This window comes from Gymnogyps californianus, chromosome 3, assembly GCF_018139145.2.
Source record: "Gymnogyps californianus isolate 813 chromosome 3, ASM1813914v2, whole genome shotgun sequence".
Lineage (NCBI taxonomy): Eukaryota > Metazoa > Chordata > Aves > Accipitriformes > Cathartidae > Gymnogyps > Gymnogyps californianus.
The window spans coordinates 47,560,242-47,621,189 of record NC_059473.1 but is presented as its reverse complement, the minus strand read 5'-3'; the positions used below and the strand labels follow the sequence as shown (position 1 = coordinate 47,621,189).

The following is a 60,948-nucleotide window of genomic DNA, read 5'->3' as shown; positions in this document are numbered from 1 at the left end:
TCTCGGTGTGCAGTGAGAAATTATACCACGCCACTCCCCCATGAAACATACCTCCTGGAGATGTCCTGTTTCTGTGCAACACAATGCTAAAAGACCTTGGCTCCAGCATGTTCCCACAGCTTGGGTATCCACCCATTTCAAATGGAACTGACAGCCACGTGAAAAAAAAAGGCTGTTAAAATTTTAGGGCGTTTTAGGGAAACACCAGTCCTTTACCATGTCATGCTTTTCTGTCCAATAGTATATTTCTATTGGTCTCAATATTCAATCATTGTAAGAACAATTTTAAATAATGAGATTTATCAGCTTTAATATTTTAATGTGTTTTAAGCAGTTGATAAGCCTGTTTATAAGATTGAAATTGATTTCAATAAAGCTCACAGAATCCACATGTGGTGGGTTTATGCAGCCTGTTTGTTTGAGGTAGGAATGAACAGAACAAGTTACATGGATTTTATGAAATTAGAGAGCTATGGTTTGAAGAGGGAACATTAGCTCAGTCTGTTAATACAGGACCCTTGAGGTACATACACAGATTCTCTTGAATCTCTCAGCACACAATAACACTCCATGCAGATTTTTTTTTTTCAATTTCAATCCTTCAGTCTTGCTTACAATTTTAAAAAGCTCAGTCAAGTTAAGGTAACTGTGTTGAAATCAATGGGAATTCAAAAGCAATGATTTTTTTTCTCTTCACACTGTGTTTTTCTGTTCTGTGATCTTAGGTGAAGTTTATGCTGATAGCCACATAAACTGTCACTAATTGTTGAAGGGCAACCAATCCTCCAGTAAGTGTATTACATTCAATTTCAGTGCAGATAAAATTAGATTTCTCTAATGTTAGGATTTCATTGTGAAAAATGCTTAGCGTGTTGCAGAAAAATCTACATATTCAGTCACTCAATGTCTCACCATCCTCCTCGAATATGTCATCCCTAACTCAGATACAACTAAGCAAATCTTACTTTACTGGACTTACAAGTGCCTGGTGCTCTGAAGCCGTGCTCCCCCCACGCCCCCCAAGCACATCCCCTCTGACAACCCAGCAAAGCTTTCCCCTTCCCCGGCCATAGCCCAGGTGGCTCCTGAAGGCCATGGTGACCGCTGGCCCTGACAGGACACGGGAACCAGCACAGGCCTGGCCTGCTCCCAGGCAAAGCTCCCCACCACCCACCCCAGCAGACCCCAGCCTGCGACACTCTGACCCTCGCAAGGGCCGGTGCCCTCCCGGTGGGGACCCCACCCCAGGCGTGCCCTGAAGCAAGAGCGTGAACCCCCACACTCCTAACTGCCGGGGCGCACGGCCAGCGCGTGCAACGGCCGCAATCGCCGCCCTCCCAGCGCACCCAGACCGAGCAGAGGCGCCTGCTCACGCAGTGCAAGGTCCCCCTGCTTTTGGCCATTAATAATATACCCCCCGAACTCCGCCACAGCCCCCCGGGCCGGAGGGGGCACAGCCGCAGCCATCCGCCGGGCCGGGGGAAGGCCTGTCCTCCGGAGCGGGTCCCCTCCGACCGCACAGCAAACGCCCCCACCGCGGCGGGCGGGGCGGGTGGCCCGGAGCCCCCGAGCTCAGGGCTCCCCAGCGACGCCCCCAGGCGGGGAACGCGCAGGCCCGAAGCCCGAAGCCCTGCCGGGGGCTGCCACGGGCGGCCGGAGCCCCGGGAATCAGGCACTGCCCGCCCGCCGCAGCACCCGGCGCGGGGCGGGGTGTGTGTGGAGTGTTCCGCGTTGCCATGACGACGCCCCCCCCCCCGCCTCGCCCGCCCGCTCTCGCGATAGCAGGGGGCGCGGCTGGCGGCCCGCGCGCCGCCACGCCCCGGGGAGGGGGAGGGGCAGGGGCGGGGCGGCGGCGGGAGAGCTCGGCGGTAGCGGCGGTGAGTGGCGCGCGCCGCGCTCGGCTGCGAGGGGGCGGGGCGCAGGCCTCCCCCCTCCTACCACCCCCCCCCGCCGCTGCTGGCAGCCGCCCGGCGTCACCTGCTGGGCCGGGCTCCGCGGGGCGCCGCCGGTGCGGGTCCCGGGGCGTGCAGGGGGAGCGGCGCGGCGGGAGGGGCGGCGCGGCGTTCCGCCCTGCCTGCCGGCTCCTCAGGGGCGGCCTCCGCGCCCGCCCGCCTCCCCTCGGCCGCCGCGCTGCCCCGGGTCCCGCCCGGGCCCGCCTCAGCCCGCCCTGGGGAGGGGCTTGCCCGGGGCGCCCCGGCCGCGCTGCGCTGCCGCACGTCCGCGAAGCCTGCTGCTCTGCCTCGCCTCGGCCGTGGCCTCGCCGTTGCCGGAGCCCCGTGGCAGGTCGGAGGTGAGCCGTGCCCCAGCCCGCGGTCGGCGGGGTGACGCCGGAACCGCTGCCGTGCCCGTCGGGGCCGCCCGCCGCGCCGCCTGCTGTGCCGCCGGCGGGGCCCGGGGTCGGCGGGAGCGGGCGGCAGAGTCGCTCCGCGTCCCTCGGAGCCGGCCGTTGCCTCCAGCGGCTGTCGCGCCCGCGGGGAAGGCGGGAGTTAGCGGGGGCGGGCAGAGGCGCCCGTGGCTCTGTCCAAGGTCTCCTGCTATCGCCTCTCCTTCCAAGTGCTGTTCCGGCGCCAGAACGCTTCCGTTTGTCCCTAGGTAACTTCGTTATTTTCTTGCTCAGATGCGGAGCTCGAACTGTTCCTCCGCTCGGACGTTTCATCACCACTTCGATTTAAAAGTAGCAGAGAGTCAGCTCCCTGATGCAGGGAGACGAAAGGCAGAAGACTCGTTCTTTCTTTCTTTCTTTCTGTGGCTGTTGAGGGTGTTTGGTCAGTCTGGCAGGTTCTGCGAATGCTGCGCTGCTTGCTTTTATGCTGTCTTTGCAGAATTGTGGCCTTGCAGTATAGAGGCCTCCGGGGCAGAAAACTTGGAACTACAGATGTATTTGTACGTTTTTCCCCCAGATCTGTTTAACTGTAAAACCTCTAAGGTTTAAGTGACATCTGAGTGGAAGTAATACAGTTTGTTTTGATACTAGCAGGGTACAAAACAACTTACTGGTAGCTTTCATGTTTAAGATAATTGTAGTGTCCTTATGGAAGGAATGAGGGGATGAGAATCTTTCTCTTAAACATGAAAGTGTCTATACTTGTGGCTCCTATACTTGACTGTGATTTGCATGTCACATTCAGTCAGCTGTATGCTTTGGAAGCCTTCAGCAAGGTTCGGAGCTTGCTTCTTTGTACGCACACACTTGGTGCAACCGTTCAAAGGACTGGAGTGCTGCAGGCATGCTGAGGCTGCCTGACTGGGAGCGTGCAACAAGGAGGGAAAGGGCGTAAGAGCCTTAATCTTGCAGCAGTCCTTTCCATCTCCCCCTTGCCCCAGTAACTTCAGCCTTCTGTTTTGTAAGAAGTGCTGTAAAGTGCTGAGCATTTGTACGGTAACAAAATCTTCAGGAAAGTAAATGCAATTTTTCAGGGAAAATATGCCAAGTTTAGTCCTAGAAACAATCCACACAGCAGAATCATAAATTAATGTATTATCTCACTAGATAATTTTATTTCTAACTCCATTCCCAGTGCAAGTCGGAATGCATACTGCTTCATACATACATCCAGATTTGCACCTTTACTGTCTACTGAAGTTAAGATGAGAGGATGGGAGAACAAATAGGATGCCCTAAATACCTGATACAAAGTTAAGCTGTTTCAAGCATGCAAAAGCCTTCTTTTTTAATGCTGTTTTTTTTAAACTGAGGCCAAAATCATTATTGGGTTTCATCTCGTCTGGGCATCTGTCAAATATGGCATGTATGCAGGTAGAATGAAACTAAAGTCTCTGTGTCAGTTCTGGATGAAAGAACACCCGCTTGATTAATTTCTGTTTAACTTCTTTAAGAAATTCAAGCCATTTTAATCCTACAGAGCTCTGAATCTTAGCAATGGGTTTTGTTACTATTAAAAAAGAAGAAAAGTTAATGAACATACTTAATTGAAGTTGCTTAACGTTGTATGGACTAGAGGGGATTTATAAAAAAATTATCAAATTAAAAAAAAAACCCTCTATTCCTTCCAAGAACGGAATATACTAAAATCTGAATTCTGTTTTGTATTCACAGGGTAGTGCACGGGACACAGGAAGAGTCTGAATATAACTTAAGACCATGGCAGCACGCTGGAGAAGAATCCTGATAATATTTGTGGCGGCTCAAGTACTATTTGTGGTAAATACCTTTGAGGAAGAGGACGTACCTGAAGAATGGATTCTTCTTCACGTTGTTCAAGGTCAGATTGGAGCAGGAAACTACAGCTATTTGAGACTAAATCACGAGGGAAAGATAGTACTTCAGATGCGGAGTTTAAAAGGTGACGCAGACTTGTATGTATCTGATACGACGCTTCACCCCAGCTTTGACGAGTATGAGTTACAGTCTGTCACTTGCGGCCAAGATGTTGTCTACGTACCCGCACACTTCCGCCGCCCAGTGGGAATAGGGATTTACGGTCATCCCTCTCACCTGGAGAGCGAGTTTGAAATGAAAGTGTACTACGATCGAACAGTTGTACAGTATCCGTTTGGCGAGGCTTCTTACAACCCTGAGGAGATGGAGGCAAACCAGAAATACTCACAGTCTACAGAAGATGAATCTCAGGATGAGGAGTCTGTTTTCTGGACTATACTTATTGGAATCTTGAAATTAATACTTGAAATTCTTTTTTAAATTGATACACACTGGACTAAGTCAGACTTCAGCCTGTGAAATTGAACACGAATGACTTGCTGTAATATTTAATACTCTCTGTTATGTTTCCTGAAGAGGTATTCAGGTTACTTTTCCTAAACCAGAAGGGAAGTGGGGGGAAAAAAGCCATATTTAATTTTATGTTGTAAATCCTCCCCTACATGTAAAATGAGCAGCGAGCACAGTATTTGCGGTGTTCTTCAGAGATCAGGGCTTAAAAATGAATGTACAGTTGGGATCTTGTTAAATTCACTTTAAACAGGTGCTTAGGAAAATCAACTCCAATTCAGTATTTTCTATTGTTTTTTATAAAGAAAAGTGAAATAAACTGCTGCACTTCAGTGCCCCCTCTCCATTTAGAGCATATTTAAAAATAAAATCTACTTCTTTTCTGAGCAAGTATCTCTAGTAAAACTAATTAGCAATGGTTTTTGACTGTATTCAAGTTGAGGAGCCTAGGGTGGAGGAAGGAAAAACCAATCAATCGCCTAAGGGGATAGATGATGTATATTTTGACTGCTCGTGCTCTACATCACGTCAACCATCTGTCAAGCAGAGGTCTGTCCAGTCACTCATCACCTCTGCAAATCCAGGACCTGAGTCAAGTGCATGTAACTTCTTCACTAATACTGCAGGGAGAGTAAGCCTTCAGCTGTTGTTACTTGTCAACATGGTATTTTCTTTCCTCGTTAAAAGCAACACAGCGTATAGTATCTTGAACTTGAGAGGTGTTTTCTTACACCTCCCTTTATAGCTTTTTGTGATTGATTTTTTTTTAATACATCTTTATGAATAAGTCATTAGCTTGCAAAGAAAATTTCTGCTGAAAGGAATTTGCAGTACATTGTAAGAAGGTCAGGTCATGCCTACTCTTCCTTCAAAGGTAATTTTTCCAGTAGTATTTTTTGCTTTGGTTGAGTCTTTCAAAATAACCAGTTGCTATGCAAATAGTGTATATTTAAATTGCTCTGTAATTTTCTTTTCACAGAGCTTACTGATGAGTGCACTGAAATAAACAAGGACATTACTATAATTTTATACATACAGTGCATGTACAATTTAAATTTCATTACTGAAAGCCTTCTCTCTTTGAGTGGGAATTTGGCTTGTCTCTATATAGACTTCTGCCAGGACATGATTAGTGACTTTTATCACAAAAAACCCATTATATAGCCAAAATTAAAAGTTTATTTGGTAAAAAGAAAAAAAAAGTGGCATTGTTCCTCTTAGAGTGGTTGGTTAAATAGCACCAAAGTGTCACTTTAATTTGTGCAGTTAAGTTTTGGACAGCAAGTTTTGGGGGGGTTTTAGCCCTCCTTGCTGTTTTTCCCCCTTCTTCCTCCTCTTCTGGGTACGGGAGGGTCTTTCTGACAACAATCACAAATCCAGCGACCTAAGAAAAGAAAGTTATCAATTATTGGGAAACTAACTTTTTACTCACTCATCTAGTTACACACCTTTCACCATTCTAGTAGGTGCTCATCTGTTTGCAGTAGTTCCTTTAATGTAAACAACCAGTGCTTTTCCTTAAAATGTAAGCATCTTTTCTAAAAGGTATAGAAAGCAGAATATAAAATTCACCCTCCCTTACGGACTCATTACATGTAACAGCTGGCTACACTAATCTTTATGGACCTCAAGAAGTGCCAGCACTGCTAAGGAGGTGGTTATTAGGAAAGAACTTGACAAACGATGCTGGAGTTTGCGAGTTACATCTTCACGTGAATGACCACAGTTCGAGGTTACGGGCAGGTACTCAGAGCAGAAATGAGTGGCAGCCGGGGAATGTCGCTCTTCTGCCACAGGTGTGGGCTCCCATTCCCCAAACCAGTGTCAGTTATTTCAGCGCAGTCAGGCAGCACAGATTAAACTGCTGGCAGGGGTTCATCACCAGAGCTTGTACTAAAACTCGTTTACTGAGGGAACAATAAAGGGCTGAGCAAAGAGCAGAAGCATTTAACTGTTTATATTACAACAGCTGGAATCACAAAGGCTGCTTTGGTAATTTTATAGTTTTGTAGGCATATAATCTGTTTTGTTTAGATTCTGTCCCTAGGTCAGCCTGAAAGCTAAATCGGCCACAGAACCCGTACTAAAGTGACAGCTAGCGCCAGTGCTTCCCAAAATGGGAATGTACAGTATATCTGAAGTACTGTAGTTACAGGGAATACCGTCACTGCAGAACTGGCAGCCACTGAATGCTTACTCATGAGCTTCCTTACCATGGATTTAGTATTACATGAAAAGCAACAGAGCTACCAGTTATTTTCTTTACACTGCCTTGGGGTGGCCAGGTGATACGAGTGACCAGGAAATTTAAAGGTACAGGCTGCCTGACATCTAGGTACTTCACTTCCAGCTTTGATGTTTAAGAAAAAAATGGGAAGGAACGGGTTTAAAAAGGGGTTTACAAATATTAAATTGAGCGTACTTTTTAATTTAGAAACTGAAATAATAGCACAAACACTTTATTAATGTGAAAGCTATACTCCAGCAATATGCAGCAATACAGCCTCTTTACAGGTTTCTTTTATGAAACGAGGTAATTATTTTCAGTATTCTGTGGATATGGAAAAAAAAACCCTAGTTCTGAGTGAGTCTGTTCGGATTCTGTTGTAAAAGCCAATTATATTTCCTACACAGGAATTGCCAGGTTAAACTGTGCACAGCCAAATATACAGAAATAAAGCGTATTTAAAAAATTGGGTCCTACAGCATGAATGCTTTCCTACAGTATTTCTTGCTCGTACCCTTCACACTTGTTTTCAACTATTCTTTCAAAAGCAATGCATATATTAATTCTGACAGAGAAAGCCCAGGACTCAGAGGAGGTGGGAAGGGAACAATTAACTCTTACTTTGTTACCTGAAGGGATAGCATCAAGCCCCACACAAAAAGTGTGATAACCACGGTCACATACATCACAGAACATCATTTCTTCTTCGTGGTGAGGCTGCCCGCATATAATGCATGTTTTACACTCCATACATTGCCAAGGATAAGTCTTAATCATAGCAACAAGCTCCGGGGTCATATCAAGGCAAGAAGGGTGGCCTAGATTAAAACCAATATTATTACTTTTATGTCTGAAATGAAATTGAAAATTAGTTAAGACTGTTTGCTTTTACAGAAGCTGAAGCTTAGCTCACCTCCTGGTGAGATCCCACAGTGCACTGAATGTGCTAGTGCACGTAACATTAAGTAGAGATGGAGTCCTAACGAAGGACAGAAAAGGCAACTGAACTGTTGGTACACAAGTGTAGTACACTAAATATTTCCACAAAAAGATCTGTCAAACTCCCTTAGGAATCCGCTTAGTGTATGCAGATACTTACCACTGTTGTCACACTGGGAGCAATGTATAAGAGCTTCAGCTTTTCCTTTCTTGTTGGACTCCTTACCCTTCAGACAAATTCCACATATAGCATTTGGAATGACCTTTGGCTGGAAGGGTAGAAGAGGGCTATAAATTCATTCCAGAAGAATTTACAGGTTTAAAAGGAAATGTCATATATCTCCTTAACTCCTAAAATTAATGAACTATCTGTTATGATGTGTGAACCTTAAAACATATGACAATACCTGACAAGCAGCGGCATCGAAAAAAATCGTAGATTAACTACATAAAATTTTGCATTTGGCACACATACTGAGTTATATGTAAATCAAATTGGAGCAAAAGCATGTACTCGCTCCTTCCTATGAATTCATCAGCTAACATTCCCCTCAATGTAAATTAAATGTGACATGGCATTAAACATGTTAGGGTTTTTTCCCAATATAGAATACTTCCTTTATGAATCTCCATGCAGATTTCCTGTTTATGGAAGCAATTAAGTACAATTTTCCATTTGCACGACATTTGTCCCTAAATATAGAAAATTAATTACAGAAGCAATAAACTTGATTTTTGTATCTTTAGTTTCAAAATATCTGGTTAGCTGTGCTGTACATGGCTATCTGTTTTACCATTCTTTCTTGTACCCAGTCACAATCGCTCTAAGAAATACCCACCCTCGCATTTAACTAGTTTCACATTCATCATCTAAGTGATCATCTGGAGTGTATTTGGGTCCATGAGATCCTTTTAAAAGGTAAGAGAGAAATAGCAGGCTGTTACAATGAGTAACATTTGTGTATGTATTCTGTGTCCCAACCCAAGAGATACACCGACGGAGTTTTATCCCGATGAGGACCAAAGAAGAAAGGCATTACAAATTTCAGAAACATTTCAGTAGTTATATTGTTGAGCTTTGACCACTGCATAATGAAATTAGTGAGAAATGCGGTTCAAAATTAATGTAGTACTCACTGATGTTAAATCAACTAGTGCCAGAGTTTTAAAAAAAATGTTGCTGCAAAGACGCAGCTAGTAGAGGGAGTTCAAGGCATATCCCGTTTTCTAAGGAACTAAACGGCTTGTCAGTAAGCAAGAAGAGTCCCAGTCAACTACCAACCACATGTGCGGAGAAGAATGAAGCCTACTTTTAAAACGAATTTAAAAAGTGAAAACAGAACTCTCTCTCTATATTAAAAAAAAAAAAAATTACTGAGACCTTTTGCAATACAACTTATCTTTAAGTGTATCTATTTCCCCAGCCAGTTTTTTCTAGCACCTAGCAAGATAATTAATATCTTGACTCATTTTTGGAGTAGTCAGGACACATTGCTTTAAGTTTTCTGAAGTTTTCAATCTGCTTTTTAAGTTAAAACATGGCTACAGTCTGCTTCAAATGGTCTGGTCTAAAGAGTTTTATTTAAGAAAACAAAACACCATACCAGATGTTTATCGGTAACTTCCTTCAAAAGATGACAGAGGCATTCATACAGACTTTTTTTTGCTTATTTATTTTAAAAAAGCAGAGTCAACCTGTTTTATACATAAATATAATAAAACAGTAAAAGAAGTCTAACATTCACAAACGTCTCTACAAAATAATAAATATAATGGAAGCAAAATCACACATAAACTCTTTTACTGTTAACTACACTATGTGTCCTACATGTATACCTTTATACCCTGCTCCTCCCAACAAAAGTGGCACATGCTTAAACCTTGTCAGTGTTGCAGCATTTACCCTTCCGTTGTTTAGGCTACATTCTAATTTTTTTTATTGTGTTTTTATCTATTTCTACGTAAACCAAGCCTTTCTAGAATAGCAAGTGCACTTTTCTAATCAGACTTCTGGTTTGTTACGGATTTGTGTTTTACTGCCTTTAATGTACAGCAGCATACTCCCTGGTACTCCAGCAAAACCAAAGTGAGCTGCTTTTCAGTGACTGTACCTGCGTTAGGGTATGTGCAGTTAACACACTGATACATAACTCTAAAGTTAGACACTGATATAGATGCATTTATTAACAATGCTTCCATCTAGTCTTACTTCACTAAACTGTGTTCATTAGAAATCGTGCATGTTGGGGGGGTGAGAATCACAGCCTATTAATAATAAGGTTCCAACAGTATGGAAGTATTTTTACAAAAAAAAAAAAAGGCAAGACTATTCACATTTCAAATCAGTTCAAGTTCTACCACCATAAATGGCTTTTAGAAACGCTATGAAAAAAGTCCATCAGATCCAAATGGGAAGTCACAATAGCCCATCTGATTAGAGTAAATTTTGCTTTCTACATCCTCATCTTAGTGGGATGAGGAAGGGAGAGAAAATGACTGCAGGGTCAAAACGATGACTGCCTGCTCTGTAAGTTTTCACTTCCATGCTGCTGTGCTGCAGCTCTCAAAAGTAAGCATTCCAACTACACCATTTTTGTAAGGTCCTATTCTGAATGCAAAGCGTTCCATTTTCATATACAGTGACCCAAAACAGAAGCGTTGTAAAATATAGTTTCTGAATACATTTCAGTTTTATGTGCAAAAAATCTCCTGTACTTTTAACAGTACCCTGTGTGTGCAATTGTAGTAGCCAGTCCTGCAGCAACAAAGACTCGCTACTTGTAACATGACAAAATGTAAAACACATGCTAACCGTTCTTTGTTAAAGAACTGACAATAAAAATGGCTCCATATAAAATACATTATTTCTTTTACTCAAAAATAACTCAGTGGAAATGTGTGAATCCTGTAATACTCATAATGTGGCTATAACTATACATTTGCATGTTGATGCCATAGCAATTATCCTTCAATTTTAACATGTAACCAAAAGATTACTGTCCTACAAAAATAGTCAAATATTAGAGAACAATACAGAACAAAAGTATTACAAAGATTTAGAATTCACAGGGACAACATTTTAAATCAGTTAAGCCTTCAGCTCAAAGTGCCTTAACATTTAGGCACATACGGTGTATCGTTATCTGGTGGTTTTATAGACAAACAAACAAGAATCCTTCTGTCTTACCAGTTAAAACAGCTCATGTTATTGGGTTTACTGAAAGCGTTTAAACATTCCCACAAACAAGAAAGCCAATCCTCTCACCCTCCCAACACAACATCACCACCTTTGACTTATCAACAGCCTGATGGCTGATGCAGGCAGGGTACGCTGACGTTGCAAAGATGTGGCTCTGTAGGTTTGCAGTAATACCTTGTTCCTAACACAATCGGTGATTTTGAACCAATAAGTAATTGCTACAGGAATCTATTTTCAAAATGCAATGCTGTATACTGCCATTACTCTTCTACAATTAGAAGTTCAGAACTTTGCAGAAAGTTCTGCTCCATCAGTTCTCTCCCTATGCATTCATAAGGCCATTAAATAGATTGGACTAATCAAACACTCGGGCATCTCACAGCTAAGTGAAACTTCTGTAAACCGGTGGCACACAATCTCTAATGTCAAGTTATACAAAGCTAAAAAAAAATTTCAAGCTCCATCTTTGGATTTCATGTTCATGGGAATATTGGTATGCATTCTGTGTCTACAACAATTTGCAAAGTTACATATAAAAAAATATACATATGGTACCACAGTCTAAATCTCCATAGTTTGCATATTTCTTAGTAAGTTCCTGAAAAGAGAAAACGCAACTGGAGCTTGCTATCTGTTATGAACTTGTACAGATGCTGTATGTAAAGAAAATTTATCAAAGCTGTCCAATTCTTGCTGGAAATTAGCTTCTTAACGTAAGTTATAGTTTATTTCCTATTAACCTGGTAAATACAGATAGTAGGTATTTGTGAATATAAAATGCAAGCCATCAACAGCTCACTTCTGCTGAGGCAGTTTCTCAATATGTACGATCTTGTCACTCACAAAAGTGTTCCGTTTTCCATAACCTCTCTTAACAAGCGTTCCTGATTGCTAAATACTAAACCCTATCTTAATGTAGTGTTTTCCCTCTTTATGGGTCTATTCCTGCTCCCACGTAAATCAATGGAAAATTCTCATTCCTTTCAGTGGAACAGGACTAGGCAATAACGTGCTTTAAAAGTGTTACATTATATTCAGATCCTCTCTTAGTATGCAGAATAACAACACATAAATAATGCACGTCAATTCCCATTTCTTCTGGAAAGTATTTTTATCTTCATCTTATTGTTACCTTAATTTTTGAAATTATTATACAGTAATACTGAAGATTTGGGTCTTAGGTTTGGCAATCACTGCTTGACAGCTGAAATGTCTTAACATCCTCACCAAGTTTTTAGCCTGGATAAAAGCACATTGCCCACAAATGTTTCTACATAGTATGAACTACATAAAAAGCTATTTTCCATATACTGTTAAAGTGATTACGTAGTGTTGCCTATACAACTATAGTAAGCTTCTTGCCTTCCATCCTATACGTTGTAACACCTCAGGATGAAAGGCTGTATTTAAAATGAACGTCATAACAATATTTTCAGCCACGTAGCTGCACTTTACAGCACTGATCTCTTGGTATGCTGCCATACTAAACAGTAGAGAAAAAATAATGGATACTGAATGCTAGTTTTGAACTGGCAAGTAATTCTGACTGCTATGTTAAGGCAGACAGAAAGATGTGGAGTTCCAATGATAAATCCACAATGGATTTTTCTGGTGTTACTGCCTGGGAATCTGAGAAGTTAACAGAAACAGAGGCCACTGTATAGCTAGGGTAAAGGAAAGCCCCACATGAAATAAAAGCAAAAAGGAAGTAAGGAAGCAAACAGATGGAGCACACAACAGGAGAGCAGCTAGTGAAGTACAGCAAGCAGAAGTTCCATATTATTGAAAAACAAATATTTCAGGGAGAGGCTGGTCAGTAAAGAAGTTCAGTCAGGGGCTTTTTTCTTCTACCTTGTACCCAGGAACTGATTTGGATAATACAGAACGTTTGGAACCATCTTTTCTTGGAGTAGCACTTTTGTCTCTTGTTTTTTGTCTTCCCTGAAAAGAATCCTCCTGGTTGTCTGTGGCGCAATCACCTTCAGATACATTGCCAGACGAATTGTCCTATAATAAAAATACCATAGCTATATTTTTTATTTTTTGGATAGACAGACAAGTCTTTCCTATGCCCCTTAGAGCCAACTAAGGTAAGAGAAGGATATATCTTTCCTTCTGCAAAAGCATGGGGTACATCACAATCTAGAACACCTTTGCTCATAACCTTCATTAACTATTTTTTCTCATGCTAAGAGACTGGCATCAGCAATAGCAGTCATGTTTTCCAGTTGGTCTTGATACCAGAGTGGGGAGCACAACAGTGTAATTCTTTGAACCGTTTTCCTTTAAAAGTCAGCAAGAAATCCACAATATACAAGATGTTGTTTACAAAGTAAAGGGCCAGCAAAAAGTTAAAAGTGCCCTTGCCATGCATTTAAAGTGTACTACCAAATAGCACTGCCTTGAATTAAACACGTGAAGGTTTTTTCTGCCACCTTCATCTACTATATTCACCAGGAGCAATCTAAATATTTAATTTGGATTGCAGCAGAATGCCATCAAAGGCAAAACACACTTCAATATTTAATACAGAACCAAACAACAGAATTTATGCTGCAGTTAAAGCATTTTTTTTTTTAAGGAATGAGGAGGCAAGAAAGAGGGGAAGAGGTTCAAAGAGGGTGAGATCAATGTAAGCATAATTAAGAGCAGCAGCACAAGATTTTTCTCAGAAAAGTGTTAATAAAAGCCTCCAAAAAGCTCCAGAAGAAAGCAATATGATTAATCGCATTTATTACAATAAAAACCAAAAGGCCAAATAACAATGGTGCCCTACAGTAAAAGGCACTCTGTAAAAACATAATAGTAATCAGCTTATGCCCTAGAGCCTAAAATCAAAACAGACAAAACAGACACAGGGCAAAGGGAGGAGTATAACACAAAAGCAAAGCAAACTATGTGGCAACAAGAAATGGTATCCACCGTTATTTTAGGGGAAGGGTTATTTAGGACAGGCCCATTAAAATACTACAGAACAGGAAAATTGCTACCTGACTCCAACAATGGGGAGAGTGAAAAAGGAAAAAACAAAGCATATCGTAGGACTCACCAGGGAGATCTGATGAATGGTAGGTACCCCAAAACTCAGGAAAAGAGGCCTGACAACTACTCACCTCTGTGTTCAACAGATATTTTTCCTGAACAATATGCCCCAATGACTAGCAAAGAACCCCTGCTCCCATAGCCAAACCCACTTCACAGGAATCTCATTTTAAATTTTCCCTACACTTTTTCAAACACAAGGACATTTTTCCTTCTGCATTCTGTCACCAAAAAGACTTCTGAACTTCTGTGAAAAATCAAAGGATAGTCTGCTCGGTCCAGTTACTTTTGTTTACCATTAAGGGGAATGGAAGTCAGTGGAAAAGGGAACTGGGAAGAAATGGTTAAAGACCAACTGTAAAAAAGCTGGAGTGCGATTAAACCAAAATTCTGAGTTGACATTTGGCATGCTTAGTTTATACGATTTCTTTTTCTCCAAAAAATGCAAGCAGAAAGGATGTATTCACAGCTGTCTCTCCCTTGTTAGCCTACAAGCTGACCCCTTCCTTTCTTCTTCAGTTATGAGTATCTTATGAATATTCAAACAAAATAAATGTTTATATGGCAAAATTTAGCATTATATATACGCACCATCTAACATGTTCATCAATTGAACTAGAAACTCTTAAATGCACCTGTGAGTTTACATTCTATTTATCTTAAAATCAGGGTTAAACTTCTGGAAAGTGGTTGTCACCAACATACTAACTACACCAATATACCAATGGTTCAGTTATACTCGGACAGCTCATCTGAAGCTCAGCTGCTCTTGGGCACTTAAAACACTATCAAGGTAGGTATGTGAAAGTTTCCCTTAACTTCTAGTAACAGTTAATTTTGTGTTTGCATAAAGAGAGAGAATACAAACATCTTTTTAAAGATGTATTGTAAAGCAAAAATCCAGTGCTTTTTACCTTCTCTTTAAATTGGAATAAAGTAACTGTTTCTGTATCGAGTACTTCCTGCTTCTATGTCACATGAAGAAGTAGTCACCAGGCTATCGACACCTTTGCTTTAGTGACAGATTCTGTGGGACTTAAATAGCAAAATATGCTGTGACCTGAACTACAGTGTTCATTCCCCTCAGAAATGCTAGCAACTTCCCCTTGGGGAAAAGGGCGTAATGAAGAGCTGCGGTTGGGAAGATTCTTCAAGATTTCTTTAAAAAGAAGGAAGAAAGGGCCTGAAATTTCAAATATTTGTTTGATTTACTTTAAAAATGGAGCAAAACGGAAAGCTGGAGAGCAATGTTATAAAATAAAGAGAAGTACTAAAAAAGGGAGTACACTTAGTTTACGATTCTCCATTTTGCAAACGTTAAAGATTCTACTAAGAAACTACTGAAACTAACAAAAGTGAAGGTAAAGGATTTTTTTGTTGAAGAATACTTTCAATTTGTCTCACCGAATTGCCTTTGGTTTTCCGTTTTTCATCACCTCGCCCTTCCTCTGCATCATCTGAATCTCCATCACTGTCTAATGCAGGCAGCTCTGGATCCAAAGGAGGTTCGTAAAGAGCTGTGTTTAATGGCAAGTAACGAAGTTCATCTGGAGAGTATCTAAAGTTAATAAATAAATAAATAAAATTAATTCATGTGTACTTTATGCATAAATATTAAGTCACACAGCATATAAGGACTTCAATGAGAAAGATTAAGAAAAGCTCCCTTTTTTCAGGAAGGCACATAAAAACATGCAGTCCTGAAAACATAGGAAACATACTAATTTCTCCTCCCAAATGTGATACCATCTAGTACTTGTCTTCTTTGTATAGCAGATATTTGTGGAACACAGGAAGAGCGTATTTGCAATGTTCCAAACCTACATAATCATAAGAGGCCACAGAACCCTACAAATTTTAACAAATCCACATTACTATGCCCAACAGACTATACACTTTGTTTATAAATGTACAGTGCCCACATAGCATGTGCACAACAGTTCTAACGCAGGGCACACAAACAGCTAGGGTGCAAAGCAAAGTAAGTAAAGAATATAGCTATATGTCTGAGTTCCTTGATTATTGAAGGAGAACAAAAAAATGCTTATAAAAATATAATTTCAGAAGAATGTGAAGATCTAATCACATTGCTTATAGCCAGATACAGCTTAACATGTGTAATCTACCCTTTTTTTTTTTTTAACCTTAAATATTAAGAAAAAAGTGGAAGTCCTTTTACTATTAAGGACAAGCATTGTAAGGAATAGGATATTATTTTGATGTGTATTTTGAAAAGTTGTGTCCTTTATTAAGAAGGATAAGCAGTTTCACTTGCGGCTTATAAGTGCAAAATAAACAAGATATCTAGCATTTTTAATTCAATTAATTTAATAAAATTCAAGTCCTTCAAGAATGTCCTGTAACATGCAAATTTGAGGTGGGCTGTATGCACACACTGGAATGAGCAAGGCATATGCAGATAAAGAGCTTCTCTAAAGAAAACCATGCATGTATAGGATGAGTACCATCTCTGTTGCACAGATGGTAAGACTCAGGCAACAATTTTCAAATCAGTATGTATTTGTCAAATGGAAGCATGCCACTGGTAAAGCCTTAAATTTGTTTAGACAGTTAAGTAAACATTTTTCATGAAATATAAAGATCCAACTCGCAATACTTTCCCCTCTCACTTACAAATCCGACATTAAACTTAGCCCACAAGACCAATCAATTTTTTTTTTTAAAATTAAAAACTTTCTGAAAATTTAAAAAAGGACAGTAAGACTGTCACACGGAAAACGTGATCACAAGCCAGCATTACAACATTTTGATATTGCAACATTAATCTTAGCACACATTCAGAGGCAGATGATAAGTAAACACATGAGGGTGGCAGGAGTGAAATCAATGTCTTCTTTTACCACTGTAAATATCTGAGCAGGCCAAATCTCAGGCACCGCGATACATCAGCAGAGACGGTACTCTCGCAGCCACTACTGTTTTGTTGACAAAAGCTGTCACACTATGCATCTATTAGACTAGCAAGTGTCTCAAACATAAAATTAATTCAAAACCTTACATTTCAGTAAATACACTGAAATGTTTTCCATCTGCTAGATGTAGAGAAAATAGATCAGTGAAACAGAATCGACAGTTAGGATGCTTTTAACATACCTTTTGTAGTACTCCTGGAACTGGCCAGGTATGAGAGCCACTGGATAAGGACTAACCTTTGTTCTCTCTGTAGGTAAGATTTTGTATTTTCCTTGAGGCACCTGGATGATCTGTATTGTTTAATACAAAACAATGACGTTTTTGTTTCATGTACAAACTTTTGAGCCTTCCTCACCATCTACCCCCCCAAATATTTTTTAACTAGCCAGTTTTATTGAGTTGGAACAGCTACCCGAGTTCTCCCATGGGAAATCCAATTCATTAAAACGGTAAGAGATCCCACTCACAAAATAGTATTACGGATTAAGTCCAATCACTAAGTATCTAGCGAACTGAACGAATACTAGGTAAGACTACTTCTAAACAGTATATTATGTAAAATAATTTAAAAATTAAAATCTAACAATTGAAACAGTAAACATTAACTTTTCTGACTGGCAGCTTTAGCATGAATTATCATTGTTGGTCCATATTGGTAGAGGGTAGCAAGAACATGTCCATCTAATTCTGAAACCAGACTGTACGATAAAAAAAATCCCATTAATAATATGAAAATATGGAAAGGAGAAGCTTATACAGAAACCTTCTTTCCCTTAGAAAGAAATAAAACTAATTATCCACTATCTTGTCTCTAACATGGCTCAATACCAGAAAAATGTAAATTTTCCATAATAGACTGTGATGTCATAATTTGCATAGAGAAAATTTTTGATGCACTGTTTTTACACAAGCAGAACAGTCCTGCTTCAAAATGCCAGCTAGTTTATTTTTTTTTTAAATCAGGCACAGAAGCATGAAGGAGATCTAATACAAAAATAATATAACACCTAACAAAACCAAGGGCATAACATCGACAGGCAGCACTCTTTTAGAGGATAAATAGTTTACTTTTTTACTCTAGGTATTGTTCAGGCAAAATTTTGGAGGTATTCCAAAAAAGAATTAGCCATTTATATGAATGGATACAATAGCAACAGAAGCTTCTTAGTAACCTAAACATCCCTCTTAGTTTAATGCTACTACCAGCAGATTAAAGACATGACAACAAAGTAACACTGAAATTTTTAAAGCTTTCTGAGACAAGTATTTTCAAGTTAAAAAAAAAGTTTTCACATTAAATGTATTTGAGATTATTATTTTTAGCAGTATTACCCATTTAACAGCAAAACTGTTTAAGTCCCTACATGACTGAAACAAGACTAATCAAAACCCTTGATAAAAAAATAGTTAAACTGGTACCAAAACCAACTTTACTGAGACAAGCAAGAAGCTACCTATTGACATTGATAAGAAAACTAAATCTGCCTACATGTGTCTGTAAATCAAAATAGGCTCTTCTTTCTTCCATCCGCTCTCGGTTTAAATTGCTGTTGAATTCTGCAGCTTTCTTGGCAGCTTTTTTAATATATTCTGGAACTTTACTGGCTTCTACTTTCTGTGTGTTCTGCTGCTGCATTTGCTGGAATAAAAACAATTTTATCAATTCACATACATTTCACTATCAGTTTGAGAACAGCCTTTTCTTATACTCCACGTTACAGATCTGGTTCACTTATATGCTAGTTACTTACAGAGTACTCTTTATAATGATCTGTTATTCGCTGACGTTCTTTCTCTTGCAGTATAACAGAATACTCAGCATGTTTGGCAGGGTATTCTTTAATCATAAGATCAATTACTTCATCACTACGCAAAGCTGTTAGACCTAAAATAGATAAAAGCAATAATGATGCTATCCGGCAAAATTAACTGTAGATTATTTATATCCCACAACGATCAACTCAAGTTTTTGAGCAGCTAAAGACAACCTGCTGTGCACAATGCTTCTCCCTCTCTCAAGCAGGAGTGAACTTGTGCCGTTTAGCTTTCAAGGCTGATCAGGAGTTTGCTTCTACCCAAGGAGCCAAGGCTCATTTCTTTTCTTCCTTCCAGCTACAAACCCTTTCACATTGACTCAGCCAGCTACTAAACTCCCCCGTGAGGCAGAACTTTTGTTCTAAGCAGGACCTGGTGAACTGTTAGTTTCAGTTTCCAATATTGGTGAAGTGTTAGTTTCATTAACTTTGAGAACCTTAACCGAAATTATGAGGTTTACATAACCTCTCTATACAAATCAAGGAAGAATCACTGTGAGGGCAATTCAGAGCAGCAAACTGCACACAGACTCCTGACTCCCAATTAAAGCATTTGCAGTTCAGAAGTCAGAATGCCTCAGTTGGCAGCTACACTGCAGAGCTCCTCCTTTAAAGGTTCCAACACAACTAATCTCCAAACATTGACAACAGAATGGAGGTTGACTTGTGTTACTACCACTGATTATAAATACAACCTTAAAAAACGGGGATAGTTAACTCAGCACACATCTCTACTGGACATATGAGGCAGAATATATAAATATTGATAAAAATTAGATACTATTCTCTCCCACATATTTAAGTTAAAAAAAAAAATAAATAAAAAATTAAGAGAGCCGGCAGGTGAGAAATAAAGGTGGTATATCAAAGATTGTTAGTATATAAAATGACATTACATTTGCACAGACCCATGATATAGAGAAAAAAAATGCGACAGGCATCATTTAATCTCTTAACATGCTCCAAGTCACATGTATTAGCAGAGGAAGAAAAAAATACTTCAAGCTCTTTCAATATAAGCCACATCAATGACATCATTCCATTTCAAGTACATTTAAGTGCTTTAATACACACCCTTCTAACATATAAACTGAACCGTATAAGATACACTAATGTTCGCTGAGTTCCAACCAAATCAGCAAAACAAGACTGATGTACTTTTTAATTTGAAAAATTATGGTGTTCTCTTTTCTAAAAGGAGAAAAAGGTTCTAGAAGTTAATTTACAACATAGAAAGGATTTTGCTAAGTAATTAGCATAGATCCAAAATTAATTTTTTTATAATAAATCTGGAATACTGAAACCTCATGGCCACTTTACACAAATTAATAATAAACCAGTTTTCATTTCAGAATTCACATTTTCAGTTGAGAGTGATACAATTCTTCTCTACCAAACTGAATCACATTTTCAATGTGTCATATTTTTAATACCGTAACAAGGAATCTAACAATTTGTTTTCTTACCTAGTGTGCACTGAGTCTCTGTGATAACATTTAGTTCTCTGAGGTAGAGTTTCTCCTTGTGAGACAGATCTCGTCTTTCTAAATCTCCAAAGAAAACAAAAAAGAGCAATAAAAATGTGTGCAGTTACTCAAACTCCCCCATAGACCGTGTTAAAGTATTTTGACAATTTTATTTCCAGGCAGTGAGAGTCTGTACTATACTACTATTCCAACAAACACGATAATTTTATAAATTAATTTTAAATTTAATATACACTGTAGGGACACGGTCAGTTTTTTTGAGTACCTTGCCTGTAGTTATGATTTACAGAAATACTGAAGAAACCTGACATATGAGCTCAGATGCAGAAAACACTATCAAGCACTGAAGGTATATTCTTATTTTCTTTTCATATGCCTTTTAAAAATAAATTCCATGACAGAAGAAACAGATTTGACAATTCTGAATGATGAAGGCTCAAATCCTAGAACCTCCCCAATTAATTTTTTAAAATTCTTCTACAGTGTAGAAATGTTGCCACAATTCAGGAAACAGAATGTAGAGATATAGCTATATAGTAAGAAATCATCAACAAAATACTTAAAAATAAAATTGAGGTCAGTTTTCAAAAGGTACTTGCTGATATAACTCCCAAATCAGACTTGTCTACAGATTTTCAGTGGCAATACCAAAAAGTCTTAAATTACTTCAAAAACCATAGGACATATTTGCAATATGCCAGTAACAAAAATAAGAAGTACAACATACATAACTCAGGTCTGCTTTTGCCAGGGTCTTTTTTTAATCATTTGGCTCATGCTATAGTCAGAGACACAGATTACATCCAAACTGTACAAAGACAAAGATTTTTAGAACAAAAACTTTAAAAATAAATACCTGGATATTTTCTTTTAAAGGAAGTCACACCCAAATATTCACTGACTTGCTCCTGAAGCATATAGTATTCTCCTGTTTCATCTGGTGGCCACTTGTATTCTATCAAGTTTTCAGCAGGAAAATAGCTGTATCTAAGTATAAGAACAACGTTAGAACAAATCAAAGAATCCTTAAGAGGGATACATACATTTCTAGAAATTCAGTAATTCCTATTTATATGTCAATGAACAACATCTATGAAGTTGGACAAGCAGTTTAGAACACTGCACCCTGTTGACCCATTTCAAAGTCACTTTGCTACACCCCGTTTCACATATATTTCTCCAAACCAGCATTCATCAATATGCTGAGGGACAGAACATGAGGAAAGGGATATCCATGATAGCAGACAGGACACCAGGAAAAGCAGGTACTACAGTGTCAGAACTCATTCAAAAAATATGTGATGTTTTAAAAACATGTAAGCTGTGCTTCTGATTGTAAATTAGATGCAGCACATTTTGTATCATTTTAAAATAAAATGTCTTAGAATATGCTGGGAGAAAAAGACAGCTAGCTACTCATAGGACATTGCCTCAATTCAGAAAGATATATGAAGAATATACAAGCAAAGAAAGAAGAGCTAATACTTAAGCATATCAAACAATACAGTAAGACTAGCAATAAAAAAAGTGAGAATTGTAAAAAATGGTATTACCCAAGGTCTTGACTAGAAGTTTCACAGCTCCGAGAACTGTCCCCTGAGCCCATACGTCGTCTTTTGGATGGCTGGCTGCCGTCATTGGAATTTTCTTCTGTGTCATCCTGAAATGAAAATGAAGATAAATATTAAAAAAATTAACGAGTATTCAGTAGATAATGTAAAACATCAAAAAATATTGCAAAGCAATCCACAGTTCAAATATACCTGAACTACTGAGCTATTTAATAACGCTCTTTACAAACAACTCATAGGACAGTTTACGTAGCAAATTATTCTTTGCTATAAACTAGCTGCATGACACATAGTGGCACAGAAGGAGAACTGGGTAGTTTCTCACCTGTTGCATAGGTGGAGCACTGAATAGACAGAGCTGTGGCTCTGACCACAGAGTTCATCATTCTTAATGTAAACTACCTATGGCATCAGCACGGCCAGATAGCTGTAGACCCAGCAAACTTCCCTCACTGGTGACAGTCAGGGACAAGACTAATTCACTTAATCAGGCTAGCTCGCAAAAGCAAAAGCAAGGGCAGAGCAAAAACACCAAGCCCTTGCTGACAGCTGATGCTTATAAAATCAAGGAAAATATTACCAAAAGCAATACAGGAGTTTAAGGACATACAGTTAAAATAAAAGCAATGGTATACAGTTTACAAAAAGATATGATTACCGCAAGTAGCAAAGACTTGTCTTTTGTGGGGAAAAAATAAATAAAAGAAAAAACCTGAAGTTGTATTGCAACAGACACAGAAGAGAACAAAGCTATTACAAGGGACCATTTAGAAGAAGTCTTACACAGGTGTCACTATTCAGATTTCATGAGATCTATATGAAGAAGGGGATTAAAGGGTGAAGAGGAGAAAAACAAAACAAAGAGTTCCGTAAAATCTAGCAGACCAATGATTCAGTTGGTCTTCTTGCGGTTTTCACTGCTTTGTTGTCCAATAACACCATACACCTCCCACCTACATCATCAACAGCTCTCAAAGCATTTAGTGACCACCCTTGCATGGTTATAACTGAGAAACAGAAGGCAGAAGTGTTCAAGTGTATCGCCTCTTGTCACCAGTAGTAGAGCCAAGAACAAGATAGCTCTTTAAGTAATCGAAACTCCAGAGCAGTATGAAAGAATCACATTTCATAACTTTTGTGAAAAGTTTAAGAAAGAATTAACCTGTCAGAAATAAATGGATCAAGCCCAATTATACTCACTTATTAAATAATGACAAGAACAATTATTAGGTCTACCTTAGCTAATGTCTTTCATTCTAATATGTTTTACATATCATATCACTTGAAATATCATTAAAAAAGATTCCAGCAAATGAGAATACATTACTTTTGTTATGTAACATTTCACAGTACTATAATGAAGACAGGCCACAGGGAAAAAGCATTTGTCTCCTGTATTTTTGGTTTATTTAATGTTTTTCCACAATTCTTTACAAATTTTTTTCTTTCTGGTGGAGTAGCAGAGAGAATATCTTTCATACAGTAACAAAAACTGAAAAGCAAATTTAATGAAACTGTGCTTTCTTAATGCAGCTATACTTAAACAATCAGGTAAGTAGCATCTCCGCTAGTACTATTAGTAATACTATTTCCTAGTATTGCTGAGAACACCCTGTATAAACTCAATCAGACAAACTAAGGAGCAGTCCCCAATCAAAACAATATCGCACTAGAGTACTTTGTGACACTGCTATGTCTCATCAGCAGTTCATCCCTACGTCCCACAAGGAATGTTAATGCACTCCAAACCTTTTCAACTACTAGGCAAAAACACGAACAGGGCCAAAGCCATGCTTTGCTATACCAAAGCTACCAAGAGACTTCAAAACATTTTTAAAAGATAGATCTCAACCTGACAGTTAAGAGGAAGTGCCTCACATCAGTTTCTCCTTTTGCTTTGAAATTTTCTTTTATTAAATCCAGTACTGTTAAAAAATATGAGCACCCATACCACAGGAGAGATGAACGTCTTCCATTTCCATCTTTGCTTTCTTATTTGCTGAAAACTTCAGCAAATTCAATCACACAGGCTCACAGGCTAAAACACCCCAGAAAATGAGACAGTTTGTTGCAGAGGACTTTGCAGAAAAAGTGAAAACATTTGCGCTGCAATCTAAGACACGCTGTAGTTCAGCCACTGTTACTGTACCAAAAATAATAATTAGGGACAGTCTTGTGGCTTTCTTTACATGGGAAGTCAAATATTGCCAAAAAAAGCCCCTTCTTCCCTTGAAAACGCATGCTTCTGTAGAACGCCTGTTAGTCCTTACGAAGTAAGGTTATATTATGAATTCCTAGTACGTCTATCAATTATAAGACCTATGTAACGACCCTTTATTACGCAATCGGAAAGCCCGAATTACCAAGATGTCTTTCAGAAACTAACTGCAAATCTGCATCCGAGCGCGGGCGCAGAAACAGCAGCAAGTACTTGGTGCCAGAAGCCCGAGCGGTGCCTGGGAAGAGCGGGTACAATTCAGCAGGCCTACGCAGAAGAGCCTGCGACCAGACCCAAACTTTGCCGGGTGCGACGCTGGGGCGCTGCCGCGCTACGGAATGAGCTGCCGCGCCGCGCCGCACCCGGGGAGGCGCGTAAGGACTTTTAGGAAGGAGGGCGGGCCCGGGCACCCAGCGGGGCCTCGCCCCTCCAGCCCTGGACACGCACCCGAAGTTCGGCCTGGGGCGCGGGAGGGCGCCAACCACCCCGCCAAGAGGCCGCCCGCCGCTGCCCGGCTCCCCTGGGAGGCGTGCGGCGAGCCCGGGGAGCGGGGGAGAGGGGGGGGTCACGGCGCCCACGCGGGGGGGCCGGGCGAGGCCTCCCGCCGAGGCGGCTGTTGCGCCGCAGCCCCGGGCCGCCGCGCTGGGCCCGCAGCCCCACGGCCGCCGCCCGCTCTCACCTTCAAGGACTGGGCGCCGGGCGTGGCCGGGTCGCTGTCGCAGAGGCGCGGGGACAGGACGGCCGCCATGACCGCCGCGGGGGCCGCCGCCGGCTGGGCGAGGAGAAGCGCCGCCGCCGCGCGACCCGGCCTCGCGCCGCGCCCGGCTCCGCCTCCCCTCCCCCTGCGGGGGGTGGCAACGGCCCCTACCGGCCAGCTCGCGCACGAGCGCGGCGGCTCGCGCAGCTCCTGCTCCGCCCCCCTCCGGGCAGCCCGCGGCGACCCCGGCCCGCGCCGCCGGACCGGCACCCGGCCCGCCCCGCTGCCGCCGCCGCGCGGGCCCAACGCCGGGGCCCCGCCGCCGCCGCCGCGCCCTCCTCCTCCTCCTGCTGCTGCCGCCGCCGCCGCCGCTCGGGCGGCCGCGCGGCCCGGCCGCGAGCGCGGAGCCGAGCCGCCTCGGTAGCGCTTGGGCAGCAGCGCGGGGCGGAGGGGCAGCATCCCCCCGCGGTGGTTAGCGCCGAGCGCCGCCGCCGCCGCTGACCGGCGCGGGAGCTGGCACCCAGCAGGGCCGGGCTGCTCCGCCGCCAGGCTCCCGTCTCCGGGAACGTCAGCCGGGGACGAGCTACGTTTGTGAACCATCAGCCCCCGCAGGAGGGGTGTACGGGGGGCGGGGGGCGCACTCGGAGGAGCCGGCACGAGCGCGCTCGCCCCTGCGAGGAGGGCGCTTGAAGCCGGCCCCGCCGCTGCGCGGAAGCGCCGAGCCAGCTGCGCGCCGGGCGGCGCCCCGGGGCCGCGTCCCGCGCCGCGTCCCGCTCCCGCCGTGTCGCCGCTCCCGCCGTTACGGCCGGGCGAAGGCGGAGCGTGGCCCTCCCCGGCAGGAGAGACCCTCGTCCCGCCGGCGCCGGGGCGGCGCGCACGCCCGCCCGCTCGCACGCGCGCAGCCGGGCTCCATGGCCGCGCACGGCCCCCGCTCCGGCGAACAAAGCGCAAAGCCGCTCCCCGGCGGGAGCGCCGGCCGCCGCCCCCAGGGGCTCGCCTGGCTGCGGGGGTGCGCCCACCCGCTCCCCGGACCTCGGGCGTTGCCCGTACGCGGCTCCAACCACGCTCAGACCCGAGCAGGCCAAGGGGCGTTCAGAAGCACCGCCGCCCCTGCCTGTGTTCGCGCACGTTGATTTCCAGCTCTTAACAATACAGCGGGCACGGAAAAGGCATCGGCGCTCGACGTCCGCGCACGGCAGTTCCAAAAGCAGATGCCTACGCACTTCACACATCTGCCAGAGTCCCATTTTTCGCAATGTAATCATTGGTGTCCTTGCCAATTACGGGCCAGTTATCAATAGCCTCGTTGCTGACCCCATCGTCCTCCTGCCGCTGCCGTCAGAAGCCGCTCGAATGAAATGATCAAACTCGCCCAATTCAGTACGTGGCCACCAGCCTGAACGCAGCTGACATTTAATGCGAGTTAAAGGCCCAGGGAAGCTGACGACTGAACTCACACTTCATTCAAGGCAAACGATTGGAAATTTGCGCAAATTTCCAAGTGTGCAAAACACGGCTTCCCTCCCAGTGATATTTCTACACAAACCAGCATTTTATCAAAGATACAACTGGAAAACACTGAACACTCCCTCTTCTTACAAAGAGCGTGCTTTTAAGAATACCAATACCTGCAATTTATTGTAAACATGTGTTAACAACCCTAGGCATGCAACAGACAAGCAACACACAAAATTTTGCAAAGTTTGGCCTTACACCAGCTGCTTCAACTGCCACAGCAGAGTGTTCCGACAGATGAAGCCCATATGTACTCAACCATACACATTTCAAAAGCATTTTCTTGGGTTTGTTTTTTTTTTTTAAGAGAAGAATGAGCAAAATTATCTCATCTATATGTCAATTTCAATGTGCCAACAGCATTACGACAAAAATTAGTACTAAAATAATGACATTCTGAAAATTTTCAAATATACCAGGTACTGTAATGCACAAAACCAGGTGTGGCTTTTAGACTATTACTCGTAATAACAAGCCATTACCAAAGCCAGTGCAATAAATGTTTCAGTTTCACATTTAGCTGAAACCCAAGTGTCTCTTTGAACATCCCAGACCCATCTGCTGGCAACCTAAAGGAAAGAAAAGAAAAAGCTATTTGTGAATCTATAAACAACACAGTTTTTATATTTTTTTTTAAAGAACACACATCATTATATAAATGCTGATATAATTGCATCATGAGAGTTACAAGTAGTAGCAACAACTGCAAAATTACAGTGAAAATGAACAAGTCCTATTCGATGTTAAAATACATGTTTTTGCTTCACAGTAAAGCTTCCACCCCAATAGATCAAAAAATCTGTACACCAAAAACTCAATCCTCTCTCACGTTCACTTGTTAGCACCTTAGCATACTGCAACAGCACCCCTTCAAAAGCAACATTAACAGACATTAGTTTTGGAAACATACAACTAAGAAGTCACATCCCCGACTCCTCCACTTCCAGCTTACTCCAGTCTACTTGTGACCATTTACTGGGCTCTCAGCTTTTTCGATAAAACTGTTTTCAAAGCTAAAAATGTGTGAATTGACTGCTGGAATAAACATATTCCTCAGGAGAAAAAAGTTAACTTGGACCATTTCAGTAATCCATTTTAACCCACAGCTCCTCAAAGTACAACTTCAGAGGCAGCTGTGGGACAGCACCAGAACAGTCAGTAGATGCAGGCCCCTCAGACTGGCTTCGTTACTGAAGCTGGCAACCCTTCAAACATTGTTTCACGTAACCCACTAAAAACAGGTATGGCTTCATCAGGTTTGAAGAGCTGATGATGAACATTCCTAAATAGAAGTGCTCTCTGACACTTGGCAAGATACCTAAAAGTATTCCGAATGCCCAATGGGAGCTTGCAATACATGTAAATTTATATACAACGCAGGAAAATCTACAATACTTTTCTTTCGGGTGTGCCAAGTTCAGATCACTAATGTTAATTTGTAGTCCCAGGAGCATGTTTGGTGGCAGCTACAGTTGAAACAGTTTCCATCCCTTTCCCCACCACCTGTTCCTTTCCATGTCACCCCACGCTACAACTGCACAGTATTTCGTGCTAGATGTGATGACCCAACAGGAGATCAAGTACACTGGAAAAAGAAAATACACTGCAGTCACACAATTGTACTGGCACGGCACACAGCGGAAACAACTGGTTGACAGGGAAGAGCAGCATGGGCTGCTTACCACTGTTACTGAACTCAAAAAGAAGACAACCTTCACAGGGTTAGGTAGAATCACAGCAGTACCTTAAATGGTCACCTGGCATACTACTCCCCATAAAGAACCTAAAGGCTTCAAGACCACCTCAAACTAGTTAAGCTGCTGAATGCGGATGAACGCCTTGGAGATAACATACGGTTCTAAAAATTATTTTCAATTTGCAAAAGATATCATGAATAATTTGTTTGCTTACATTTATTGCCTGACCTGCCTTTTCCACAATTAGTACTGATACCACGTACTTGTAACGGTCAAAGTCCAATTCCTTCACAGCCTTTAATATTTCTTCTGAGATTGAAGCACACAAGGAGGGACTAGAAACTCCATCGTATTTGGCTTGTTGAAGTTTATTCTATCAAAAACAATTTTGAAAGATCTTAGTTTTCATCCTGGTAGTCTTTTGCAAAAAAACTTTTACAGTCATTTTCATTACAAGAACATTAGAAGAACTAATGAGTAGAACAGTCATTGTAAATGATGCTCTCAAACAGCAAAGGCTGCACTATTTTTACTCTAAAATGTTTTATCTGCTTCTTTAAAGTGACAAACACATCCAGCCAATCCCCATTTAACAAACAGGAGTGTATTCTTCTCCATCATTTGGGCTCAGCTCACTGGAAAATAGTGCTACAAATACCTGTTCCAAATAGCCAAGGCATGTCTTCCAGACAGTAGAATTATTATTGAAGATATAAAATAATTCCAGAGTTGGTTATAACTATTCAAGGTATCACTAAGAGCTACATATTATCTCAACAGACTGTTCTCCTTCATTTTTGCATGTGGCAGACTGTCAAGGACACCAAGTGTATTTTATGCAGGTCATGTGATACTAGTAGAGCTAACTGAAGGAGTAGAATTCCACAAATTCAAGGTCAGGATCTTTGGATAACTGGATATTTTGCAGATTAGGGTACTTTGAACTGTGCTATAGCTCAATTTGATTTAGAAATGGGTAAGAGTTTGAGAAGGTTCAGCTCCATCTTAACACCACATGCTCAGTGGCGACCTTGTGGAGGGCCTTCTGCACTTTGCAAAACAGAGCACATTCACATTACATTTGTGTGCCAAAACTTGAAGTCTGCAAACATTTATGCGTATGTTTAGTTTATGCAACTTACACTGTTCCATTAATATAATCTTTGCAAGACAAGCTACTTTTGCAATAAAATTAGACAATTAATTTTAAAAAAATACTATACCGTTAGTATCGCTTGAGCTTTGTCTCTTACTAAATAATCCCGAAATCTATTATGTGACTCCAGTCTGTATGTATTAGCATATCTTATCTTTGCCCTATTAGCTTTGAATGCCAATAGCTTAGCTTTCATTGAATCACTAAAATACTCTTCTTCCATTGGAGCCATACCTAAAGCTTCATAATTCGATTGTGTCTTTTTTCCTTTCGTCTGTGCAAAATAATAAAAAAAGTCCGCATCACATGTCAATATTTTAGCATTTAACAGTCTCTAAATAATAGTTTATGGTGTACAGTTAAGAGGAAAAAACCAATTAGGAATATGTTGCGAAAAAAGCAGAAAAGCTAGAAAATGGGTATATCTTCTTCTGGCTGTTTTGACACTACCGCTTTGACTGAAAAAAGAACAGTGGTTAACTTTGGCTCAATTTTAATTTCTTTTCCACCAAAATCCAAATTAAACGATTCTATGATGATTCTATGTTTGCATTTGAACTCATTCAATCAGACACACCATACTAGCACTCTGAATCCACTCCATTTTCCAAGTAAAAGCACACAGATATTAACATATGTGTCTAAGACTGTTAACCACAACTTCAAGCTTTTCATTCAAACAGCCTACACAAAACCCAAAATATATGCTTGGTTCATTTACTACGTAATTTTACTTGTCCTCATTCCTTGTGAGGCTACTAAACAAATGCCTTATGTATTAATGACTTGATTTGCTCATTAATTAAAAAAAGGAAAAAATATGCTCCAATTTGCAAGCTTTATAATTTTACTTGGAACTTAAAAACAGAGTAGTACTTCTTTTGGTTTGTCATCAGAACTCTGAAGATCCAAGTTTTCTACCCATCCAGCTTGTGTACTGTCATTCTCTTCAACACACATAACAAAATTTGGCCCTCTATGAATGCAAGCAGCAAGTCTGATGATGCACACAAAAGGTGTCACCTGCTGTCCTCCACAGCTGGCTTAAACCAGAACTGTAAAATGATAACAAAACAGGACAGAGACAGAAAAGCACATGGAACCAATGAGATCATAAAAAACGCTACAGACAGTGGTCTTCCATACCAGCTACCTCCTAACTAACCACTTTCAAGTTTTGCTGACTCTTCAGTCCCTTGCTCCACTTCCTGACTACAGCTAGAATTTAGGTGAGAGAAAATAATCAGTTCCTTCTCAGAAGAGCAGAAAAGAGCACAAAGGTGACATAACACCACAGTACAAAGTTTACACTAAGAAATATAGAAAAAAAGTCATACACTTATGGATAATATAAAAGTCTAATGAGAATTATTTGAAAAGATGCACTACTCAGGGGCTCACAACTCTTTCAGAGGAGTTTGAGAATAAGGGAAGCAATGCAGTTTCTTCTCTATAAAATCACTTACACATTAGCCCTGTCAACGGTGTGGACATTACCTACCTCTCCTCTGGTTCCTTAGTGTTAGATAATTCTGTTAAAAAACAGTTATACAGCCCTAGTGCAAACTGGCTGCAGGTGTTTGTTGATACCGTGCCAACAATGCAAACTCTGAACAGTACTTACACTAAAAATGCAAAGAGCAAACATATTTGCACTTAGGCTGTGGACACTCATTATCTTCTAACTGAAACTCAGATCTATGAACACTATAGCCCCTACCTGCTCATCATAGGTCTCCTAACAGAATAAAAACCACCTCAAGTCTGCCAGCTGAGCTGCTCAAATGAGCATCCCAATCCATGCCAGTGGAAATGAACCTGTGAAAAAGGTCACAATCCAAACAGCAATTCTTTGCTAACATGGTTCAGCATGAGTCACAACCCCTTCAGCCTGTAGCATTACAGATGGAAGAAAATTCATGTCTATAACACACAACTTCTAACAATGCTGTTACTTACAAGTTTAACTGCTATTATTAGTGACAGAAGTTTTCATAATCATTTCCTCATGTGCAAGAAGCCATTTACTAAAGAGGCAACCAAAAACCTTACTGATATCTCTACACAAACAGCTAATAAACAAACCTACTTCTGTATTTCACAATACAAATAGTGTGATTCCAAGTTTTAGCACAATGTTACAATTACATTTCTGCATAGTACTTGCATGCTTTGTGGAAGAATCTCTCAAAAATTCAAGAACTGACTTTGCATTTGACTATACAAAAGCCTGTTCTTGCATTACTGGACTCTATATTGGCCTAACCTTGGACATACGGAAGTAAGTATGCTGAGAGAAGAAAGCTTTTGCTATTTGAAAGAAATGCTGTTTGTTAATAAGTTTGTTTTAACAACCAATAGTTGCTTTAAAGAAACAGTTCTTGTTTATTTCTTCAAAAGAGGACACACCTCCTAACTTAGAGAACTTACAGTAGCACCCCAAGTTGGAAAGACGGCACCACCAGAGGGAGGACCACCCTTGCCTTCTTTTTACCTTCACAAGGCTTTAACAACTTCACCTCCCAATGCCTAAGGCAGCACACCAGCTGCAAGGCAGATGCAAACATGACATCTGACCAAGTAGAACGGGGACGAGCTATCCCAAATCGGATGTAAAACAGATGGGAACAGCATTTCTGATACAAGTTTTCACAAGGTCACACTCACCTTTTCATCACACACCAAGCCCCACGTTCTTCCACGCACCGCACCGTCCTCCCTAAGGACCCAAGCCCCATCCCTCCCTCCTTCCCTCGCCAGCTGAAGCGCTGCGGTCCGGGACCGGCACCCCGGCACCCCCGCCTCAGGCGAGGGCTACGGCGGAGCGGGAGGCCGCCGCACCCCCCCACAGCCCGCGCTAGCGCCTCGTGACGGGCGCGCGGCGCGGCCGTTACCACCACCGCCGCCGCCCTCGCCCTCACACCCGTTCCCTGCCCCCACAGCTGACGTGCCCGGCCGGGGGGCGCCGCCAGCCGCGGCCTCCAGCAACTTAACCCCCCGGGGCTGGGGCTGCCGTCCCGCCCCCGCCCCGGCGGCCGCTCACGCTATCTTTATCCAACAAGCCCTGGCGCCGCTTTCCTCCCTCCGGGGCGGCGGCAGCGAGCTTCGGCATCTTGGAGCGCTTCTCCATGGCTTGCGGCACGCAGCGCCGCTTTACCCGAGGGGAGAGGCAGGCGGGCGCAGCCCCCTCTCCTCCCGCGCCCGGTGAGGGGCCGCGGGGAGATGCCGCCTTCGCGCTCCGCGGCCCGGAGCAGCTGCGTGCCAGGGCGGGCCTCTTCCCGCGCGAGCCAGGCGTGACGCCGCGCGCTAGCACAGCGTCGTGACGTAGAGCGGGCGGGCCCAGCAGTAACGGAGGTAACGGCAGCCGGTCGCCGTGGCGGGTTGGGGCGGCAGGGGCGGGTTCTGTGAGCGGGAGGGGGGGATCAGGGGCTTTGGGCCGGGGGTTGCTGCCACCCTCACCCCCGCGTGGCTGTGCGGCCCCCGCCGGCCCCTGCCGGCCCCGGGGAAGTGCTGGTGCTGCGGCCGGAGGGCGGTGGGACGGGGGCAGCCCTGCCTCTGCCGCGCGGCGCTGTCGCCGGTGGAAACCCGGGACTTGTTCACGTACCCTCCCTGAAAAAGTCAGCTACCTGCTCCTTGTCTGGCCTATTTTGGACAATAAAGGGTGGCTGTGGTTGTTCAGGTTTTGTTCTGGCCTCCTGTTTCTGACAGTGAAACGTGGGGGCCCTCAAAATAAGGTGAAGGGCTGAATTATATGTTTTATGAACGTTTTAGTGTTTTGGTGTTTTTTTAATAGCAGATAGGATACTCCTGATGGCAGCTAATTCCAGTTCCTTATAGGAACTGTCATACTTGCTGTGTACTGTTACCCATATAAATATGTTGTCTCTCCTTGAAGCCATGAATTCAGAAATTATATACTGTGAGGGTCAATTCCACCACCTAATTCAAAGAGGAAAAAAATTTTTTTAATTTAACTTCAATGGAATCTTTTTATATTTGTTGTGATACTTCATTTTCAAACAGTTTGTCTTTTCTGTTTGATTAATGAGGAAGTGTGACTTTTTTACTAAATCAGAAGCATTTTCCTCGTTGTTAGCATGAGCAGTTCTATCTTTGCAAAGTCTTTAATTTAAATGTGTGCTTCTGAATCAGTCCATCTTTCTGTTTAGACTAATGTGCAAATAACATTTATGCTTAGATTGTTCTGCCATTACTACCAGTTCATACAGAATTCACATGTTCCCTCCCCCCTGCCCAATGATTTTGCTGGTCATAAGGACTTGAAGTTCTTGGTTTTACTTGAAGTAGCATCAGTTTCCTTGCAAGCTCAGAGATGAGACAGAACAGTTTATATATAACTGGGATCTTTTGCTTCAATCTATCTTGGCATCAGTTCAGTAGATATAACCATTCAGAAATACACCACCCTGGCGTTATGGAAATAGAGCAATTCTTCCCCTCAGTTTTGCACAAGGTGGTTCTGCTCAGAGAGTTCCTTTCACCATATGCCTAGGTGAAAGTTGCTTTGCAAACCTTAACAACTTGTTCACAGATGCTGTATTACTGTCTGTATATCTGTGGTTGTGGGTATGCTTTAATAATAATTTTCTTTGTTCTCATGTACTTTCGTAATGCAAGGACTTTTTTTGTGTTCTAGATGACGTTGTCAGACTCGGTCACTACTTGTCTTTCTCCACCTGTGCATTATGTGATTTGCAAACTTGGATTTGAGAAGAAAGACACCTATGATATTAATAATTTTTTGTCTGAAAATGGTGAAGTATGTTGGCAGGCTGTTACAGAGCACATGTGTTACCTTGAATCAGGTTGGTGTTTACCTACTGTAGTAGTGATACATTTAAGACTGATGCAGAATCTCAGTACAGTTCATAGCAATCCTATGTTATAACTATAATCCTTAGTTATAACATATTATTCCAGTATAGTGTTAGCTTTGCTGCAGATTAGAGTACATACAGTTCATATCTACAAGGAGCTTTAAATTTTTCATCCACATTTGGTATTTGGTTATTGTTGGCTCCTAAGATTCACGTAATCTCTGCTACATGAGTAGCTGCTCCTTTGCTTCCTCATTCATCTTGGTTCCCAACTTCATGTGCCTGTACATAAGGGATTCAGTTCTGCTTCTCTCCTACCTCATAATGGCTTTCTTCTGTGTCGTTTATATCCCTTTTCCAGTAAATTTAAAACACTCTGGGGCCATCAGTATTCCTACTGTTGATTGCATTTTTGTTTCCCCAACTTTAGCTTGTACAGAAGTAATGTTTGGTTTCCTTTCTGTATGTAGAACAGTTTATAATTGTTTTTTAACCAAAACGAAGTATTTATGCCCTGATGAACTTGTTGAATTTTAATTTGCCAAATTGCAAGCTCTCTTATTAATTTCCAGAGATGGTAAAAATGAGACATGTTTCTGCCTCAAGCAATATCTTTCAGTAAATCAGAAGAATTTATTTTGCTATAAAAGTGTCCCACCAAAGAGGAGCAGTGATACCACTCTGTAAGGTACCACATCCATCTGCGTTCTTTGAAGGGTGTAAGTGGTGCAACTTGACTGATCACTCTGAGCCTGCACTAGGTTCCAGCTTGATTATGTGGAATTTATGTACTCCAGTAGGTTCTTCCCATTTCAACAAAACCAGAACATAATAATCCTCTTTACTTCCATATTTTCTTGCATTGTTTTTTTGGTTTTTTTTTATTTGGAGAAGGTACTCAATCTTATCTGGTTTCACACTGCACTTTTACTTTCTATATCTTATCTGTGTGGTTTTTTGGACAGTAAATTGTAGTGTATTAGTTGTGCTAAAACAGTCTGGATAAAATTCTCTGTGCTAAATATGTACAGAAGCTGTAGCAGGTTTTACTCCTTGTGAGTTTTAAAATATTGGACCTTCGGGAAGTTTGGTACTCTAATCACCTTCTGTTTTTCAATTTAAGATCAAAGTGTGGATTATATCAAAAGCATACGATCGTTAGGACCTGTATGTGAATCTGTTAATTTGCACTTCAAATCTCTGACCAAGGAGCAATTTGTAACTCAGTATGCATTATGGTTCCGCTGGACAAACTGCACAGAGGTATGGAAATGTCTGTTGAAAATTTGTATTTTGGCACATGAACCCTTTGTGGAAGTTTAGTGTAAGAACACACAAGAGATATCAATGAACCAAAATGCTTAGAATTTGTAACTAATTCTCTGATACGTAGTTGCTTCTAATTTTCCTGACTTTGTAATTAGATTTTATTTAAATTGTCACAAAGAGAACATGAGGTGCTTTGGGCCTGTTCTAACCTAAGATGGTAGGATTTTGTTTTTCTAATAATCTGTGCTTAATATCAAGTTTTACTGTTTAAAGTTATTGCTATAATTTTTATAGATGTGAGGCACTAGATACATTGCAACTAAAAATACAAGAGGTGCTTTAGGGCAGTTTCTTTCCAGGCATCTACATTTTTATCTCCTTGGCATGGTTTTCTTTCTACATTTGCATAGCAACTGTCACAGAGGAATATTTAGGTTTCTCTGTGCTTTTGACAATTTGATTTTTCCTTCTGAATATTTAACACAACATTCTTCCTCTCCCCCATCGTACAGTTATTTCTTGAAGTTTTTGATGTTCTACAATATACACAAACTACAGAAGTTGCTCTTGGCTTAATGAAACTAACATCATGCTTGGAGCGAGCCTTGGGTGATGTAAGTGCCAGTATGAGGAGTCTATTGCAGATTTGGTTTTATAAGATGGGAATGAGCTCTTGGATTTAATTGCATGTTGAAAAAGTGAGATTACCCTGTACAGTAGTAGTACACTAATAGTCCAGTTGTATTTTGAGTTGGACAGATTTCTTTTCTGGATCCAGTGTGCTAATGGAAACATCTTCTGGGGCTCCTTCACCTGTGCTGGTAGAGTTGCTCCTGTGAGTGCTGTTACTAACCAATTTCATTAAAAAAAGAGCAAAGTTTGCTTAATCAGTGTACGTATAGTAGGTTTTTGTTTGATTTATTTAACTGAAACAGTGAGCAGCATACCTTCCACAGAAGATCTGATGATGTAGTAACTTCTGTGAGGAGAATCAGGAGCATGCAGCTGGAAATGGGCTGCTAGATAACTTCTTTCCTCAGAGCTCTGTTCGCAGAGTGTACATCTGTTTAAATGCTTCGACACGAGTCTTGTACTGCAAAAACATCTAGAAGTCAGCTAACAACTTAAATTCTTGACCTAACTGATCAGCTGGATAGATTTGGGATCCATCTTGTAGTCCTGAATGTTTGTCTTGTTAACACATTCCCTCTTTCCTTTACCCTGTAGTAGTTAGTAAAGGTATGCACTCTTGTTAAGTTTAAAGAGTAATACTGCAGGAGTTCCATGACCAGCATGAGGCAAGGAGTGCATACGTAATACAACTTAGACTTAGGAATTCTGACTGGTATTAAGAAACTTGTATTCTGAATCCTTTTTGATGGAACGTGAATTAGGCTATGGTTCAACATTTGGTGATAGCACTGCTTAAGTTTGTTCAATCAGTCTTCACAGCTGTCTGCCTTGTTTGCTGGTATTCTATACGTTACGTGAGTGCAAATATTTGAAGGCCTAGTAGCAAGCTAGATTGATGAACTGGTCCAGGTACCTTTCCACCTTTTTCCCCTGCCCTCATTTTTGTTTTTCAGCTGGATCAGTTCCCTGATCTGCTTCACTGCACGACCACACAAACAGATGCCACTACTACTTATGGGCATGCAGATTAGGGAGAAGGGAGCAACAGCTGTTTTGAAAGGCTTTGTTGCTGGGGTATATTGCACGCAGATAAGATAAAATAGCTGGTTGTTGAATCTGTGTGAGGAGCTCTGAAGAAGGAAATGCCAGAGAAAAAACAATGGGCTAATTCACACCTGGACAAACCAATTTGCCCCAGTATGGGGGGTGATAAATTTTGAAGTAATGAAAAATTACCAAAGATTGGAAAAAACCGTCAGGGAGAATACAAAGAATGGAGGGCTTCATAGCAGTTGAGACTAGAAATGCTGAGATTGCCCAGCTAGGAAAATCTAGTTTAAGGAACAGCCAGAATCAGCAGACAAACCACAAGTCTCCTTCCTTTAACAATGACAGATCTTACAGATTTCTAGGGTAAGAATGAAGCATGGTGTCCTGGGCAGAGTTTATTCCCTTAATTATGTGTTCTTGTTGTGCTTCACTTTTTTTTTTTTTTTTTTTTTTGGAAGAGAAGGGCAGTACGTTTACAGACACTGTGAAAAGCCTAACTGTGGGAACATTAAGTAGGTTATCTACTCTTTCCTGATATGTTCTGTAAATTTTAATTTGTCATGAAATTACAGAATTTAAAGCCTTTTTAAGGATTTGGTGGGTTTTGTTTGATTAGTGTTTTTACAATAATGAAAATGGTTACTGGATGAAATAGTCAAGTTGTATGTTTGAAGTACAAAGAAGTATACTGAATTATTTATGTTATCTGTTTTGCTTGCTTTTTTAATAGGTATATTTACTGATTGGTAAAGATTGTCCTTTCCTTCTAAGAGACTTGCTTGCTTCTGAGCAGCTTGCAGTTGTCTTTGGACAAGCTGTAGTAAGTTCATAGTTTTGAAATAAGTAATAAATACTGAGCTGGTTTTCTTCTTGCCAAATGGCAAGTTTCCAAGCATAGCCTTTGCTTGTACTGAAGAAGAGTTTGCAAATTCTGTAATATGTTGGAAAAACTTTCATTTTATACACGTTACAGTCTGGGGGATATATGGCAAAAATAGTAAATATTGTAAATGGAAATGTTTTTAAAGGCAAGTTCATAAGTTCTTATTTGCTTTTCTGCATGAAAAACCTACATACATAAAATTTCACATATCTGTCAAGGGGGTGAGCAAGCTACAGTTGTCTGCCTCTTTCTGAGTTGCACTACTTGAAAATACACATCCTGCACTGGCTGTTTCTGATAAGCTGTATTCCCCTTCACCACCACTGTAGTAAGATGCTTTCTAACGTTTAGCACACTACAATTTTTCAAAATAGAGAAAACTAATTTGTTCATCCCCGTGTGCAAAAAAACAATAACAACAAAGTTCTGATGACATTTACACTCTTGTGTAAACAGAGTAGGTGATCTTTCTCATACAGTTTTACAAATGTAAATTCTTTGTTAGTACAAAATATTGGATGTGAACTGTAGAAGCTTGTATTGTTAGCCAGTCTAGTAGTGTTATAAGGATTATTTCTTGAATTTTGATGGCATGTGGAATAGTTCAATTCTTACAGTTAAAAAATAAAAACAAAGTTTCCCTTTTCATTTGATAGTGATCTGGGAATACAGATTTAAATGCAAATTCTGTATTTTATGTTAATTTGTATTAAATTATGGTGGATTTATACTACAAGAAGTAAGAGCTAAACTTGATCTCATTTGTTTGCCTATCATAACTGTTTGGAATGTTTATTAACTAGTTTTGTTCTTCCCATATTATATTCTATATCATGTACAAGTAAGCTGAAAGATTTCCTTTCAGAGAATACTGGGAATTGCAAATAATGAGTTGCTGTTACTGTGACAAGCTGTGGCCAGTCATCTTGACAGTAGAGATTGTAGTTTCTCAATAACTTCTGAAATTTTCTGTCAGGGAAAGATACAAGGTAATAAATAATAGATTTCTTCACGCAGTAATCACTTTCTTTATTAATTAGATGAATGTACTGAGGGTATTCATTGGATCTCCGTGTGGTCTGAATCTTCGTAATATTTTGTGGCATGGGTTTGCATCCCCACAAGAAATTCCTGCAAAGTAAGTTACCAAAAAGAATCTCATTTTCTTACCAGTCAGACTTGAGAGTGCTTAAAAACTGTTAGTAAAAGTTACTGCTCGTATTGAAAAAAATTAAGGGGGGGGGGGGGGGGAATGTCCAAAGGCCTCTGGCAGTATCCTGGCAGTTTTCCCCTGCTGCTGCTGCTGCTGCTGCTGCTGCTGCTGCTGCTGCTGTTTTTGGAAAGGGATTTGCATAGAATACTTCAGCCATTATAAAGCTGGTCAGTTTTAGGACCAGTGTTTTTTTTACAAGCAGGAAAAGCAAGAAAGCTTAGGTCTTTTTTTGAAACTCGGTTCCTTGTCTGTTAGGGCAGTCAGGAATAACTTGGAACAAAAGGCAGAGGAATGGGGTAGGAGGAGGAGCAGCAGCAGCCAATGTAGAATACAGTGATGCTCTTTTCCTAATTCTACATTGTTTTTTCGTGCTTGTGAATGCAATTAATTATTAAGTCCCCCTGCTGAAGAGATGGGGAGTGTAGGTTTTGGATGTTCTTTGACAGAGCAAAAAAACCCTTTGTCCCCAACCCACAAATGTTGATTCTTTGCAAAAGATTTAGTTGTATAAGCTTTTCTAATATATTATGGTATTCTCCCTAGATATTGTGCTATGCTGCTTTTTTTAACTGCAGGATTGGGTCAGTTGTTACAGACGTATCTTCTGCAAACTAAATGCATTTTAGTACATCGACCCTATGTGATCTTCGTTAGCTTAGATGAGCTTGATGTATTTCCAGGCAAGTATTTAACCATTAGCAAGTTTTTATTATGCTATGTTTGCTATTGTTTTATTGTCCAAAAGTGCTGTTGGAAAATAATGCATCTTCTAAGTTCTAAGATTGAATCTTAACTAAGATACTGGTATACACTGTCATTAGATGAATCAGTCATGCTTGTAGGACAACTTTTTAATATGTAGGCAGTTCCACTGACTATTGAATCAAAAATACTGCATTCTAAAATACTTGTAACACATTGAAACGTGTAACGTTACTGCCTCTAAAAGGCTTCAACTGTATGTTCCAGTTTTTTGATGATGAGAGTTCATTTCATGTAACAGTCATCTAGTTTGCCTTTACAAAATCTAATTCTTTCCAGAATCAGTGGGTTCCAGCTGCAAGGGTCCCTGCAGCAGTGCCCTGCGTCTTGCAGGGAAGGTAGTGTTGAAACAGAGTAAAGGATGGTGACACATCTTCAGTACACCGATGCTTTTCTCAGGGAAGGAGCTGAAGTGTCAGATTAAAATCTTCACATCTCCCTGGCTACAGAGCTTACTTGTTTATTCCTACTATTTTTAAAGCAACAACAGCATATGGGGAAACTTGGTGTCAATGATGGTCATGGTCAGTTTGTGCTACGTAATCAATTTGCCAGTGGAACATCTGTTCGCGGAACTGAGACAGGGCTTTTGGGAACCAAATCAAGCTGGTAACATTCCAATCATCAGGTAGTATAAATCCTATAGCTGTTGATTTGCTTCGAAAAAACACCTACTGCAATCAAGTTGCACTTGCCATTTTAAGCTTTCTCTTGGATAAGATATTTATAATGTGAATTCATAAGTGTGAGTTTCATTATATGGTAGCATTGAAGTATGAAGTGTTAATTTAGTACGCTAAATATCAGCACAGAAAATTGATAAAGTAGGAACAATGTGCTCATGTTCAAATGTTCATGCTACTGTACTGATTCTTACTGAATTAAAATGATTAATATATATTACATTTTTTTAAGCATTTGATGTAGGTGGAGAACAACTCAACAGAAGCTGGGTCCAGTTGCTGTGTAGTCTTTTAGTCTCAGTAAAAAGCAGCCATGACTTTTTAACTGGTTTTACTCTGTAATTTTATGTTATCACTAAAAATGCAATCTTACACACTCAATTTCTGATCTTAAATATGACTACCATTGCTCTTACATAGTTAAAATAAATTGTATAACTTTTAAGTCTACCTTTACAAATGCTGAAATAATCTTATATTTTCAGTGAAATATTAAGAATGAATTAGTAAACTGTAGATTGTGTGTAGTTTATCAATGTTGTTTTGCTAACTTGCAGATCTTAATCATGAAACACTTTCCATAGCTGAAGAGCTAGTAAGACTGTCCAGTTTTGTATTAAAAACAATGTTACCATTTTGGATGGCTGCTTTAACAGCTTTCAAGCAAAGCAGGTAACAGTTGATTTTATTTTTTTAATTATTTTTTTAATAGAATATAAAAAGAATATATTCTATATTTATAGAATAATAGCAACATTTGTAGATTCCAAAGCTTTTTGCTAAATCTGTTGCTTAACAACATATAGTTATGCATTGTTATGGTGGTCTCTCAGAAAGTTTGTGGACTTACTACTTTATTTTGTGCCAACTAGGATTATAAACTATATTTTGAAATCTAAAAAGAACTATTGCAGATGTAGCCAAAAAGGAGAGTTTTACAAAGCAAGTGGAAACAAATCTTCAGATATTAACATTTTGAGTTTAAAAGAAAAAAAGTACATTGTTTTGTTTTCCTCTCCCATGTTCCACCTTCTTGTAAGTTATTCTCATCTCTGAGCTGGTTTGAATTTGGTGGTCAGCTTCTGTTGGGCACAGGTAGTCATTTATTTTTTGTTTACAAAGTGCATTGCAAAGGAATTTTGGTCTGGGTTGTTTGGCCTGAGAGTGTAACTGTGAGATGGCTCTAATTTCCATTTGGATTATATTTATAAGGGGGGAAAACCCCTTTGGGTATCTCTGTTATTTTTTCAGGTATGCTGACTGTGTGATTCTCTTACTTCCTCAGCTGGAAGTTGGACTTAGATTGCTCTTCACTACAACTAATAAATGTCCAAATCGATTGCTAACAGCTGAGGTAAAATTTCTGTCTGAAGTCAATTATGCTTTAGTGCTAACAATATTTGCAAAATGGTTATTCTAGGAGCATATTGTCTAAACATTTACAGGTTTTCCCCCAAAATTTTTCAATCAATTGTGGAATATTATTTACGAATTTCCAGTAGAGTTTCATGAATGCCTCTTATTTTTTTGTAAAGATGTCTTCCAGTAAAAGAGGTCTGAAAAAGTACTTGAAGGTTAGTGTTCAGAAACAGTAGTTTAGGGTGGAAAGTAGATCATGTTATATTTATTTTTAAAAAATTGGCACAAAATCCAAAAGTCCCTTTTTTATTTTAAGGGGGGTTTTTTGCTATTCATGCACATCTGGTATCTCATGCAAATGAATAAATATAAGTTTGGTATACATGTCTAGTTAATTGCTTTCATTTGAAAATCAATTAATATTAATTGTCTTTTGTTCTAGCCTTCTGCCCTCTACACCACTTTCGATGAGGTACTTGTGATTTTTTTTTTTTTTTAATATATATCAATTTCAGAATTTAAGCACACGCATGTTTCCCATTACTAGAGACCAGAAAGCACTTTCTTGTGTTGGGTAAGACATTATTTCTAATTTTTTTCCAAATAGAAGATGATGGACAGTAAACATTTTAAATTTGGAATGCCCTAGAAAATATCAAAAAGAATACAAATTTTAATGAACAGATTTTAATTTTTTCTAAATGTTTTTATCTTGAAATTTTTCATCTCACAGAAACAAACATTCTGTCATTTTTCCTAGATTCAGTTATTCAAAATAAATACAAATAAACATTGCAAGCAGAAATGCTCAATTTTACAACTCTCTTGAATTATCTCAAATTGTCAGTAATAATTAGGCACCTTGATTCTTGAGTGGCGGAAGCAATTGCTTAAAATTAGGGAAACTAATTAATTTAGTTGGTGTTTTTTCTTTGATTGTTTGGCTTTCAATAATAAGTTTCTATTACTTTTTTCTAGATGCTAGCAAAGTGTTTGGATAATGAAGAAGTCAACCAGCTTCCTGCAGTTCTTCAGGAACCTGCCATGGCAAGTGTTTTGAAAGTTTTGTGGTTTGTTTGTTTCTTTTTTCTTGTTGTTGTTTTGTTTTGTTTGTTTTTAAATTTAGTAATATTTCATGCCTAATGCTCATTTATTTCACATAGCTTATCTCCAGCAGCTTAGAACCAGAAGCTTGTTACCCTTTTTCATTGTGAAGGATACAAAGTAGTACCTGACAAGCTATATCGGGTTAGGATATAAGACTATCTTTCTTTCTGAAATATAGAAGTCTCAGAGATATTTGTCTTTAGACTTCTGAACATCAGCTGAATGGAGCAGAAGAAAAACTGGTGCCTCATACAGGGAAAATTAAAACTTATTTCTGATTGCTTCTGGGACACATCTTACACTACCAGGGCAGATGGCACAAAAACATAGCTGCAAACCTACCAGAGCACATCCTGCATCTTGCCACCGAAACAGATAGTGAACATGAAAACTAGGAGTGTTGAATTTAGAGGCCTTTTGAGACTGTAGGGGAGACCTGAGTTTATTGTCCTGTTGCCAGAGGCAGTGGGGCTGTGGAGGACTTGGTACACAAAACTGAAGGAAATTTGTTGTTACCTCTCTCGAAATAGCATGTATGTTAGTTTTGAGTTTCCTCAGAAGCTACCAAGATGGGTGAGTTGCCCTTTTTTTGCTAAGAGCATAGTTTGCATTGTTTTTTCTGACCATCTAAGTGCCCCTTTCCTATAGACATGATCACATCCTTATCTTTCAGAGGTATTCTATATGCTGAATATATTCTATTCTGTGTGTATTCACATAGAATGGAATTCTATACACTTGGTGTATGTTTCCACAGGAATTTCTTTGGGATTTCTTGAACCACCAGGAGGGTCCACGTATAAGAGATCGTTTAAGCCATGGAGAGATCAATCTAGAAGCATTTCCCAGAGAGGTAGCTAAGCAGATAGTTGCATTTGCAATTACTCTTCTCTGCAGATTCTCAGATGAGGACATGTTTGCTTTTAAGGTAGGGATCAATATTACACTCTCAGAAGATTTTTTCAGTTGTTTTGGATGCCAAATCTGATTTTAGAGAGTCTTATGACTGAATCTTTCTTGACAGCAGCTTTTTGTGGAAATGAAGTATTCCTCCAAGTAAAAAATTGTGAAAGTATGTTTTTTCTAGTTTTGTAATGAAGTACAGAAAGTTTTCCAAAAGATTACCCTTTCTTACTGTACCTTAATTTATTTGCTTAACCACTCCTTATTCACATGGTTGATCCATAAATTATAGTGATTCCACTTAATTTTATTTGTCAAGTTGTATCGATACCTAGCCTGTTTATCTGCTGAATTATCCAAAAGGTGTATAGAACAGCTGTAGCTTAGCACTGAGCTATGTAATATTTGAGATTTTCTTTCTCTGAGACACTATAAATAATGGTGGCTCACTAATGGAGGTGTGATTTGTATCCACACTCTGTACTGTGAATTTGTGAACACTTTTTGTCTAGCAATACATGTTTCTCAACATTAGCAATTATTATATTTGCTCCCCCCGATTTCCTGTTAATATTTGGGATTACTTCTTTCAATATCATACAGCAATCTGTGAAATAAATCTTCCATTTATTGGTTGCAGCTCTTTTTAGTTTCTCAAGATATGTTGCATGCTGCTGCATTAAGAGAATACTTGGTTGCTTTTCTGTCAGCTGCTGTCAGGTTTCATAGTTAAAATGTGTCAAAGAAATTAAGCTTTAAACACTCACTGTGCTGATTACTGCTTTCAGCCCTCAGACATTTGGAAGTCTATATTGACTTCAGTACTATAGGTGGCTTGCATAAAATTAAGTGTAAGTCTAGGTCTGCATATGATTAGGACAGTTTAAAGAAACTGTTGTGTATTGTCTATGATTTTGTAAATCAGGAACATATGGTCATAAAACCACTGATGAACTGCGCAAGTTGCTACCGTTCTCGATTTCATCCAATTTCACGACTCAAGAAACAGGTAGGTACGTCCAACTGTGAAAGCATTTCAGTCCTTAAAATTGTGAATCCTTAAAATCGGTCTAATTGTTGTCTTCATGCTTTGATTGTTCTAAAAAGTTAAAATCTTACATATTTTTAATGAGCTTTTTATTTTTATCTTTCAGAATTTACAGGAATTTACAGTTGCTAAAATGAGATGTAATTAAGCACACTCCTATTGATGCAATTGGTGCTGTGTTTGTGCTCTAGATCACTGAGTAGCTTTGTTCTTACCTGAATGTTTGCTGTTCTGTAGTTTTCTTAATCTCCTTGTGCTTTCTTATGTCAGGAACACTCTGTTTGGTCATGTTTCTAAGAATCTTGGATTAGGCTATAACTAAGGTTTTTATTGTATGAAAGCCAGCTGATTAAGATTCTGTCATTGTAGCAAAATCTGCTTTCAAGTGTTGTGGTAGTTCTCTGCTGATCAGTTTATTAATTATTGAACTGCTTGAAGATGTTCCTCTCTTGATTTGAGATTGCAGTAGACATACTTAGTACTTTTCATTTTTGACAACATTCAAACTGTATGTTACAAAAGTCATGTTAGTTAATTTATTACATTAAAAAAAATGGAAGAAAGAATAGTAAATTAGTTTATTGAGATGATGTTTTAGCATGAAAGTGTACATCAAGACTTTTTGCCCTAACATAAACCTTAACAATTGATGTCGGCTTACACAATTATGACTAGTGAACAAGTAACTTGCTACCTGTTGCAGTTTTTTCTAAAATAGCCACTAAGAAAAGTAAAATATGTTGTCCTGTCTGTCAAAGACTACACTTCACATAACATTTTTCATGATACATTTTTGAGGTGCTGGCATGTATGAAGAGCATTCACTTATGGCCTGAATTGCCAACAGTGCCTGAGGAACACGTTCAAACGATTAAAGGGTATGTATATGCTATTACAAAAAAGATAGTTCTCAAAGTATTTATGAAGAATGGGATTTGAGATGGTGAAATGTCTCTTCAAATACTTTACTAGGAAGATAATATACACCAGAGGGGTTGTGAGAAGACCCCTTTGTTCTTTTTAGCTTGATCTGTGCTGTACACATCAGTACAGATACTATAAAGACAGTGTGCTAGCTTGAAGGGAATGGGAAGACATCTGAAACATACAAAGGTGTTAGTGACTCCATATTCTATTTCTGAAGAGATGCTGAAGGGGCTGTTAGGAAGTTAAACTAGCTTGAGTCCATCACAATAAAAAACCAAAAAAGATGGCTCACCAGATGTAAAACAGAAAATAATTGCTTATTCTGAAAAGGGCTTTGTAACCAAATCAGTGGAAGACTTTACATGAGTTATTACTTAGAAAAAGAATGTAACGTTTTCTTGTAATTTGAAAAGGAGGAAGTCATTAATAATATCACTGGAGGAAATTGTACTTGTTTAGAGCTGAGAGGTGAAAATTCAATGCATCCAGCACATACTAAATATGCTGCAGGATTTTGATGAATGAATAGAGGATTCAGAGGGGTTCAGAAGATTGTTGAGACTGAGAAAAGGTTGGGTTTAGTTGGAGAAAGAAAATCATGCTTATAAGGTGGAGGGAAAAGGACCATAATATCAGAGAATGAGAGCAGACATTGAATACACCGCTATCTAAAAAACCTGCATCTTGATCTATGCCATTTGAGAAATAGTAAGTGCTACACAGTTTTATCATCTCAAATCTTAATTTTTTTTCTTCTGCTTTTAAGGTTGGAAGGAAATGCTGGAGCTAGTACTTTAATTTTGATATCTGAAATTATATCTCAGTTGCAGCAATATATGCCCCAGAATTGCTATAGTTCAGATGATCCAATCAATAGTGTCCTAACAGAGAGGTGAGTTGGATGTCCTCCTGGTTCCTGCTGTCAGCTTCTACACGCAGCCCAACACAAGAACTCTCAAACCTAAGTTACTCATTTCCCTGTTTTTAGAACAATGCTTGAAATGTTGCATGCACTTTTCTAATGTTGCTGCTGATTTAATCTAAAAATCTTAAGAATGCAGCTGAACATCAACTTCAAAATGAAGATAAGACATTGTAGATTCAGGACATTATTACAATAGAGATTTTACCTGGAAATTAGCATAAAAAAATAACCATTTTTCTTTCAGACTGGGGAACCAAAATGTTTTAAATATTTATGTACTGATTAGATTAAGTTGGTTTTAATCTGTTTAGTGTGCTAAAACTGCATCAGAAATTCATTTTAATGTGCTTGGTGTGACAGCTGTGCGTGGCATTTAAAATAGTAATATGCTGCTACATAATTCTATTCTTACATGCTTTAGATTCCGAAATAGAAGCTATGTTGTTATACTTGTTGTCAGACTTGGAGGTATGTTAGTTCCAATTCTATCTGACTTGGAATAATGATCAAAACAGTTTGACTTTTAATTGGCACTCTTACAGCAGTCTTAAGAGTCCCATGACTGAATGAATATGTAGGAACAAAACTCTCCTAATCAAACCCATTAGGTGTGGGCAGGATAGTGCAAAGAGGTTTTTACCTGTTGCTTTACTTATGTCACGTGTGTGCCTTCTGTTTCCTACCCACCAATCTGTACTTTTCTCATTTATGAAAAAGAAGCCTAATTACTAAAGTGTTAAACCATTTTTAGAGTTTTCTGCCTTTATCACTTTTAGTCATTAATTTTTTGCTGTCTCAGAGATAATTTGAGCATGAGGGAGATTAAGAAACATTTCTGTAAGAACAGAGTGTTTAAAGTGATGTGTGACACATTAGGTTAGCAGATTAGAATATGACAGCAGAAAGATATTTGGGTGCTTTAACAAAGCATAATCTGGTGTGGTGTTGATTAAAACAATGGCCTCGCCACCTGCATTTTATGAAATGTTAAGTCTGCTTCTTGTTCTGCCCAGAAGAAAGACCACACACTAATGGGAGTACTAATTAATACCATTGGTTTGAGTGAGTTTTATTATGGTGGATGTTAATTCATTGTGAATTGAACTATGGTGGGAGGCTTCAACCACAACCCTGCTGTGATTTGATGTGTTCAGTGTATCATTTCAGCCAGGCAGTTTTGTTTATTGTGGTTGTATTTCTTTCATCTGAAATGGGAAACATATTTATCACCAGCAGTTTTGCATTTATATTCAGTAAAGTGATAGAGAACACAATCACTACCCCTACTACACAGTTCCTTGCCTTTTTTCAGTCATGAGGTAAGAGTAATCTGTTTCCAGGTTTTCTGAGTTAAAACATTATGAAACAAACCACACCGAATATGAAACGTATCTCATGTTAAATGCAGCTAACAAAAGATTGAAATTAACAATTCCTTCCTGTTTTGGAGGCTGTTGATTGAACTTTGTGATGCGCATATTTGCACGCTTTACTCTCCACGACCTGTTCTGGAAGTGTTGGTGGTACTCCGTAAAATAAGCGCACAGTGCCATCAAGTGTCTGAACAAGTTATTGCCAGCGCTGAGCTGAGATACAAACAGTGGATGAACAAGACTCTACATTCTCGCCAGAGGCATAACTATCTACGAATGTTGAACAGGTTGGCTGATGGATTTTCTTTACTTTGTGGTTAGGTTTATGAGAGAGTGGCTGCATGCTGCTGTTGCTAGCTTTCAGTGGTTTGTCTTAGAAGTTTAAAGTCAACAGTGTTCATGTGTTCTTGTTAACCATTTCAGAGTTAAGTGTCAACCCAGATTTCTGTTATGCAGTAATATTGAAATAACAAGAAAATCTCAAATTGGAGAACAATTTAACGGGTATTTTTATCATTGCTAGATTACTTCACTTTGCATTATAAGCTTTCAAATAAAAGTATCATTTAAATGTTAGATTGTATTTTTTAGTTGCTAGCTTTTCCTATTTAAGCATATAAATGCCATTCAAGTTTTATCTGAACGCAATACATTAAACTGATTTCAAGTACTTTAGTTCTGCTGCTTTTTGTCATTATACGTGGGTCAGCATCTTTATAGATAGAAGAGAGATTGTTTAGTATTCCATTAATTTTGTTCCTATTCAGAAGTGTTTTCCAGGAATTTATGAATCTACTTTAAAAATGGGAAAACTGTAAATATTGTATTCTTGGCCAGACTATGTTCCTAAAAATATTAAACATATTATTTAAGAAACATAGCTTAAACTGACAACTGATGATACATATTTGCAATTCACTCCACTTTGTTATCTGTGTAGTAATGAGTGCTGGTAAGGTTTCCTTTGGAATCTTAACTATATGTTTCTCTTTTTTTCCTCTTTTTGAGGTTTCATAATTTATAGTCTTTGTTTATAGTTTTGATATTTGCTCTGCTCTTTGCTGAAGGGCATTTCATAGTCTTTTTTTTTCACCCCACTATGCAATATCCAGCTATTTAGGATGGATGCAGAAGTCTGAAGAATTTTTTATATTAATGATTTCTATTTAATTTGGTTTAGTTTGTTTATTTTAAAATATTTTTGCTTATTTCTAGCATTAAATTTTTGTCTCCGGTGTTGCGGCTCATCTTAGTGTTGCTTACTCTGGAACTAGTCAATGTTCATTTGGTTTGTAAGAAGAATCCTTTTGAATATCAGCGGTATCTAAAGTGAGTATATAAGAGTTATTTTATGAAAATAGGAAGTTGTACACATTCCTTTTTGATCTGTAATATAAATCCTGTAGAGAAAAAAATAAAAAGGAACAGCATGACTTTTAGTACATTGTCATCCTTCTTTCTATCATTATAGCCATCGTTATATCTATTATAGTCATCATTGTATCTCAGACAATGTTTACTCAAGAACTAAAATAACTTAGTTGAAAATACATGGTCCAGTTACTCACATTTTAAATTTTTATTAGATTGTTCCTTAGTATAGCTAGAGAATGATCACACACTCAAAAAATATTAATATATAAAAGCTGTATTTAATATGTTGGTAACTCTACTCCTTGTGTGTCAGTTAACAGCTGGTTGAATATCATAGGCATTGTGAAAAATTTGACTGAGAAAGGACAGGAAGCCATTTGGGGAAAATTCACATTTTATCACTGCATTCTTTCTATGGCAGTGTTTAATTGCAGTTCTGAAAATCATTGCTTCTTACTGTGAGAATGAGGGAGTGGTTCTCTTCCAGAAGTAGAAGAAACCTTAATGTATTGATCATCCTGAGGGAGATTTGGACATATGGAGCCAGTAGCAGCTTTAAATCAGGCATTGAGGTATTTTTCTTTATTTCTTTTTTCTTTTTAAATCCTTTAATGAGTTTTTCTTCTTTGGTTTTATTTCTCATAGGTTTTTTAAGTCAGTCTTGCAGTATACTGAGAACTTGGTGACATACACAAGCCCTGAGAAAAACAAGTGGAATGAAACCATGGAGCTTACAAACAAGGCTTTGATAAAAATAAGGAAAATCAGTGACAGAAAGCTAATGTTAATGCAGCTAGCTGCATAAATTAAATGCGTTTAAGATTATTTGGACATTGTTATATCTTAAGAGTTCTGGAGTCCTCAAATTTGACAAGTGTAGTTCAAAGAAACTTCATCAGTCATTGTCAAATTTTGGATGCAAAATTTAGTCTTTTTATTAGAAGGTGGCTGTTGAGACTGGAGTTGAATGATCAAGCTTCCGAAGAATGGACTCTTTGCCAAATCCAGTGAAAAAGATTTACTGTGAGCTAAATCAGGATGATGCAAGTTCTACTTTAAGTATATTATGTGTTTTGTAGCTTGATTTTTTTTTTTTTCATAGTTTTCTGTTATACTGAAAATATCTAAGAAAAGAGTGTGAATAAAAGCTCTGGAAAATTTTAAATCCAAAAAGTAATTTTTTACTGCGAAATATACTGGAAATAATGTTAGACACTGTGATCAACACGTTAAGAAATGATGAACATTTAGCATAAACTAGTGCTCATTGGCAGCTGTGCTTGTTGTTACTAGTTCAAAACAGAGTCAGATCTTGCACTGAGGTAGAGCTGATAACACAGTAACCAGTTGTTTATATACCAGGATTTAAAGGAGGCAGGGTGGAACAACTTTTGCACAATATGTGTTTCTTTTGTTTAATTTTATCTGCTCATTCCCAATACATATCTAGTTAGTTAGTGAGTTAATTTCATGCAGATTAAATATGAACACTCACACGCACACACTCAGACACATATTTATTGTGGTTCAAAAAGTAATCCTCTTGTTGCACACAATATTCATTCGAATAATTTATTTTTTCAAAATAAATTCTCCCCCTTTCTCATCCCCAAAGAGTAGAATTTCAAAGGAATGCATCAGTTGAAAAACAGATACACAGAAGACCACCAATCTCTATCCGTTTGCTTTCTCCTATGGAGAGTAAAACCAGAGGGTAATGTCTGGAGAATGTTTGGCTCTACAAAGGATTAGAGATTCAAGTTACATTTTAATAAGGTTTCTTGACTGGAAATCACAGTGAGAGAATTACTAGTTTGGTTTATTCGGTGTGGGGGATGGATATAAACTAAGATCATATTGCTTCCTTTATGCTACTCTTGCAATCTTTTATATGTGTTGGAAAATGACAGTTACATTTCAAAGTTTTTTTTGTTACTGTGGAACTAAATGGTGTGAAGAAGTGTGAACAACTAGATAGAACAGATTAAAACTAGAAATAGAGAATAATGAATCCAATGCAGTGTATGAGTCACAGTCTGAAATTTCAGCTTTTTTTAACACCTGAGTTGGCAAATCCTAATTCTATTTTTGAAGACTTATTTTATACCCATTGTCTTTGCTCAGACGTGTTAACTTCTGCTAAGTGTAGCTTGATAGTGACATTTATGATGACACTTGCTTTGATGGTGATAAGTATTGTAAGGGGGTGGGTGATAAGTATTGTAAGGCAAAAATTTTATTTAAGCTTTACATATTTATTGTAGGAAAGAGAACAAGAAATTAAAACACAGGGTCATGGTTTAAAAGTACATAAACAGCTGACACGCTTTCCCCTTTTGAAAGTACATTCATGTACTGAAAAGCACCTTATAGACCATAGATGTATATTTTCAACAACGTAAGCTCTCCTTTTGTTGCTATATTTAAACTTTGCTGAAATGATCTTGCATGCTATTCTCTTCATATGCTTTTACCTAAGATGGAGCACATCGACAGTTTCTCCTTTACTAATTAGTGCCATAGATGTGATTTGCTGCTTTAAGTCTGCGGTAAGAAACATGACGGACTTCTGGCAATTTTGTCAAAGATGCTTTTCCAGTTTGTTTTCCTACCTCTGAAGCTCTCTGATGGGAATGCTGCTACCATCTATTGTTAAATCTGGAACAGACTGGGACAATCCAATTTATTCTGACTTAATGCTGTCATTTGCCAGTAGAGCTGCATGCGGGGCTTATGGTTTCTTCCTGCTGTTAAAAGACTTGCAGAATAGAGCTGCAGAATAAGTATATATTCTACAATGCACATTGAAGAAGAAATGGCAAGAGACGTGGTAAAGATCATGGGGTTTGTCCTTTATCAGTTACTTGAAATGACTTCTCCACTTCAGTTATTCATCTTTGCTATCTGTTTGGAGTCACTTTGAGTTTTAAGATATTAGAAAGAATCTTGACTCTGAACACTCAGTATTCCTGAGAGCAGAAGAAGCTTGGAATAACCAAAGACACCCAGTGGGTACACGCATGAGTAATGCTGACAAAACACATGACGCTTAAATGCAAGTGTTCTGATTTTTGTTGTCCCAAAGGGAATTAATTCTGGAGCTGAGCTGTCCAAAACTGCATAGTCATCCATTGGGCATTCAAGTAGTTGTTCAGTCTTTTTTCAAAATTCTTTCATTCTCGAAATTTTAAATATCTAGAATTGTACCAAAGAATGTTTTCTTGCAAGTGTGGTATTTCATCCAAGTATTACTTGCATCTGTTTTAATTGTTGGCTTTGCTCCCTGAGGTCTGCATTTTCCTGGAGCTAGTATTCACTCAATGAATCTGTACAGACATAGATGTGGAATCTGCAGCATCCTCTGAGGAAGGTGGTTGAAATATTTTGTTTACCTGGATAAGGCTGATGAGGGAGTGATGACTCTTCAGTCAGTTCTTCCGAGTTCAATTAATCAATTTATATGTGTGTGTGTATATTAATTAAAAACAGCTAAGAATTTGTTTCTAATAATTCCTGATCTTACAAGCTAATGTTAAGCATCCCAACTCAAAGAATTTATGACAGAAGTTTTGAAAACATGGAAGAAAATCGAGTATCCATCTTTTCAGCTAAGTCATTGGAATTCCTTTGCATCTTCTTGAATATCCCATCTAAATGAGAAGAGGAGCATCTCTAATCATTTTAGCTTTTCAGTAGTGAGCTGCAGTTCATCTGCCTGCCTCCCACCTGAAGGGGAGTTTTCAGGTGATAGATTGTATTAAATAATAAGAAACTGAATGCTCTTAATTCAAATTGGAATCGATATAGTTTTCAAGTAAGAGTGGAGATCCTTTGCTGCTTACATTAGAACTAGTGAAAATTAATGTTGTAGGAAGTCCTCTGAATCCATTGTCTCCATCATTATATGAACGTTCATACGCATAAACATTTGAAGAAAAGCTGATCTCTGAAATAATTATGTTGTAGTTGTGTGAACATTTGTGGGGTTTGGTACCTTCTAGGGACCATCAAGACGAACTAGAAGTTCACTGAGGTGAGCACTGCACAAACACAATGAAACATCAATTATGGTAGGCATCTGTGTGTGGAAACAAAGCTTGTCCATTATTTTGTCTCCGTCGTTCTCTAGTTGGTGCTCTCCACAATGATGATAGGAGGGGTTAGAAACAGAACCATGTGTTCTTATACAAACCTAGCACAAGTGGCTAAAAATACTTAAAACCTTTTTGGGGTTGTCGTCACTATTGCATTATAAAGAAATACTTTACATAAGAGATAGAGCAACAAATTTGATTTACTTTATCTTTTAATACTTATAATCTAGTGGTTTTCAAGTAGCGTGCTAGTCTTTGAACTGAACACATGGTGGCAGTGTTTGGTAATTCAAAATAGCATTACATCCTGACATTTACTTTCTTATCTCTTTTCTTAGAATGTGTATAAAGAAATCAAGTTTTCTTCTGATTTCATCAGCTTTGTTGTATGTGTCTTTAATTGTGGCCGTTGCTTCTGGTGAAACTTTTTTCTCTCCTTATTTGTTTCAGATCACTTTTGGAGAAATTGAACAGCTCTGAAAAAATGTTTTGCAAACAGCATTTTAATAATTAGATAGAGGTTCATCCATTCACCACATTACTTGCTGAGGACTTTTCAAATTTGCCAGAAGTTCATCAACTCCTCCTCTCCTCAGGTAGTTTAAGAGAATGAGTTCTTTGAATTTAATAAATAGTTTATTTTAACAAATTATTGTTTATTACAAAACATAAGAAGGTGTTGACATTCCTAAAAGAAAAAATTCCAGATTGTCCTTTGTTAATTACTGTGATATAACGAAAAATCTTATCTCAAAAGCAAAATATATCTTTTAAACAAAAATAATAATTGTCAAGGAATGTGTTTATTGAGAAAATTGCTCTGAGGTCTCAGCCTTATTTCTGTGGTAATGATTTTTCAGTCTGTTAAAACTGAAATGTGCTCTTCATATGCCACCCTGTGAAGAAGATACAGTTGAGCATTGCTTGTTGGGTGGCCTTTGAAAACCTTGTCCACAGTAGCACTCTCAAACCATGCGGAGAAGTTGCAGTTAAAAAAGATTTTCATTCACATGAAGTAACTTTTGTACGCTGTGAAATCTTGTGTAGAAATGTTGGAACATCCCCAGCAGAGCTTGTTTTTGCCTTATACTACATTAGTGCATCTGGTCCATGTGTGGTGTATCACCTTTTTTTCATAAATTGGTCTGCAGATGCACAGCAGATTCCTGGCTGGCGTAAACTATTCCTGTCCCATCTACTTCAGTGCAGATCCTTTACTCCACTAAGGATCTGCCTCATGCTGTTTGGGTTTCCCTTGAAGTGGATTGGTTCCTGTCTGCGCTTCTCTTTCAGGCTTGCCTATTTTCAGGGGACTGGAAGAAAGAGCTATGTATTTCAGATAAAATTGCTGTATAGCAAAGGCTAATTAATTTGGTGGCTTACTTCGCAGGGAAGTGGGGATCATGTGTGGGACTTAAAGAATTAAGAATTCGGTATATAGCTGTTAATATTTCTGTGTGTCAGAAAGAACTTCACCTAGAGTAGAAATCAGTTTTCTTTTTGAGGCTTTTTCAGGGGCAATGCTATAGGTTAGATCACCTGACTTTTGCTTTTTAAAAATTTTCAAGGATAAATGCAGATCTGTTATTTAAGAAGTCTTTTAAGCCATATAGATTTTCAGATAGAAATTGACTGAAAGGAAAATGCCTGTTGTTTGCCTTCCCTGGGCCCCAGGCAATAGGATATAAATATGGGTAGTGAATACCGTGTGAGATCAAACTGGCATTTTTTCTGAAGGTGAGAATCCAAGACAATATATACAATTAAAGCCAACAGCCTTGCCTACCAAAAGGAGTCCATGCCTTCTGGCATTCTCCACTGAATACCTCCTCTGTTCCTCTCCCATGTATATGCATCTCACAGTTTCTCTACAAAAAAAAAAAAAAAAAAGGCGTAGTAGAACCAGCCAGCACCAGTTTGTTTTCCATGTTTTCTTTTCTCTGCAAGGGATTAGTTGTAGTAACAGATTTCATGTGCCAGAAAGTGGGTGAACATTAACTATTTTGTCATGCACTGATCCTTCCCACAGCCCTGCAAAATTTTAAATGCAGGAATGGTTATTCATTAACATTTCTTTGTGTCTACAGGAAGTACATTTACTATGTAAACATGTTTTATATAGAACATACAGCTGTTTTGAACGAGCACTCAATGAAACATAAGAGTACAGTGCCTACACTGCCACTTCAGAAACTCTGAGATACCACAGCATTGTGTTTTGGAAGAGCGAACACACAAAGACTTTGCCTGGAAAAATGAATGGTGGAAGTTTTTTTAAAAAAAAACCAAAAAACTCTCCTTTAATTTGTTTGATTGTTTTGTATCTGAAATGCCCAGACACTGAACTATTGATGTGCAGTCAATCTTTAGAAGTGGGATGGGTGGGGGTGTGTTTCTGAAGTTCCTTATGCTGATTTTAGCAGAGATTCCATTACAGAAGGAAAATTCAAGCACCATCAGATAGTCCATTTTTAATAGACTGTGGAATATATTGCCACCGGAAAAAAACCTATGATGTGGAGAAAATGTACCTAGAGTAGCTAGAAGAATCATGGGCCTTTTGTCCTGAGAATGTCAGTCTCAAATTTGGAAGGAGCTTTACTAGTAATGCTACTTCCTTGTGTAATAGGTGGAATTGTGTCTGATACACCTCTCTGCAAGCAACTCCGCTAGCTAAACTCCACCTTAAGTGCATTTTGTGGAGTGGGACATTTTCTGAAAAGCTGAGGAACATTTCTGCTTCCCAGAAACAGCAGTCAAACAGAGTGTTGTGGCTGGGCTGTTGCCTGTAGGTGACTGAAGCTGTTTTGCGCCTTCAGAGCTGTAGGATGGTGCATTTACCAAGGTACTTCTCAAACAGGCTGTACACTATAGGCCCTCCCATGTAAAGTTTACCATTCCTAAGGACCACAGGATGAGTAGCATAGGTGTGCTGTGGAGAGGGGTTATGTACAACATATAGAGCCCTTGGACAGCTCTCCACTGCACGAGGGGGTAGGTATTGAGGTACCGAGTTAGCCAGCATTTGGACCATGGGCTGGTATACTGTGGTTTTGTGTTTGACCTTTAGCTGAGATAATCCTTGTTCAGAAAAGCCCAAGATGGGAGAAGGGGCTCTTGGTTGTCTAACCAGTCCTACGTGCACCTTCTAGGTGTAACTTTTATTAAATATTAAGGAAGAGGAGGGTTTCTAATTGTTTTAATGGGAAAATAATAATACTCTTAAACCGGCAGGATGGTACAATGATAGATGATGACAATTAGATGAGCTCATAAATTTTGGGCCAATGGCATCTGTGCAAAAGTGGAAGGTTAATTCTAGGCAGTTGGTAAAGAAAAAGTAACCAAAAAAAAAAAGGCGGCAGTTGACCCTTCAGGATACAATGCACTTGTGTCAACATGGACTCTGCCCAAACATTGTTCTGCTGTGGAAGCAGCTGGATGCCCTGCCCTCTGGTTTATATAGCGCCAAAGGGAAGGGGTAAGGAGAGATGAGGTAAGGGAAGAGGGAGGGGAAAAAGAGGCAGGAGGGAAGATAAAACAAACCCAGCTCACCTCTTCAACACCACGCTCTGAACTGAAAATGTCCTGCAGCTGACCCACTCGGCGCTTATTTCTTGATATTTAGGGACCTGTATCAGCAGAGAAAGAGTGTCTACCTCAAAGTCACAGGCATTGTTACAAGGAAGCAATTTTTCTGCTTCCTTTACAAATATTTTTCTTCTGGAGGGTAGGTGGAGATGGGGAAAGTGGGGCAGGGGAGAGAGTAATAGCTATTTCTGTCTGGCCTGCTACATTCAAGGTCTAATTTATAGTATTCCATGTAGCATGATGGTGTCATTTTAATGGTGTATTAACACTGAAGTCTGGAATATTTATTTGGTTGAAAAATGCATCTGATACTAAATACATCTCTGGGGAGATGGCTGTGGGATGATTACAGAACTGATGGCCATCAAATTGATAGCATTTCTCTGTCCTCCTGAGTCTTCTGCTGTAAAAGTGGGACAGGGCGTTTTCTGGTTAAGAATAATGGTCTCTGTGCTATCCTCAGGGGCAGATGTGGCCCAGCACCTGCGCTCTGGATCCAGGATAGACAGAGCTGCTACACAATTATCTTCCAGTTTGCTGTTAATTTCTATTCAGATTAATCAGTAGTTGCTTGACATGAGGAATCACATTGTGAGCTTTAAAGCTTTACCACACACCATTCTTGTTTATTTATTTACAGTCTATTATTCATGCTAGAAATACTGGCCAATTTAACCTGATTTGTAATCTTCCTTCCTTTTTTTTTTTTTTTGGCTGAAGTCTCCCATGTGATTTGCATGTGTATAAAGCTGGGGTGGGGGGGGCGCGTGTTATTGTTGGAGGGTTGGGGGTTTTTTTTGGTTGACTATCTGTACCAGGTAATATGAGATAGTGCCCAATAGAGATTCTTAGCATCGCTTACTTTAAACCAGGTTAATGTACTGAAGCAAGAGAGACATTACTGATCTCAGGAAAGGGACCTTTCCTGAGCATTACCACTGCATTTTGTTTATTATTTGCACTGTGGTTGTGACTGGATGTCCTAAGTGAGATTATAAATCATCTGAATTGAACTAGATTTCTCCGTTTCCTTGTGTGATGCTATGTACAGGAGTGAGCAACCACCTCTGCAAATACATGTACTTGATTCATGGAGATTAATTTAACATGGACTGTGTCAAAGCTATGCTATGGATATTTCGATAGTTTATTTTCATTAACATTCAAGCAAGGTGCAGTCCTGTCTGTGGGAAAGACAGGATGCATGATGGAGGGAGCCCTGCATCCCTGCGTCTGCAGCACAGTGATCTATAGCTGTGGCTTCTGCAGGCTCATAGCAAACAAGGTGCGAGCACGAGTGCACTGGTCACTTACACCGGTGGGTCTGTGACAGTGGGGATTCACGTGCCAACACCCTTGCTGGATGGCAGGGATTGCAGCTGTTAGCAATCAAGAGGAAGCTATCATTTCCTTTTGACTTTTACAAACTGGCCTAATATAAGTTCTATTTATTCAGGTGGTTTTATACAAATTTTCCAAAGATCCTAAGTTTGACCTTTGTATATGTAGTTTCCCCTCCAATTAGTGAAAAGCATTTAGAAATGTCAAGGATGGGACTACAAGGGGCCTCCTAGGTGCTGTATGCTGCCGTTAGAGCCAACCAGATTGCACACTATCTTTTTCAGTTGTATCAAATACCAGAAATAATTTATCTCTCCTGCTCATCTGTTTGCTGTACTGCTGTATCAGAACCTTCTTCAGGTTGCCTAGAAACCCTCTTCTAGGATCCAATTTTTTTCACGGCCCATTCATATTCATTTGTTCTTGTGCCAGTATTGTCCCCTAGTTGGGTAACTCTTCTCTCTATCTAATGTTTACACATCACTTCGATGTATTTATAATAAGGAACCATATCCTTTCTCAGTCTTCATCTTTTTAGGCTAAACAAGCCCAGCTTTTTTAGTGTCCACTCATAAAATAGGTTTGTTATTTCCTGGATATACCCAGTAGCCTTTCCCTGCACCTGTTCTGGTTTCAGTTCCTCATCCATGGGACCAGTCTTGCACAACCCTCCCAGTCTTGCAGAGCAGGTTGCACCGCCGTCTAGCGCAACAGCAGAAATACCTGCCTGCCTGCCTGCACTGGCTTTACTTCACGTGCTAGACGCTAGGACCGCATCTGCCTTTGCAACATCTCCTGTTGATGGGTCCTGGTCGTTCTATGACCATCTAATAAATAAAGGTCTTTTTCCTCTTCGTCTTCCTGAAGGATGCATGCAGGGTTTGGTTTTTTGCTCTGGAACAATGCCATGTACTTATTTAGATGTCCCTTGCCCCTTCCTCACTTGAGATATTTGTTAAAAGTATTGCCACTGATCTTACAGCTTCGCATGATGCATTTTTTTTCAGGCTCCTACTCAGTCCCTTTCTTAGTTTACCGCTTTTTAGAATGCAGTGGCTTCCGTCTCCACAGCCTCCTTCCCATTAGCCATCCTACCTTTGCTTCCACCTTTTACATCGCCCTCCCTCACAAGGCCTGGTGCTGAAGCCTTCATCTAGATTTCAGGTCATGCTAGAACACTTGTGATGTCTTTAACTTCAGAAGAGCCTCGTTTTCTGTGGTTTTCATTATATTTAATGCTTGATTTTTTTTTTTTTTTTACTTTGTTTTGCTGGGTAAGGTCAAGGTCAGATCAACACTTTCTCATCTCTAATGTGGCTTCTTCAGAGCCCAATCCGAATTTCCAGTAGTTATGTGATCTTTGCTTAATTTGATACACTTTTTGAGGTGATCATTCATCCACATGGGTTTGATGCCGCCCTTACAGAGTTCTCCCTTTGGCCAGAGGTTTGACATTTCACATAAATTTTGTCTTGAAGACATTCCAGGTTTCTTCCGAAATCCAGGTCAATGAGATTTTCAACCCAGTTCACTACACTAACACATCCCATAAAATTCTCAAATTTAATTAAATTCCCAAATTTAATTCTCATCACTTTATCCTATAGGGCAGAAGCACAAACGAGAAGTTTGTGTTGCTTCTGTAAAAGCCTCTAAAATGCCTTCGATTTTAGCCCAGCACCCTTCTCGCAGATAATGTGAATGGGTAATGGAGCTTGTCTGCTGCTGCCATGCGCCGGTGCCCCGAGCCGGGGCAGGTGTTCCCGTGCGAGTGAGGATGTGCAGATGCGGGGCCGGGTGCTCGCTCAAAGAGGGACGGGCACCCACCCTTGGCTCCATCCCGCTCCTGCAGCGGCATGTTTGAACAAGAAACAATAACGTGCTCGGTAATGGTGCGAGTAAACTTTTACAAGGAGAGCAGGTGTGCCTGCTTGAAAGATAAACTCTTCCCCCATGCAACAATAAGATAAATGATCCGAATCTTGTGATTTAGTTAATGTTTCTGTCTTTAGCCTGCTGTGTACACAGCACCCTGCTGGATAAGCTGCCCAGAACTGTGTGCCTCTGTATGCACAGAGCTATAGTAGTCAGCAATATCATTCTCTCACCTGGTGTCCTTAACTAAACAGCCTTTAATCATTATACATCATTAATATGTGTTCCTTATTGTACAGTGCAGCAGCTACCTTGCATTAAAAGAAGGCCAGTGCCAGCATTAAAAATAAAAGGGCAGTGCCAACATTAAATAACATCATTGGCTGTGACTGGAGGATCTTGTTTCACTGCTATTTCAGGCTGTCATGTTTCTCTGGAGCAGTATTTAAGTTATTTCTGAATTTAGGCAAATGTTTTTTGTTCAGTTGCCTTGAGAATTAGAGGTAATCCATCT

The 60,948-nt window shown here is 39.7% G+C and overlaps 4 protein-coding genes across 6 annotated transcripts; 2 read left to right on the top strand and 2 right to left on the bottom strand.

The window, feature by feature from the left end:
* Window positions 1-2,131: 2,131 nt before the first annotated feature.
* On the top strand, window positions 2,132-5,076 carry C3H6orf120 (chromosome 3 C6orf120 homolog). Of its 2 annotated transcripts, none has more exons than XM_050894343.1 (2): window positions 2,132-2,290; window positions 4,058-5,076. In XM_050894343.1, the coding sequence occupies exon 2, from the start codon at window positions 4,103-4,105 to the stop codon at window positions 4,658-4,660; it is 558 nt and encodes a 185-aa protein (XP_050750300.1). In that variant the 5' UTR covers window positions 2,132-2,290; window positions 4,058-4,102; the 3' UTR covers window positions 4,661-5,076. The 2 variants fall into 2 exon arrangements, with proteins under 2 accessions (XP_050750300.1, XP_050750301.1); XM_050894344.1 differs by lacking the exon at window positions 2,132-2,290 and adding an exon at window positions 2,528-2,592.
* A 741-nt stretch (window positions 5,077-5,817) lies between these two features.
* Window positions 5,818-25,277, bottom strand: PHF10 (PHD finger protein 10). Of its 2 annotated transcripts, XM_050895199.1 has the most exons (12): window positions 24,801-24,869; window positions 21,886-21,992; window positions 21,189-21,319; window positions 20,312-20,395; window positions 18,783-18,916; window positions 18,521-18,670; window positions 17,212-17,321; window positions 15,502-15,655; window positions 12,907-13,062; window positions 8,017-8,125; window positions 7,547-7,735; window positions 5,822-6,074 (listed from the first exon to the last, which is right to left on the bottom strand). In XM_050895199.1, the coding sequence occupies exons 1-12, from the start codon at window positions 24,867-24,869 to the stop codon at window positions 5,989-5,991; spliced, it is 1,479 nt and encodes a 492-aa protein (XP_050751156.1). In that variant the 3' UTR covers window positions 5,822-5,988. The 2 variants fall into 2 exon arrangements, with proteins under 2 accessions (XP_050751155.1, XP_050751156.1); XM_050895198.1 differs by lacking the exon at window positions 12,907-13,062 and having other exon boundaries at window positions 5,818-6,074; window positions 24,801-25,277.
* A 685-nt stretch (window positions 25,278-25,962) lies between these two features.
* DYNLT2 (dynein light chain Tctex-type 2) lies at window positions 25,963-32,350 on the bottom strand. The gene is made up of 4 exons (XM_050895200.1): window positions 32,230-32,350; window positions 29,254-29,460; window positions 28,245-28,403; window positions 25,963-26,902 (listed from the first exon to the last, which is right to left on the bottom strand). Exons 1-4 carry the CDS (start codon window positions 32,314-32,316, stop codon window positions 26,792-26,794), a joined length of 564 nt encoding a protein of 187 aa, XP_050751157.1. The 5' UTR covers window positions 32,317-32,350; the 3' UTR covers window positions 25,963-26,791.
* Window positions 32,351-33,885: 1,535 nt separating this feature from the next.
* On the top strand, window positions 33,886-50,692 carry ERMARD (ER membrane associated RNA degradation). The gene is made up of 17 exons (XM_050895197.1): window positions 33,886-34,012; window positions 35,148-35,287; window positions 35,806-35,907; window positions 37,707-37,796; window positions 38,900-38,997; window positions 39,616-39,752; window positions 41,075-41,189; window positions 41,769-41,871; window positions 42,319-42,348; window positions 42,855-42,923; window positions 43,741-43,911; window positions 44,812-44,895; window positions 45,733-45,812; window positions 46,628-46,753; window positions 48,237-48,446; window positions 49,375-49,488; window positions 50,179-50,692. The coding sequence occupies exons 1-17, from the start codon at window positions 33,994-33,996 to the stop codon at window positions 50,336-50,338; spliced, it is 1,848 nt and encodes a 615-aa protein (XP_050751154.1). The 5' UTR covers window positions 33,886-33,993; the 3' UTR covers window positions 50,339-50,692.
* The last annotated feature ends 10,256 nt before the right edge of the window (window positions 50,693-60,948 follow it).

Bases quoted from the DNA above. Each gene is read 5' to 3' on its own strand.
- DYNLT2 (XM_050895200.1), bottom strand. From the start codon at position 32,316: ATGGAGAAGCGCTCCAAGATGCCGAAGCTCGCTGCCGCCGCCCCGGAG. The intron at 29,461-32,229 runs GTGAGCGGCCGC...TATTTTGCACAG, and splicing joins GCTTGTTGGATAAAGATAGC to ACGAAAGGAAAAAAGACACA. The intron at 26,903-28,244 runs GTAAGCAAACAA...TCTTTCCTTTAG, and splicing joins AGGCAGGTCAGGCAATAAAT to GTTGCCAGCAGATGGGTCTG.
- C3H6orf120 (XM_050894343.1), top strand. From the start codon at position 4,103: ATGGCAGCACGCTGGAGAAGAATCCTGATAATATTTGTGGCGGCTCAA.
- ERMARD (XM_050895197.1), top strand. The intron at 35,288-35,805 runs GTATGGAAATGT...CCCATCGTACAG, and splicing joins GCTGGACAAACTGCACAGAG to TTATTTCTTGAAGTTTTTGA. The intron at 38,998-39,615 runs GTAAGTTACCAA...TATTCTCCCTAG, and splicing joins CCACAAGAAATTCCTGCAAA to ATATTGTGCTATGCTGCTTT.
- PHF10 (XM_050895198.1), bottom strand. From the start codon at position 25,277: ATGCTGCCCCTCCGCCCCGCGCTGCTGCCCAAGCGCTACCGAGGCGGC. The intron at 21,320-21,885 runs GTAATACCATTT...TCTTATACTTAG, and splicing joins ACTTCTAGTCAAGACCTTGG to ATACAGCTATTTTCCTGCTG. The intron at 20,396-21,188 runs GTATTTATTTTT...TTTTCTTTGGAG, and splicing joins CTTTAAAAGAAAATATCCAG to ATTTAGAAAGACGAGATCTG.